Source organism: Mytilus edulis, chromosome 12 (genome assembly GCF_963676685.1).
Source record: "Mytilus edulis chromosome 12, xbMytEdul2.2, whole genome shotgun sequence".
Classification (NCBI taxonomy): Eukaryota; Metazoa; Mollusca; class Bivalvia; order Mytilida; family Mytilidae; genus Mytilus; species Mytilus edulis.
In genome coordinates this window covers 8,352,683-8,424,771 of record NC_092355.1, presented here as the reverse complement: position 1 = coordinate 8,424,771, position 72,089 = coordinate 8,352,683, and the positions used below count along the sequence as shown (strand labels likewise).

At 32.6% G+C, this 72,089-nt stretch overlaps 4 protein-coding genes and 1 long non-coding RNA gene across 5 annotated transcripts in view; 4 read left to right on the top strand and 1 right to left on the bottom strand.

The window, feature by feature from the left end:
- LOC139499655 (uncharacterized) overlaps positions 1-15,388 on the bottom strand; it is a 24,260-nt gene extending 8,872 nt beyond the window's left edge. The window contains exons 1-6 of the mRNA XM_071288409.1: positions 15,261-15,388; positions 8,520-8,661; positions 6,726-6,865; positions 5,722-5,869; positions 5,374-5,510; positions 4,035-4,170 (exon numbers count right to left, since the gene is read on the bottom strand). Coding sequence (XP_071144510.1) covers positions 4,035-4,170; positions 5,374-5,510; positions 5,722-5,869; positions 6,726-6,865; positions 8,520-8,661 — 703 coding nt within the window. The 5' untranslated portion in view covers positions 15,261-15,388. The remainder of the gene's footprint in view (positions 1-4,034; positions 4,171-5,373; positions 5,511-5,721; positions 5,870-6,725; positions 6,866-8,519; positions 8,662-15,260) is intronic.
- Positions 15,389-38,844: 23,456 nt separating this feature from the next.
- LOC139497391 (ankyrin-1-like) lies at positions 38,845-41,331 on the top strand. The gene has a single exon (XM_071285605.1). The coding sequence runs from the start codon at positions 38,845-38,847 to the stop codon at positions 41,329-41,331; it is 2,487 nt and encodes an 828-aa protein (XP_071141706.1).
- Positions 41,332-47,476: 6,145 nt separating this feature from the next.
- On the top strand, positions 47,477-48,919 carry LOC139497390 (uncharacterized; the record flags this gene model as incomplete). The annotated part of the gene is made up of 1 exon (XM_071285603.1): positions 47,477-48,919. A coding segment is annotated over one exon (1,443 nt), but the record flags the coding sequence as incomplete, so codon positions are not given.
- Positions 48,920-49,010: 91 nt separating this feature from the next.
- Positions 49,011-51,137, top strand: LOC139497389 (uncharacterized). Its single transcript, XM_071285602.1, has one exon. It carries the CDS (start codon positions 49,011-49,013, stop codon positions 51,135-51,137), a length of 2,127 nt encoding a protein of 708 aa, XP_071141703.1.
- Positions 51,138-51,426: 289 nt separating this feature from the next.
- Positions 51,427-51,975, top strand: LOC139499665 (uncharacterized). The gene is made up of 2 exons (XR_011658243.1): positions 51,427-51,567; positions 51,897-51,975. It is a non-coding gene; the product is annotated as an uncharacterized lncRNA (long non-coding RNA).
- The last annotated feature ends 20,114 nt before the right edge of the window (positions 51,976-72,089 follow it).

Here is a 72,089-nt window from a genome sequence, read left to right as displayed (position 1 = left end):
GTCGAAAAGGTTAACTAGAGTTTGTATTTTCTGTGTCATTTGGTCTCTCGTGAAGAGTTGTGTCATTGGCATTCAAACCACATCTTTTATTTTTATATTTACTAACAGAGCAGACGCACACTTAAATTGTGTTTCTTTAGTCCGGCCGATTGGTGAAGATATAGAGCAGAATTGCTCACTTAATGAGGAAAGCATGAAACTTTGCACGGTAGGTCTTAGTAGTATATCCTTTGATTTTAGCTATGGACCCACTAGAAAAATTGAATATGGCTGCCATTTTCAAGATGTCGGAAAAACGTTATAAATATCAAGATTGTCCGCAAGGTATTTTAGATAATTTTGGAAATAAAAGTAATGATCCTTAAAAGTGGTCTTCATGTTCTTGAATTAATTGTCAATTAATGTTTAAATACACATAAAGTAGTTTGGTTATTTCTACAAATCATACATTTGCAAATATGGTTGCATATACAAAAACAAATAGTGAAAATCAAGATGTTTATCAATATACAAGATGCTCTTGTAGTTGTTCTTTCATCGCTTTCAGTTAAAGGTTGGAATAAAATAGGTTGAAAGGAGTCGATTGTCATATTAGGTAACTTATCTGAACATAGAGGCAGTGCCGATAGCACCTTGTCTTTTGTCTCGTCAATGCCACGTATCACGTCACTTATCAGGTTTCGTCTGTCGTTTCCACTATATCGTCAAATTGTTCTATGTAACCAATATAGGTGTAGCTTTCTTCAGGCGGATGTGCCGATTGCCATCATTTAAAATGGTTAAGATACAACTATTTCCTTTTCGAACTAGTCACCGGGCATGGCTATTAAATGAACTCCTCGTCAGCATTTTTATTAGTTTTAATGGTAATAGTCTTTTCAGAATTTGGCGGAATTGTAATTGTTTGTTTTTATGCAAACTTGCTGAGTTGAAATCTCACCGCCACTGTTCACATGACCATTTATCACTGTGTTGTTGATGGTAAGTATGGAAATACTCAGCACTGCGCACAGTGTGTCCAACATATCTAGCCCAAGTATAGCATTTTCTGTTAAGGGCGCTTTGCATACATCCCATTGTATGTTAACTCATTCAATGTCGAGAGAGGTTGTTTTTTAAAATCTTCCCAGTAACCAGCTGTTCAAACAAACCCCATATCGTTACAGTGTCCGAATCTTCAATGTCTACTGGAAATAATGTCTCACTCACATTCTGGTCATATATTATATCTCGTACTGATTAATGGTTAGTCTTTATGACAATATCGGTAGAGGACGTGGGCCTCTGCTCGGTTTTGTCATGAGGTGATGTTTCATGACAAATAGATTGTGGAGTCGGGCGTTGACCTACTAGTCCGACCTGTTGTTGTTTAAGGACTCCGTTGTTGGGGTTCTGCTTTGATTTGCTCTGTATCCTGGTGAAGGTGACCGTTGCCTAGAAAAAATGAGATGCTGACGTTGTCTTTAGGGACTATAACATCTTTGGCTTGGTGGGGTGTTGCACTTGATTTTTTTATCTGGCGATCTACTTCGATTATATTGCTATGAGGATCTTCCATGTATATCTATCAGTTGATCTTCCATTGATCTGGTAATCTTCAACGATTTTATTGATCAAAAGGCCCAAGGTTACATTGATCGGCCAATCCATGGTTACGCTGATTAGTTGAAAGCATAACACCAGCTAGAAATGTGTCAATTTGAGTGCGGTTACGGACCTCATTTTCCAAAGGACTGCTCATATTCCCTTTATTGGTCGGTGAGACTGCGCCATAAGCAAAGTAGACTTGTTGATTGGGAAAATTGGCACTATGTGGTCCATATATAGCCATATGGTTGGATATTGAGGTTTTCAATTGTTTAAACGCCTTTTTGATCGTTTCATGGTTCCTCTCTATTAAATGCCTTGCATAATTGTTATCTTTAGGAGGAATGCTTCCATTCCAATCTGATATGAATGTCTTTCTTACTGAAACGCTGCTTGTCTTAAGGCATTGGAATCATTATTTGTGTTTACCTTGCGAGAGTACTCCAAGGCAACATCAGCAAGGCAATCTAAGAGACTACACACATGTTTCCTGTTTCCAATTGACGTCTACTGGCAGTCCGTTCAAATTGGTAAATGCACGCCTCCCAAGTCATCACTGTCATTGATCCTCTTCCAGTGAATATTTGCATTTTGGGAGGTGTGGGCTTCGGCTCCGGTTTTTTGTACCAGAATGTTCTTGCCATCGTGTATATTCTCTCTCCACAGAGGAGTCTGAAGAAGAGCTGATGCCACTCTCTTTTGGTTTCTTTTGCCCTTTCCTTGATCGGTCAGTGGAGTCAGCTTGCTGTTGTGGCAAGCATGTTAGAGCTCTAGGAGCTGTTGATGTTGTCCTAATTGAGTAATACATGTGGGAGGAGGAGGATATGGAATTAACGGGATGATACTGTTAGTATGCACTGCAGTCAGCATTGAATAAACTTGATAGATCTATTTGCAGCCAATTGTTTCTGTAATGGTGTGCTGCTCTGAACCAAATATGATTGATTTATAGTAGGTTGTAAGTGTCCGAAAGAAGACACATACGCTATTTGCTGGTATCCTGTATCAGTACTAAAGGTTCCTGATCTTAAATGGAGGATGTTGTTGAAAAATTTGAACTGTCTCAACAGGGCAAAGGGCCCTGTCATAGGACTTCTGACTTTAAGTGAAGACACCAAATTTGCATTCAACAGAGTTGGTGCGGTTGATGGTTCATGTGAATTAATAAGGAAAGACCTAAAGCAGAGAGTTTGTCATGTACTTTTGGTGTACTTGCGTTGTACAGCTGGAAAGTACCCTGCTGTTCAAACGCACTTTTAAATTGAACTGTCTCTCCTTCCTCAGTTGCTATCAGAGGTCCATCCGTCTCACCAGAGCTTTGAACTTCTCTTTGGTCTGACCGTCAATTCCGCCAAGCGCTTACCACTAGCCTTGTTGTCTACTATATATTCTATCAATTCACGCTTTGGTCTGATTTATATTGCGGTCAATCTCAGCTGTTCTTTGGGCATTATATTTCCTATCTACTACAAATTCTTGGTACACTTGTTGAATAGAGTTGTCGTTTCTCCATATTCCCGAGTGATTCAGTTTCTGCCAATTCAATAGTCTTGTCCTTTTTGTCCTCATTTCCTGCTATTTCACTGACTTGTGGTTATACAATTCTCAAATCACAGTATAATATTTGCAAAGTATTGCACACCAAGTAAAAAGATAGGCAATGATTAATATCTCAAGGCAGATAAATCTCAAATCACAGCTTTGATGCGTGACCTAAGACAAAAAATATTTCAGCTTTTAATGAAAGCTACTACTGCAGCCTTTTATGAAAGCCATTACTTTGTATATGAAATGACCCGCCAGGGAAAACCTAAAGGACAGAACTGGAACAGAGACAAAATGACACTATACTTTAATGAAATTATAAAATTCAATTCACTCTCACTAATGAATATTTTCATTTTTTCAAGGCGGCCATTTTGAAATAGCCGTCATTTCAAATTTCAAAGATGGATCAAAACAAAATCTTGCTAAGTACACCAAATCATTAAAATCTGTTGAATTTTGTGTTTCCAGCATCAATTCCACTGTGGTTTGAGCAGTACTGGAAAATATTTTAGAATGTGTGGCGGCCATCTTGAAATTGGCCGCCATATTGAATATTAGGGATTAGTCCATAGCTTATATTGCTCAGTACACCAAAACGTACCATCATGCAAATGTTGGTGCTTTCCTCATTATTTGAGCATTTTTTCACCGATCTGCCGGACTACTTCTAGAATGAACAGAATTTTGTTTTTTTAAAGCAAACTAGATACGATAAATATAAATACGAAATGATTTCGTACTCAGAAAAAGAAACTAGATGTACACATCCCAGAAATATTATCTAAATACAATAAATATGATAAACACATGTTTTTTTTTCTTCTTTTTTTTCTTCTAATAGATTTATATTCATATTGGTTATATATCCATTCTTTAAAAAATAAATAACAAAATCTTACCTGGAATAGACATTGACATGCGCACTGCCAATCTAACAGGCATATCTGGTGTTGTTTTTACATGACAATATTCTTCTGACATAGTATTGACGTTTGTAATAATAATACACAATTCATTACCAAATTTCTTATATACCTACAATAAAAAAAAAACACATAACCAATTTTTTGTACACCTTTTTAAAGTATCTGGAGTCTAGAAGGAAATTTATATTTATATAAAAAAGATCAAAAAATCAATTCCGAAATAGTTGGTTAAATTTAAAGTATTTTACTCATTATTTAATTTACCATATAGTATATACAAGCGAGCGAGGAAACGTAATTAAAAGACTAATGAATTTTTCAACGAAATTTTGTAAGCATTCAAAAAATTAAAATCAGAAAAACACTGAGCTCCGAAGAAATATTATATCTTTAGAGATGTATATCTATGTATCATTCTTTTCAAAGTTTTGTCTAAACACATCCTCGTCAAAAACACAATGAATTTAAGAATTCACATATCTGAGGAGCGGTGTGACCTACTGCTATTATTTTCGCATAACAATTTTATGTATTTAACATGGTTGTGAAAATCCATGGATAGTACCAGCGGGATTCGAACCCTCATTCTCGATATCTTAAGGCAGCCATCTAACCAATTGAGCCAAAGAAGATCTTTCCTAACTCAACTAGTTAGACTACCTTTATATCTCCAGGTCTACAACACTCTTCCCCCTTTTTTTCGGGCTGCGTAAAAACCATTCGAGCAACTCACAGGTTCACTACTGTACAAACCCGAGACTTCTATTCGGAAACCCTCTGGCAAGTTCCCTGCATGTCACCTAGACATGTAACGGTCATTCTATGACCTGGACAAACCTCATGACCATATCTAACATCGAACTACCAGGAAATATTCTATATACACTGTTTGTACCAGTAGCAGATGCTCGCAGCGCCATTGTGAAAGTATGGAAGTAGTTTTGTTCAACATTAAAAGAGGGGTGAAAGATACCAACGGGAAGTCAAACTCATAGATCGAAAATAAACTGACTACGCCATGGCTAAAAAAGAAAAAGACAAACAATCAAGAAATAGTGCACAAGACACAGCATATATAACTATAAATACTAAGCAACACGAACCCCACCAAAAACTTGGGTCAGCTGCCCCGGAAGAGTATCTAATTATTTTGGGGGTATGAGCTACCATCAGACTAGTATAAATTGTATCTAGTCCTCGATTGATTAAAATCTTTATATTTCATTTGTTTTGTTATTAAAAATCAAAAGTTTTGCATTTTTCTATTATCTATTATTCTTAAAAAATAATTAACACATAATGTTTACTATACCTCAGCGAATGTTATATCTGGGTCACCTGTCTTCATAGAGAAAATTTTCCCCAAAAAATCCATAAGTTTGGCTCCTGGATGCCAGCCATATTTTGACATAATGTTTGGGATCATACTAAAGAAACCATAGGGCGCATCTATAACAAACATAATGATTTGACCTATGAATGTTATCTTAAACACACACATTTTCATCACGTTAAAGTACAGATCAATGAAACATTCTTCTGCATGATTTAAAGTCTTTTATGATCTATAATGTATCGTCACCTTATATTTCAATTTTTTTTTCTATAAATATAATTTGTATTGTTACCAAAAGATTTGTTTTTTTAGCTTTACGCTTACCACATATGATTGGTTCTAGGTTAATTCTCATGATTTTCTCAACATCATATGAATTGAATCCGATAGCGTACAATGCAACACAGATCGACCCTGCGCTGGCGCCAGCAAATCTGTGAATCTGTTTTAAAATTCCATGTTCTTCAAGCACCTAAAAATTTCAAACATTGACAATAGTACAAATTGACTCTCATTAAATTGGCATTAGCTGTCAATTTTATACACCTGCAAATATCGTCCTATCAAACCATTGTACAGTAAAACAGATCACGTCTATCATCAACTCCTGACTCCTGCCTTCTCAAAATACCACCTTGTACAGAAGATATTGTCTTCTAGAAAATTCAGCACCCGGGGGCGGGCGTCAGCTGACCCATGAACAAGAATGTGTTCTATTTCAGTCAATCCTCCCTTATAAGTCTAGCCAATGTAGAATAAACAAACAAACATTAATACGCAAAGTAAAAGTTTAAAAGAAGTCCGAGTCTGATGACAGATTAGATAACAAAATAATAAGCAAAATGAAAATGATACATAATCAACAAAGGACTTCAGCATTAACTGGCATGTCAGCTCCAGACCTCAATTGAACTGGTTAAAATATTATGTCTTCATTATATACAAATCAAGTTCAATCCCGCCAATTTATAATGGAACAAATATTCAAAACTTAAAATGAAAGTTACAGAAATCCAAGGAAAATTAAAAATGGAAGGTGACTTTTCAAATCACAAAACCAAAAGCTCAGACGAATGGAAAACAACTTCCATTTTTCTGAGATATACAGCCATTTTCTTATGTAGAAAATTTTGGATGCAACCCTGTTTTATAGCTAGCTTAACCTCTCAATTGTATTGCAGTAGTATATAATTCTTTTCTATTGACAATGTGTAGGCACAACAAACAAACATATTAAGTCAAAATCTAAAAATGTGGCACTAAATTATTTATTGTTAACAAGAGTAACTGCATTATTTATCATATTTTAAATCTACGAATAACTGTACCCTTCCAAGTCCACCGTAAACAATTCCCTTGACTCCTCCTCCTTCTAGTACCAGATTTTCAAAAGGAAAATTATATTGTGAAGGATCAATCTCGCTACAATCTGCGTCACCATGATGCGGGAGTGACTTGTAATCCTCATCTAAAATACGAAACTTTTGAAGTTATTCATTATCTAATCTGAAAAAAATTACGTTCGATATCTTCATTCATTAAATACAAATTCCGGAACTAAAACAAAAAAGTTGTGTTATTAACTACAACTAAAGTTTGATAAAGTGGTTAAAATATTGTATTAAAACACGTGTTGAAATTAAACTAGTTTAATATTAAATGAAATAATACAAACAAAGAAAGAAACATGGTTAGTAAGCAATGTGCAAAGCGTTTCCTTTTGTCTAAATATCAAACGTCTCATGGTAGCGTGCTTGTCCCAGAATGTCCCCCTTTGATCAATCACATAATTTAACCAAAGACTTTAAAATTTGTATTTATTGATTCGTCGCTAAGTAGTTCTTCTCCTTCCGATTACGGAAATTATTCCGGTGCCGGCGTGTGGAATATACCGGAACCTTGACGATATGTACATGAAAAAGGAGGTAGAAAATTATAATATGAAATTAAATATTTGCCATAGTCCAACTATAACTAAGATAACATTAGTTGAAGCTTAATGTTAAACATATTCACATTATGTGCAGTGGCTTAAATACATTAGTAGTAGCCAGACAGGATCACCAAAATGTTAAGGTGGAGATACCACATTTGAAAGATTCTAGGGAGAGTGACATGCAAATTGCCTCCGGCTGATCATTCCAAGCTGCAATAGTGCTTGGGAAAAAAAGACTTATCATATTTATGATGGCAGTTGTTATCTAATAGTTCGTTTCTATTTATGCTGCATTGGTGTTGCGCTAAAGTGTTCTGTTGTTCCGTTGTTTTCCTGTAAAAGTGGATGTGTTTCACTCGATTTTAATATGTAACCCAGATTTGTTTCCTCTCGATCGATTTATGAATTTTGAACAGCGGTATACATAGTCCTGATTTTATTACAGTCTTTAATTGTATATATATATGCCGAAACTTAATGCTGTCCTCTAGTAGGCCTGTTCGATTGTGTCAGGACGTCATTAGGGACTTCAACAAATACCCCTTTAGTCTTATAGTTCAAAACAAGCTTTGTCTTTGTTCTGTGGGATTGTTAGTTTTCTCATTTAAGATTACTTATCATACAAGTGATAGCTCCTGGTGTTCTATCATTGTAATCATTAAACATATATCTTGTTGCCTTACGTTGGATCAGTTCATTTACGTGAGAGATCCTAAATCTTTTGTTTGTCATAGATTTAATCTAGTGCACACGACTTTAAAACTGGTACTCACGATTTGGAAGGTGTTTTGAATAACGGAGGAATCTACCAGTACATACATACATTCATACATACATAAATACATGCATGCATACATACATACATACATACATACATACATACATACATACATACATACATACATACATACATACATACATACATACATACATACATACATACATACATACATACATACATACATACATACATACATACATACATACATACATACATACATACAGTCAAATTTTAAATATCTAAAATGCTCGACAAGCCTCTTGTTTTGAAATTTTTTTACTGTTTTGAGGGGATAAATATCGTACCACACTCGATGCAGTGGTAGAATCTATATGTAACAAGAGTATAGTAGTACTCATATTTTAATTTGTCTTTTAAACATCTTGTATCACACATGTAACTCACCTATATCATCATCGCTTTTGTCACATTCTTCCTTCACAGCTAACAAGAATTTCTCACGTGAGACCTTTATTTTCTCTCTTGCACTCCGACATTTTTCTGACATCAAAGGATCTTTCATACTCTTGGAAAAATAGTTACCCATCTATAGAATGCACAAAATATAATATAACAATATAATATCAATTAAAAAAGGAATTGAAATAACTTAAGCCAAACAGTATTTCAGAAGCGGACCAAACAAATCTTAGGTAGTGTGACAAAAAATTGGAATAGTGATATTAAGAAACAAGAGTGTACAAACGGGAATATCTCCCCTGCTGTTCTAACCATTGATTGTATATTAGAAGTCTTAAAAATAAAGGTTTTACTACAAGTATCCCATAAACATAACATTGGGCATTGCTTATGGTAATTGGAAAAACAGACAAAAAACACAAAAACTTATCATTGACCAAGGAACGGTGAAAATAAGGTCGATTTTAGATAAAGGCAACAGTAGTTTACCACTGTTTGAAAGTCATAAGTCGATTGAGAGCAAACAAATCCGGGTTACAAAATAAAACTGAGGGAAACACATACCATATAAAAGGAAAACAACGAGGCAACAGAAATACTAACATGACTAAAGCATTGTAAAGTGCAACAAAAAACCAAACGACAATGCAACACACACAGAAACGAACAATAATATAATAATTGCCATTTTCTTGACTTAGTACAGGACATTTTAGAAATAAAATGGTTGGTTGAATCTGGTTTTGTGGCTAGCCAAACCTCCCGCTTTCATGGCAATGTTAAATATAACACTAAAATGACAATATCACATGACAGGACTACAATACAAATAAAGGGAAAAACATTCAGAATAGAGAAATGCACAAATCAAAAATACAATAGAACATTACGACATGATAATAGTTATTAAAGGTACTACGCTTATAATTTAATACGCCAGACGCGTGTTTCGTCCACATAAGTTTCACCAGTGTACTCATGTCAAAATAGTAAAGAAAGCCATTCCAGTCAGACAGACATATACACTTGACAGTCATTATATATAGTATACGTCAAATTTACTTGTCCCACTGTTTATAGTATCTGAGAAACGGACCTAATCATGTTACTTCAACCTAGGACACTGATCTATAGGTTGCATTTCTGTAAATATTGACAATGCAATTTCCCATAGGAACTCTGTTTACGGCTAAAACTGTACCACTTTTACCATGCAGTCTTAAAAATCTTATCCTAGAATTGAAAGTTCATATGCACCAAATTATTTTTTAAAGATCAAAATATAGGGCTGTGCGGCATATTTTTAACGTTTATATGCCCTGAACTTCTCAGAGTTTTAACTAGCACTAATTTTCTTAACTACCCCTACCTCGAATGAAAGGTTACAACTGATTTCAATGTAAACAATATGCACATGTAAATTTACTTGTAACATTCCCAAGTTATGTCTCTGTGAGATGGAACACAGAGAGAATAACCGGGAACCAGTATGTAAACAAAATCAATTTTATATGAATATTCAAGACCACCCCAAAACAGGCGTGGTTTGAGAAACAGCTGTATTTACAAAGTGCAACCTATAAAATGAGTACGAGGTCATGTGGACCCTGTCTGATGAACGTTAAATGGAACCTATGTACCAAATATAGGTATCATATTGCTCATAATACTATTTATCTTATCTCCTATATATTTATGGGAATATTATTGGTTAAAAGACTACACGTGGTGACTATTTATATTTTATATAGGGTGTCCGAAAACATATGGGGTTAGTTACCATAATGGGTAAGTTTCCATTTTGGTTTAGTAAGGAGTTAATTCCCTTTCAAAACAAATAACAAAAAGGAAATCTGAAAAGTTTCGAACGAACGAAGAAATTAATGATGAATGATGAAATAAAATCATAAAATGAACTTAAAGCTAACAAGTTGTTATTGTTGGTATTTGTTTTTGTATACACAAATGGAAGAAGGTTTTAAATACTAAGTATAGAAGACTTAATCACTTTGGTCGGCTACTAGTCTAAATACCACATCTGAAGTAAGTCGGTAAGATAAATTCGTTACGCGGTGTGCTAGCTATACAGTAACCTAATACGATATATATGGGGTCAGTAAATTTCATGGGGGGTTCGAGCTTCTCTTTCAACTACTATTTAGTTCACTAACCCAATATATATAGTATATTTTGTCACTTATAGCTATCAAATGTACCAGACTTATATTAAAGTACGCCAGACACGCGTTTCGTCTACACAATACTCATCAGTGACGCTCATATCAAAATATTTATAAAGCCAATAAATACAAAGTTAAAGAGCATTGCGGATTCAAAATTTTGAATATGTTCAATGACCGAAAAGTTGACCAGAAGCTTTGCTAGGCGTGACTCTCGCAATCCGATTTTGAAACCTTAAAACTTTATCTCACGAAAAAGCATATAACGCCGTCAGAATAATTATAGATACAGTAGAACCAAGTCAGGAATATGACAGTTCTTGTCCATTCGTTTTTGATGCGTTTTGTTACTTGATTTTGCCATGTGATTATGGACTTTCCGAATTGATTTTCCTCTAAGTTTAGTATTTTTGTGATTTTACTTTTTAGGTAAAAAGGGCAAAAACTTGACAGGACGCCTATCTTGTATATAAATTATGAAGTTAAAATTTCAACTGTGAACTAACAAGTACAAAATTGAAGAGCATCGAGGATCCAAAATTCCAAAAAGTTGTGCCAAATACGGCTAAGGTAATCTATGCCTAAGATAAAAAAATCCTTAGTTTTATGAAAAATTCACTAAGACACCAAATAACATTGGAAAGTTGATATCCTCATATTTCCCCTGTTATTTTTGTTCATAGTGGTTTATCTCATATTCAAGTGCTATAAATTGAAAATAAATTGTTCTTCTACAGTGTGCTTTACTTTTTTCTGAATATATACAATTATACAGTCACATTTTCACTTGTTCATCGGAGAAAAGAGGGAAAAACAGTTTAAGAGCAGGCCTTTAAAACGATGGTAGAAAGTAAATATTGCAAAAATATCGAACCCCAAGGAAAATTCATAACGGAAAGTTCATTTTCAAATGGCAAAATCAAAACTCAAACACATCAAATGAATGAATAACAAATGACATATTCCTGACTTGGTAAAGGCATTTCTGAATGTAACAGTTGGATTAAACCTGGTTTTATAGCTAGCTAAACCCTTAACTTGTATTTCAATTGCCTGAAAATGGATGATATTAAATCAATCAAAACAAAATAAGTTAAAATAAATATTTCCTGAGAAGACTGACTATACATTTTCAAATGTTGAGGTAATTGTGCTACGGTCTTTTTGTATTCTTGTCGTCTACTTTTACTTATGTGCTTTTTCTTTGTGCGTAGCCTAGAGTTATTTGTAAAACACAATAAATCTATTTTGTCATTATAACACAATACGAATAAGCTTATTAATGTCTAGAATACTGTAAATATGATATATATATATATATATATATACGAAAGCAAATTTACAGATCTAACATTGTTGGGTTGATGTTTAGACGAGTTATATATATATATATATATATATATATATTTAAACAATGAATATTTTCCTTTGTAGTCCATTGAACTAATTAATTATATTAATGTATAAATAAAATGTCATGCCTAATAACTTTAACTTTGTAGGCAAATGTATTTTGTTCGGTGCACATATATTTTTAACAATTTAACGTCTTTGTTCGAAATAAACAGGTCATAGGGATAAAGTGCATATGCCACCCGAATAGTAGAGACACGTAAAATTTCGCTAGTATCAGCAATATCAAAACTTTTAAAAGTCAAATACAATGAAACAATTGTTATCATTAAACCTCTGTTTACTCTTTTATTATTGGATCTTCATTATGCTAAAAAGTCATCGTCTTTATTTAAAATCTTTTGTTAGGATTTTCTATTGATCTAAAGTTGTATAATAAATAGAACAATTGTATTGAGTTAGTTCATATGATAAAAAACAATGATAGTTTTCATGCAATGCTAAACGTAGTTTAAACACTCAACTGTTGAGAATTGTTATATACAAATACATAGCCATGTTTTCATATTCAAAAACTTAAACTGTGAAGAAATGTCAATATTTTGTTTTTGCTTCCAACTTCGTTTTTACAAAGGCAGCAAAAACAAAAAAAAAAACAAAAGAAAAGATGTAACATTTTTAATGATTTATTTTATGAGTACACTAGTTCAGGGTAAAATGAATATAATGCAATGTGTATATGCATTCTAGAAGAGTTGTCTTATTGGTAAGCAGACCACATCTTTTGTTTATATATACATAAAACAACTAATTATGTTTTATTTGCGGTTGTTAAAGTTCAAGCTTTGGGATTTTTATGGGAAAAAAACAAAGTTTTACTTTCCTAACTTTCTATTTTAGCAAATTCAGTTTGTTGACTTACAGAAGTAAGCTGTATTGTGAAAACACTATAAGAGTTTCAATCACAATAAACTAAGAAACGCCGAATATATCTCGGATAGAACTAACATTGTTAGTTTGATATTTTGTTTTCAAATCGCCGAGTAAGAAATTAACAATATCGGGTTTTTGAAATGCAGGTCTCCTTGATGTGAACCCTGATTCAATGACCTTGATAACTAGGAAGACCCGTATGACGACATACCATGGGTATCGTACACTGTGAGACAATGTTCGATCATAATGACATTTCGTTTGATAATTTTTTTTATTGCGTTACCAATAAAATTAACGGTACCAATTTTGTTGCACCAGATGCGTATTTCGACAATACATGTCTCTTCAGTGATGCTCGTGGCCAAAATATTTGAAATCCAAAGCTTATATAAAAGATGAAGAGCTATAATCCAAAAGGTCCAAAAAGTATAGCCAAATCCAACATAGGAAACGAATAATGGAAGTATAAGGAAAATGTCAAACAAGACGAGGATTCTGATGCAAATGAAAACAATGAACTCAAAGTGAAAGTGAATCTGACAAGTCGGAGACTGATGTTTCCGAGGTAGATTTTACATACGAAGATATTCAAATAAAAGGGTTAAAATATTTATTTTGGAATTCGAGGAACAGCCACGTTCTAAAGTTTCTAAAACCATTGAATACGAACACTCAAAACATCGATCATGCGTAGTTATTACGGTATTTGATATATAACGTTACAATATACAATCAGGCAGAACTTTCATATACAAAATATCTGACGTCACAAGTCTTTAACTTCCGGTCAAAACCTGAATTAACCAGCCCACTGTACAAACCGGTCCTCTTTTTTTATTCACATAACCGTCCGGTTGATAAGTTTTACTGGAGCAATATACCAACTTCACCTGTATATGGGATATACATTTTCCAACTTATTCGGTTTTATAAAGCTTGCAGCTGCTACTCAGACTTTGTCAACAGTGTCTGAGCAGAAAGTTGATGAACCAGGGGTATGTCTTAAAACGAAGACCAAGACCTTTTTGATAAATATTCTGTATCAACTTCACAAATGATACGAGGGTCTTTAAGTATTGATTCTAGGTAACGACGTTGTTTGCCATCTTAATAACGTGTTTAAATTTTCTTTTATTTTTCTTTGTCTGTAAATTATTATTTGTACTGTTCATTCTATTTTTGGCTATATCCATTTCACGTGGTCGGTACTTATACATCCTGCCATTGTGTATTGTACTATGGTAAGTTTCTGTATTAGTGTATTTCGTTTTGGTTTATGTGCTTTGTCAATACAAAACATGGCCAGAAAGATTTACACCCATTAATATATTAATAAAATATTCCATGTTTCGCAAAACTTTTCAAATATATGACATATTGTCAATATAGTGGTCCTCAAGGTTACAATAAAACCATTAGATATTATAGGCGCAGCCAATTTATAAGCATTATCATGGTATTCAGAATTAAGAGTATAGCGAATCCTGATTGGTTGATATATGCGCCCGTTATTTTTTGTTATTAGAGACTTTGTGCATTCTGCATTATACCAAAGGCCAAATAAATTATTTTCCTTAGCCCTAACTGAACTGAGATGTCTTTTAAATGCAAGGATGAACACGTATTTTTAAGTGCAAAATTGATAGGCATGGGAGATAAGTACAAATTACGCTAAGAAGGCAATTCGAACCTATATTTTTTGGACCAAAAAATATTGTCCTAATAACTTATCTTTGATTTTCGTTTTCGTTAAAAAAATCAACTTTCTAAAGTCTGTATCTCGAAAAGGGCTATCATTGTCGTCTGTGGGGAAATTAATTATTTATTTTTTTATATATTTTAAATTGCAATAAGTATTATCTGAAAATTGTATAACCGCTCAATATTTACTTTATTACTTTCTAGCATATGCTATTGATACACTTTCGTAGCTATATACAATATTACGATTATACGGTGTTAGTCCCACAGTATGTCTACATGCTACATAGACTTAGATTAACAGGAAGTTTCAACATATATAAATGTACACTTTCTACATGTACTTATCGAATACATATTTCTTCATAAAATGAGACTGAAACAGGTGATTCACATGTTAATTAAAATATCAAATGTGGCACTACGGTTTGTTAAACAAATATCAACTATAATTTTATTGAAATGCACAATGTTTTGAGTAGAATGTTTTGGCAACATCCAATAAAGTGAAGTAATGAATACATTTATATTATCATCTCATTAAGTAATACCTTACCTTTTTGCAGTTTTTTTCTGTTGCTCCTGTTCTAAAGTTCTAAATCTATCAAATTATCTGATGATTAAGTCTAAACATTTACTAAAGAAAACATAACACCCGGACCATTTAGTTGTATTCGGTTGAATGTTAACAAGTATTTAATTAAATGTTTACATACAATTTATCTAAGGACAAATGTAGGAATTATCGCTCTATTTATTTTTAAATAATAAGTATTTGAGGGAAGATTACACGACTTTTATGCGTTGTGTTTTTGGTAAATGAGTCACAAATGCATTTCATGTATCAGGTATACATTAATGTTTGTTTAGTTTGAATGCAACAAAAACATTTAAGAATTATTGTTGTGGCATTAGCCATTACACATTTTTCTCCAAGCAACTTGCACGACGTGTAATTAAATCAAATGAAACACAAAGCGTCTGACATAACCAAAAGGACATTACATGTATAACTTATAGCATTGGGAAAAAAACACAAAAAAAGCTATGGAAAAAAAAGGAAAATTTCTAAAAACAAACAAAACACTGCATAAAACATTTAGGACATTTGTTGTAGCATTTAACACAACAAAATCTCATATTGCTTTACATATATATATGTCTCTTGCTTAACTATTTCTAAATAATTAATACATACAAACGAAAACATAAAAAAGAATGGGATAATCGTATAAAATTTGTTTCAAGCTCAATATAGACTAAAAATCTATCTTAGTTTACATGTTAAATACGGGTATCTTAATTAGTGTATTGGAAAACACCAGTTGTTAACTTGTGATGGAAATAATTGTGTTCGTGTCAACACACGCAGATACAGCAACGTTGAAATCACTAACCAGGACAAAAAAGTTTCAAGGCTTGTTTCGTTGTAAGTAAGTGTACATTGTTCTGAATTGAAGTGTTTAATGTTAGTAATTTTGATTACGCGATTAAAGGAAATGTGCTTTAAGGAGAGGTAGGGTTTACTATTTATTATCGAACATGATCATAACGAATTCAACAGCACGTGGTCGAAAGGGCAATCAATGAGAAGCCACAGTAAATGCTATACACACTTGGCATATATATTTAGTTTTCAAAATATCATATCACACAAATGATTTTATTTATTTTATACGAATTGATAAATTCATATAAAGTTTACCTTTTATCTTAATTGTACAGGTTTTATCTTCAACACGACATACCTAGATGTCACAATACTTTGGACATTGGATATGTTATCTAAACTCGTGATTAAACATATGACATAACAGCTTGTATCAGGAGGGCGGATTGGTTTATAAAGAGATCAGATATGTTTTATGGTATATACAATATTTCAAATGACCATGGTGTTACTATTTCAGATATATCTGTGACCTATAGTTGCTTCCATCTATGTCAGTTGGTCTCTTGTAGATAGTTGTATCATTATCATTCATATCACATCTCCTTTATATCAAAAATGATATCATGTTAAATCGGCTTTAAATATAATATAAATATCAAATATAAAAATTAAGGAGTTCTTTTATGATTGCAAATGAGGAAATATCCACCAAAGTTTATTAAAGTGGATGTAACATTGACTATTTGTCATGTCTGTACCTAAATATATCAATTATATAACTATTGACGATTTGGTATGTCAGTACCTAAATATAACGATTGACGATTTGGAATGTCAGTAGCTAAATATAACTATTGGCGATTTGGTATGTCAGTACCTTAATGTATCTATTGACTATATTTAGTATGTCAATATTAACTGTTTGGTATGTCAGCACCTACACATTTTCTATAAGTAATATAAGTACCAAAGTATTGACTATTTTATATTATGATGAAATATTTGGATGTTAAAGATAAATAACGTGCTTTTGGTGATTCTTTTAATTCGGTTGATGGTTTGACTTTCCCACTTTTTCCACTAAACATTCACACACTCTCATCACACTAAAGTTTTCCAATTCAATTTAATAGTCAAGTCTGATAACATATTAATACGTTGCAACATGTATCCGGTCTTTTTTAAAACGAAAAAGTTAAATATGCTTATTATACGAAATGGACATAATGGAGGTGTGATGAGATGATAAAAGCCCTAAATGACAAGAATTATGTACGTTTTGGTAATTCAGATTATCGGCAGATTGTATATATCTTAATTGTGTCCCATTAATAGTAGACTCGTTCTTGGAATGTTATGCATCACAGCCAATACACAAACTCTATAGAGATCCGTTTAGACTCTCTTTAATTCACAAATTCAAGGACACTTACGTTATCTTAGTGATATTTTTCGTTGAATTATCAAGATTTCTATAAATTATTGCCAAAATATACAAGCATGAGTTAACCTTGACTACATCAAAAATTTAAAGCAATGCATGTTCTTTTTATAGATTTAGCCAGTTCATTTTCCCTTCTTAAACTCAAAACAAATATTTACGACAAAAAGTTATGATTTTCTTTCTTTTGATTTTTGTTCGACGTTGATGTTTCTGTTATATCATTTTACGCTGCTAGTATATCCCGACTCGTTCGTTATGACCTTGCCCTAATTTCTGATTTTGATTCCAATGAGCCAAATCTATGTATTACTGTTAAAGTATGAAGTCAGGGATTTCGTTACAACAAACTACTTAAAAACTTTTCCCATTTTTAATTCATAGATACTTAGATTTGTTTTACACGTTTGGCTTAACATTTAAAAAATTATTACAGAATATCACATATTAAATTTTACGATGATGTTGTTTACCGAGCTCGGCAATGCATATACGATCCTGGTTAACTTATTTATTCTTAAATCTGACTTATCATAAAATGATACAAATACAACACCATAATTAGATCTTTGAATATTGTTTTTATTTTTTTTCAATTGTGGTTTGCTCTTGTATCATATGTGCTAACAGTTAATGTGAGTGGCGAACCACTTACTCCTGTGCTTCTTTGTTTTCAATATATAATTATCTGTATCGATTCATTACTATATTTCTGTAGGGATCATTTGGACGTACAAATTAACATACACTACGAACTTGAAAGTAAATTTCAAATGGGAAAAAAAAACGCTTGACTATTGCACCCTCCAGAACGAAAATAAAACATCTGCCATATTCCTGACTTTGAACAGACAATGTCCGAAGACAATGATAGGTTTAGTTTGATTAAAGGATACGTAAACTCCTACTTATACGACAGTTGTTAATAGTTTCTTTATCTTTAAATTGTTTTAACAGCTCATGATCAAACAGACATAATTGGCAAACGTAGCCATGCTTTGGATCCAGCAGACAAAATTGTGTAAACATTAATTACAGCACAGATTACAATACGATTGACTTTTCAGAATAAATCAGACTTTAGTAGAATAATTTAATGGTCAGCAAAGGCGTGTTTATTATGACTTTTCAACTGTTTTAATTTAGTCGAGCGCAGTGATATGACCTTATTATGGGAAACTCTCATGTGGAGTATGAAATTATCTATACTATTAAACGAGAAGACCTCATTTTGGGTGTTGCTTCTCTTCTTTCCACAATAAATTAATCAACACGCCTCTGTTTCCTATAGGTACAGTGCATAGTCGCATTTGTCATCCATTTATATGATTATTCAGATTGTTTATTTTGGGAGAAAAACGAGAAAAAAAGCATCCGGATATTGTCCCGTCATTGGACGAAATTTTAAGTCAGATTAGACTTCCGGTTTGCGTTTTTCTGTATACTTTGAACATACATATACTACGAATAAAGTGTATTTTAATTCTATCATTTTCAAGTTTACTATCCACGGCGGTCACAGAGTTTATTAAATGGAGAGGGTCTGTATACTATATCAATTGACCACCATGGATCGATTAGTAAACTTGGAATTGAAAGTAAATACACTTTATTTATATAGCAATGAATGTTCATAATATACAGATACGGGAGCTATCATTTGATTTTTATGGGGGGGGGGGGGGGGGGGGTGGTTCTAGGATGAAATTTAAAAAAAAAGGCAGGACAGGAGTTCTGAGTAAAAAAAAGGAAGGATGAGACACTTTGCCAAAAAAAGGCAGGATGACAATTTATGAAAAAAAGTCAGGACAAACTTATAAAAAAAAGGCAGGACAGAGATTACAACTAAAAAAAATGCAGGACAAAATGTTTCATCCTAGCCCCCCCCCCCCCCCCCATAAAAATCAAATGGTAGCTCCCTAAGCGCTAAAATTATTCATGTGACCTTTTGATACCTTTTCTGTAATTATCCAGTCATTCAATCTTTTACAAAATTTTACAGAAATTAATAACTATAGGTCACCGAACGGCCTTCAACAACGAGCAAAGCCCATACCGAATACTCAGCTTTTAAAGGTCCCGAAATGACGATGTAAAACAATTCAAACGAGAAAACTAACGGCCATATTTATGTACAAAAAATGAACGAAAAACAAATATGTAACACTAAACCGTGAAACGACAACTACTGAATACTTAAATGTTCATAACATACTAAATGTATGTTCATATTGAAATTGATAGAAAACCGAACATTGGGAATTTTGGAAATGAAGAAGGAGGGATAAAAAAAACATTTTCCTGTCCCCAATAACCTATGACTTATGATACATTTGCTGAAATTCTCCAGTCATTCAATATTTTACAAAATTCTTCCAACAACACTTTACATACTTTAAACTACGGTCTGAATGCCCGCGATTTCGCGGGTGTGTTCTAGTATTCTTTATATTTCCTTAGTTTTAATATAACGTGTTTTATGTTAAATAAATCCAGCTCATGACTTTACCCAGCAACATCAAATTTCAATTGCACATCTTTTACGAGTTGACTTTCGTATCGTTTGCGCGATTATGTACGCTTTTATAATTTTATACGCGTATATTACCTACACATACGCGTTATTTGAGTAAATATACACATATGAAATCATTATATACGCGTTAATATACATTCGTTGCTTATGGTTTTAACCAATAAAAACCGCGTTTTTAAACTGGTTTGTATATGAAAACTGATGTAATATATCAAACAAACCGACCGTCTTAAAAAACGTTCATATATATACGAATATGGCTGCCAATAAACTCATTAAGATCTTTTTCTAACGTGAGGAAAAACAATATTGTTTTTCTACTATTTGCTTTCTCTTTTTACAGTCTTTTGACTACTAAAGATTCAATATATGGATTATTGTTATAGCTATTTCGAAGGCTTAAATCATGCATGTTTCATAATTTCTCATTTCTTGAAGTAGACTTTTTTCAAGAGGTCGGACGTTAATTTTCTGGTTTTTTTTTCTGTTTTTTACTGTCAACTATTTTTTTATATATAATGTGGCCTCTTTTATGTATCATTTTAAAGAATATCAAACTTGCTGCGTTTAAAGATGTGCACAATAATTACAAATATAATAACACATTGTTTCGTCTGTCTAGGGAACTTTGAGATTGTCACATTTTATGCAAAATTAATCGATTAATCAGTAAAACTTATTTATTTCAGGAATGTTGTTAAATCACTAGTAAAAATCATTATGGATTTATATAATCCCTAATCAGTTCAGTGATGTTATAAATTCCCTGAAATTTCAATGATTTTAATAAATCTCTGACTTTACAAATTCTCTGTAACATAATAACTAGTATCATTTAATCTGCACGGCTCGGGTTACAGTAATTAACTCGAACGACGTAGGAGTCAAGGACAAAGGATCATCCTGACTGTGTAGATTAAATGAAATATACCGCTTTGATTGTCCAATAACTGTTTCAACACATGAATTTACGTGAACATTTGGAAATATGCGGACGACATTCCGCAATCCACGGTTCCTAGGAAATTTCTTTAAGAGTTAAGAAAGAAGAAACAATTGAAATTTAATGGTAGATTTTTTATCGTTTCTGTTAAATTAATTAACAATATTTATGCAAATTAGTGACGACTTAGAAATTGACATACTGTGTAGACACCTATCTATACTATATATATATATACTATAAAAGCAAACTAAATATTATTTGTATGTTATAAACATACATTGTACCCGTCCACATCCTCTTGTATGTTTGTCCATCTGATAAGTTGAGCCTATACCAACTGATTTTTATAGTTCGTTCTTATGTTGTACTGTTATACCACTGTCCCAGGTAAGGTGACGGTTGGGATCCCGCTAACATGTTTAACTCCGCCACATTCTGTATGCATATGCCTGTCTTAAATCAGGAGCCTATAATTCAGTGGTTGTCGTTTGTTTATGTGTTGCATATTTGTTTTTGTTCAATTTGTACATAAATTAGGCCGTTAGTTTCTCGATTGATTGTTTTACATTTTCTTTCCGAGGCCTCTAATTGATGACTATGCGGTATGGGATTTGCTCATTGTTGAAGGCCGTACGGTGATCTATAGTTGTTAATTTCGGTGTTATTTTGGACTGCTGTGGAGAGTTGTCTCATTGGCAAACCTACCACATCTTCTTTATAAATAAATAAATGTCGGCCTGTAGCTCTCCTCGGTTTATTTTGTCGTTCGATTGTCGATTGCTGTCTTATTTACATTTTTCAATTCTCATTTATCCGTGGTTCTTTTTTTTTAATAACAAAATCGGAATTTATGCATTACAGATTCAAGTTTTATCATAATATATAAATAATGTACATTTAAAAGCCCATGTTCTAGTTCTTAATGCACTAAGAAGTCCTGGTTTAAAAAGGATATATAAAATACGCGATTTTGACCGGGTTAAATATGTTTTCGTGAATTTGTTGAAATGTTGACTTCTTCATTTCCACATAAGAGAGGCTTCCGGTAAAGATTTTGCCCTTTTGATCTTATGTCTTTATAGTTTATTTTGTATCATATTATTTGTTATTGATTTGTCTTTAAAAATCATGTTCACGATTTTGACCAGGCCGTATATTTTTTTGTGATTTTTAGTTCACAGTTGAAATTTTAACTTCATAATTTATATACAAGATAGGCGTCCTGTCAAGTTTTTGCCCTTTTTACCTAAAAAGTAAAATCACAAAAATACTAAACTTAGAGGAAAATCAATTCGGAAAGTCCATAATCACATGGCAAAATCAAGTAACAAAACGCATCAAAAACGAATGGACAAGAACTGTCATATTCCTGACTTCTACTGTATCTATAATTATTCTGACGGCGTTATATGCTTTTTCGTGAGATAAAGTTTTAAGGTTTCAAAATCGGATTGCGAGAGTCACGCCTAGCAAAGCTTCCGGTCAACTTTTCGGTCATTGAACATATTCATAATTTTGAATCCGCAATGCTCTTTAACTTTGTATTTATTGGCTTTATAAATATTTTGATATGAGCGTCACTTATGAGTCTTATGTAGCCGAAACGCGCGTCTGGCGTACTAAATAATAATCCTGGTACCTTTGATAACTAATTAAAAAAAAAGAGTTTTATATTATAGACCTTTCTGTTGGCATTCAACATCCGTTTTTACTATTAATTTATCTTTAGCAGTTCCTGAGATATCAATTATAATGCACCAATTTTTCACTACCGCGTTTTAGACCCACCCCTCTTATTTAACTTGGTGCGTATGACTAATTCTGTTAACTTACATTTCATGAGCAATAGTTCTTCGATTCATTATTATACTGGTTTCTTATCTTTCTATAACATGCATAATTGATTAAATAATCTTGTTTCAAATAAACTTCATGATGTTATTGTATTGTTGTAGGATGGCAACATTACTGCCACAAGAAGATGTTATGTTTTTACGAATCGCTAGTTTATTACACAGGATCGCACCACGTGCTGTAAGACGTTGGTTTGACAATGAATTTCATCCTGATCGGTTGAACCAATTTCTGAGAAAAAATCGGCTTAAGATATATGACATGACATTAAAGGAGAGAGTAATATCACAGGCATTGTATAACTTACTGTATCCAAGAAGTAAGTACTAAGATTTTCATTTAAAACAAACGATGAACACTATCACTACATGTATATGTAGATGACAAATCATACAAAAAGAGTTACTACACAGGAACAAAATCATTTGCTATAATCTTTGCGTTAAGGTTCTGAAATGTTATCGTTAGATTTGTATTTCAAAGCATCTTACTGTATACTTTTTCAATTGAAAAACAAATAATTTGATTAAACTCATCATTAATACCAGGATTGTTTGGTTTCGTCTACAAATTACTCATCATTAACGCTCGAATATCAAAAGTTGAAAAGTACAACGTAGAAGAGAATTGAGAAACAAAAAATCTTAGAGACTTGGACGGGCGCAACAAAACGTACAGCATTTAAGCTTTTGATACATGTATGATATAGCCATGTGTTATGTTGGTGCATTAAATGTGGGTTTTTTTTTGTATAGTTATCACGCGCCTAAATATCAGTTTCAAGTTATTTTCTGTATTTGTTAGGTTCGTCAGAAGTATCATCAGACAAGTTTGATGTTTCATTGATGGTTTGTTTATTGAGACATTTTACTGACCTTGACATCCAAGATAATCTTCCATCGAAAACGATTCATACTACTGCTGCAGATATTTCCAGGATTAAATTGTACAGAAACTACATTGTTCATTCAGACAGTGGGAAAGTTACTGAAGACACGTTTTTAGAAATATGGAACTGTGTAGTAGAGGTATTACAATTACAACTTATATATATTCACAAATGAAAAGGAGCAAAAAACAATTAACTATTAAAAGATTTGTATTTTAAAAAAAAAATTATCACGATAAACATACCATTTCAGGCATGCTAATATAACTTCATCAGTAAAAAGGTTAGCATTTTCTAGTTTACCAGGTTGACTTCCTGTACGCCGAATACTGATGAAAACCAAATAATTTGTGATTATTTTGGGTTATGTTTTCCTGCTTGTAGATAATCTAAATATTTCGATTAATTTAAGCATTGAATATAATTTTTGGGAACAAATTATTCTGAATCGATAGCATCGACCAAGTGACTGTCAATCCGTATCAAAAAGTTATCAAAGATACCAGAATTATAATTTAATACGCCAGACGCGCGTTTCGTCTACATAAGACTCATCAGTGACGCTCAGATCGAAAAAGTTGTAAAGCCAAACAAGTATAAAGTTGAAGAGCATTTGAGGACCCAAAATTCCAAAAAGGTGTGCCAAATACAGCTAAGGTAATCTATTCCTGGGATAAGACAAATCCTTAGTTTGTCGACAAATTCAAAGATTTGTAACAGGAAATTTATAAAAATGACCACATATTAGTAATTGATATTCATGTCAACACCTAGGTGCTGACTACTGGGATGGAGCTACCCTCGGGGACGAAACTACCACCAGCAGTGGCATTGAAACAGTGGTGTAAATAGTTATCAAAGGTATTATAATTTTAATACGCCAGACGCGCGTTTCGTCTATTTAATAAGATATTAGGTTGATACATTTGAAAGTTGAAACAAAAAAAATGCATTAACGTTAACTAAAACCGTGTTAAGTCAATCTTTGTGCGGTGAAAACTTTGTATTTCAAATAATTGCGATATTTTGTGGGCAGTAAATTGTCAGACAATGATATAATCATTGAAGATGTAGAAACGCGTACTGCTTGTAATAGTATTCGCTTTTGTGATTTAATTATTTGTATGTACTGTTATCCGAAAGAAAACCAAAGGAAGAAATTGATAAAATCTTTTTTAGGTGATGATATTGATTACCGTTACATGAATTTTATGATGTGTAAAACAATGTTCTTTTCTTTCAGGCCACTATTCGACTTTTACCAGAAATTAAGACTGAGATTGATGATCTGAAGAGTTCATCGTTAACGAATGTTGGTGATATAAAACATGTTTAACGGCTTGAGAAAGAATTAGAAAAAAATAATCAGCATCTAAGTGCCATAAACCAGAAGCTCGAAACTCTTGACATACAACATAATAATATCAGAGGTATTTCTGATTAATTGTTCACATTTTTTCATCAATTTCTCAATGAAATAGAGTAAAAGAACAGAAATGGAACCTCACAGTATAAAATTATTACAAACTGGTAAAAGTCTGAAATTACCAATATACTCGACTTTACTGATTTTTTTCTCGATCAGTATGAATTGGTCTGAATTTTACTTGACATAACTCGACCCCAGACTAAACCATACTCGAATGTACTGATTTGTACTTTACCCTTATCTTTGCAATTGAAAATATTCTTGCTTATTACTCCACCTCTGAAAAGAACTTCACCCATTCTCGACCTGTACTCGATTTTGTTTAATCTAAACCATACTCCACCAAAGTTCTGAACAGTTCTCGACTAGTCTGAACCATACTTAACCAAATATATCCTACTTTTTTTTTATTGATTTTAACTGTTAAAATTTTTTGTTTATAAATGACATGAGTTTTGGTTTTTTAAACTTATTTTTTCTTCTTTAATTCCTAAATAAAACTACATTGGTTTCATAGTTACATACACTAGTTATATAATTATTCTTTTGAACAGCCAAAAAAATAACTGAAATTGTTTCACCTTATATAAGAAATATATCTATTATTATAAATATAGATATATACGATATATATATCAAAAAGGGATCAATGATTAAAGAAACAAAAACAATCATTTTTCTGGTTAGTGGTGAAGAATTTTATAAATACCTGCTTAGGGCAAACTCATTAAAAATATCACACCTGGTCAGAGAATATTATATTCTAAAGAACAACAATACAAGATTGCAACATCCTGTTTAACTTAAATCGTTTAAGGCCTTTTTAGTCATTAGATAAATAATACACGATTTTAAGAAAATATGGATTTCTTTTGACCTGCGACACACATTTTCTGATGTAATGAAACTTTATTAAATCGCTTAGTTATGCATTTAGATTTGACAAAAAGTATTTAAATCTAGCTGCAATAAATTGTAACTGTAACACATCTTCTCCTTAGTTAATTATATATATAAGGAGGCTCGAGGGTACAAAAAAAAATAAGCAAAAATTGAAACATTTTTTTTTTCATTACAAATTTTATTTGTTACACAATAAGTTGTTATTTTATGATATGGTACAAAAATCAAGCAAAAAATTCAATTCGTTTTGGCCCTAGATGACTTTTAAATGTCATTGAAAAAGCTCCTAATTTTCTCCACTATTTTTAAGAGAAATTACAGATCGAAACATCACAACGCGAAATAAAAAGCCTATGTGAAACCTTGAAGAAGAAGAGGAAGTAAAATCACAAAAATACTGAACTCCAAGAAAAATTCAAAAAGGAAAGTCCCGAATCAAATGGCGAAATCAAAAGTTCAAACACATGAAAAGAATGGATAACAACTGTCATATTCCTGAATTGTTACAGGCATTTTCTTATGTGGAAAATGGTGGATTGGACCTGGTTTTATAGCTAGCTATGGCAGTCGCATCAAATTCCATTATATTGTCACCGATGCGTGAACAAAACAAACAGACACAATAGGTAAAAATGTCAAAAATAGGGGTACAGCAGTCAACATTGTGTTATCATCTTAATCACTATAAAAACAACAAATGTAACGAAGAAGCATTTTTTCGAAACTTGATAATAAAATTTTAGCGGAGATTGCATCGGAAAACTTGGAAGCAGAGACAAAAGACTCAGATGTTATGTTTTAGATATAGAACGAATTTTGACAAAAGTACGCAATTCATCAAGTTCAAAACAGAAAAACAGAACTTATATCCAAATGCAGCATATTTTGTTTCTATCAACTCCACATCTACATATAATAATCTTATGAAGATATTATTACTACAAAGTAGTTGAATATTAAGAGTAATCAAAATATCATATCACACAATTATTATGATTTTATTTATTTCATATAACGAGATTAATTTTTTGAAGTTCACCTTTTATCTATATTGTACTGGTTTTATCTTTAACACGCCATACCTAAATGTGACAATACTTTGGACATTGGACATGCTATTTTTACTCGTGATTGAACACATCAAATGAAGGCATGCATCAAGGGGGAGGGTTGGTATTATAAACAGGTAGTGTATCTTTATGATATATATAATTAATTACATTTCCTATGATGTTACTCTTTAAGACAAAGTTATGACCTATAGTTGCTTACATCTACATCATTTGGTCTTTTCTAGATAGTTCATTGAAGTCATATCACATTTCCCTTTCTTTTCTCAAACAAGATTTTCTGTTGAGAGGATTTTGCCAATATCATGAATATGTTGTCCTTGTATTGGTCCGAGATTTTCATATACCTTCATTATATCATTGCCGAGTTTAAATTACTACTACATAAACTCATACGATTTCATCGACATTGATCGACAAAAAAACAAATAGTATTCATATGTTAACATTTCATGTCGTTTCGTGTCAAAACTACTACAAAATTGATGGGTATTAATATTAAGTAAACTACCATATCACATGATGATTATATCTTTTTTATACGAATATATAAATGCATATGAAGTTTACCTTTAATCTAAATTGTATCAATTTTATCTTCAACACGACATATCTAGATGTTACAATATTTTGGACATTGGACATATGACATTAAAGCTTGTATCAAGAGGGCGAATTGGTGTTTTTATCAAGTTACAGGTATGTTTTATGGTATATAAAATTAACTGAAATTGCAATTGTGTTACTCTTTCAAACATATCTGTGACCAATATTTGGTTACATCTATGTCATTTGGTCACTTGTCTAAAGTTGTATCATTATCATTCATACTACATCCTCTTATTCTATATAATACATGATGGCCTGTTGAAAAGGCTTTCCTCATATATTCCGTATTTCCATGTATTGGTTTAATATTTTTATACTCCCTTTTTCTTCGTTGGCGACTATAATTTATGTTGCATAACTTTAAATGACTTCATTAAAGTTAATCGACTGAAGCATTTAAATGATGCATGTTAAAATATCATACCAGTACCTAAGGATGGACTATTTGCAATTGGTATGTCATTACCTACGCATTTACTATTTGCAATTGGTATGTCAGTACCTACGCATTTACTATTTGTTATATTAGTACCAAATTATTGACTTTTCGACATGTCAGCAAACGTACCTTATATAGAAATAAGGAGATGTGATATGATTGGAAATAAAACATTTATCAACAGAAGGTAACGTTATTGAATAGGGTGTAAGCATTTACAATTTGGCATGTCAGTAATTATATATAACTATTGACCATTTGGTCAGTACTTACGCATGTTTGTCATATTAGTACCAAAGTATTGACTATTTTTTCGACAATTGGTAAATTTTTTTCTTCTTAACTTTTAGCTCCTTGGACGAATTCCTTAACTGCTTAACTCAAAACTGATCTTTAATATTTTTATAATGAAACATATGAAAATGGTGGAATTGGACCATTTTTGGAATGTAATAAAGTATTCGGATGTTTCTGATAAATTACGTGCCTCTTTAATAACAGAATCGTTCCGGTACTATTATGAATCACAGTTTATGGTCTAAACTCTCTTTTATCATGTTAACTGACTAAATCAAAGACAACCAGCGTTATATAAATGATATATTTCGTTGATTAATCAATTATTCTATAAATATGTTGCCCTAAATGTACCAACATTAATTAACCTTGAATAAACCATTTCAACACAGATAACAACACGATTGACTTCAAAATTCCAACAACCGTTAAAAAAAATCAGACTTTAGCAGGATAATTCAATGATCGTCAAATGCGTGATTATTTTTACTTTCCAACTGTTTTGATTGAGTCGAGCACAGTGATGTGACCTTATTATGTGAAACGCTCATATAAGGGACTTTGTTTTAACATGCTAAATAAATTAAGCGCATGAACACCAAGTTTAAAATTGGCGCAATGGTGTACTTGTAATACACAATATTTATTACATTCGGGGCGTATTGTAAATTCTGTAAACTCATATTTAAAGACCAAGAGTTATATTATTAATTATTTGAGAACAAAATACTGGTTTAACATAACATGCAGGCTTGATTTATTTTTAATTTTATAATGATACTGTTCTGTTGCAGGATGGCGACACCAGTGCCGCAGGAAGATATAAATTATTTACGATTGGCTGGTTTATTACAAAGTATCGCACCACGTGCTGTTGGACGATGGTTTGACAAAGAATTCAATCCTAATCGGTTGAAACAATTTCTGAGTAAAAATCGGAATAGAATATATGACATATCATATAAAAAGAGAGTGATAACAAAGGCAGAGTATAACTTACTATATCCATAAGGTAAGTTCAAAGATGTTCCTTGAAGATAAATGATAAACACTATCGCTCAATATATATGTAGATGACCAATCGTATACCCAGGAACAAAATTCTTTGCGTTAAGGTTCTGAAATTTTATCGTCAGATTTGTATTTCAAAGCATCTCACTGTTAGGCGAGTGTAATATTTGAAAAAGACGTCTAGTTAAGGACTTTAATGCGCCCATCTAACACACGGCTAATTTTTTTTTTAAATGAAAGAATAATGATTAAACTTTGATTTTTGCCCGGTCGTCACAAAATCGTACGGTGCAGTTTTTGTAAAATTGACGTTTATTTCAGAAATTAGTTGAAAATTATAAAACTACGACATGTTTTTCAAGCAAAGGAAATAAGTCGTATCTCTTCTTTAAGACAGAATAATTTAGTGAACTAGATTCTTAAAATAATGAAAAACAATATGTATAACTGTAACTCCGCATGCTTTTACATTCCTTCTAAATATTTGACATTTTGTACCAAAATTTTCATAATCCCGACCTTTTCGGATCTACAATTAATTTTTTATTGCTCTCTATCCGTTTTAGAACACAACAAATTACTCTTCAGTTATCGTTTTTTTATTCAAGATCAAGACTTTATCTCAACATTTCTTAAAATCACGAATTTCTGTAATTTTATGATGTTGGGTAAAATCACTATAATTTCCGGAATCCCTTATCTATTTCGTTATCGTTTTTTACTGAATATATTAGTCGATTTCCGTGTACTTAATAGTCCTTTTAGAGTACGATAAATCATATTTAAGCGGCTCTATTTCTATCTTTAACTTCAGTGTAGCTTAAATAGATATAAAATCGTCCGAAATAAAGATCAAATCAAAGTAAGACATAGTTTTTTAGTTCTGTAGAATTCACCCCTTTCTAAATAAGGAATCGTATCGGAAAATTGTAGAAAATCTTCCGAGTCGTGTCCGAAATTTTCACAGTCCAGTTCACAATGAAACCCTTCCTTTGCTAAAAAGCAAAAAAAATATCCATTTATTGACACAGATGCATAGTCTGTCATGTATTTATTACATAGAAACTATGTAGTTAAACACTTAAATGAAGATACAGTTGCATTGCCGCAGTGGGAAAACGAAAAGATAAAGTTTACAGAAGACTGGTCGATGAATATGAAAAAATGAAAACATCCCATTTGAAAATACAAAATATCATAAGAGTTGCTATAAATATTTCAAAAGTAAGCACAACCTATCATCTTCTGTTTTTTCTGTACAAAGACTTTGTACTACATGTACCAATTCTACCGATTAGTCTCTTCTCATATATCAACGAACCCGCAGGGCAGCAGATCTACAACTCATTCTGATTTGTCTGTTTGTATATTTTGCAAATGTATAAAGCCTATAAGCAAGTTACACAACTTCATAAGGTATCCTCTGAGGAGCAAACTCAAGCTGTTTTGAGTGTTACTACATATATCTCATACAATGATCTGATTTACAAAATAACTCATGATAATTTTACTATTAAATCTTTATACCATCGAACTTGCATCGCTAAATATTTGCTACAAAATTTGAAATCAGAAATTAAAGAGCTATTTAGTTGTGAACATAAAACAGCTTTTACTAACATTTCGACGATTAAAGATGACGTGCCTGTACACAAGGAAGTATTCTGGTTAACAACTTTAATTACTTGATCAGTGAACCGGGCTTAATTTCTGCCCGAGGATCGCCGCCGAGAAAACTACACAACATATGATCAGCTTCAACAAAAACTAAAAAAACCATGGTCAATTATAGTTACATGCATACAGCTTCAACAAGGCCAAGGTGCATCCAATATTGTATACAGTAGCTCTATAATTTTGTCTTATGCCGTAATGACGGAAAATTACCCGTTTAAAATGATGCGATATACGGTCTGTCAAAATTAAAGATCTGAGCAGTGACTGCGAAACTGGTTGCAAACACTTTATGCAGCTACTAGTATTTTACGGAAGCAGATATAGGGGTAGAGGTGTAATCCAATCACCTTATACATTATCTAAAAACATCTTACTGGATTATTCAATTGAAATTATGCCATCTGCTTTAAAAACATTTGTGTATTGTCTCAAGCTTTTAGATGATGACACATCTGCGGCAGTTAATAAAGCGTACGATATTCCTATTGACAAAGTTCTTAGATGTACGGCTTTAGTAGAATGTATATTATCTATAAATATTTTTTTTACTCTTTTTCATTTAGGTTTATCACTACAAATGCATCGTATTTATGGACACACCTTTGTTAACTATCAACAAGTTTGACTGATCAGGAGATTAGAAACAATAAAAATGGGGCATCCATTCTACATGGCATTATTTTTCTTCTGGGGGTTAAAATTTTATCCAAGACAATGTCGACCTAACTACAGAAACAATAACAGATCTCCGTATGATTTTGGTTGGCTAAAAGGCAACATCGGTCCGGTATGATGTCATTCGACTTTCTACAAGATTTGATCTGTTCACGCATTGGTATAGGTATAGGGGGAGGGTTGAGATTTCCAAAAACATATTTAACCCCGCCGCAATTTTGCGCCTGTCCCAAGTCAGGAGCCTCTGGCCTTTCTTAGTTTTGTATAACTTTTATTTTAACTTCTTGAGTATATTTCGAAGCTTAGTATGACGTCCATTATCATTTTAAACTAGTACATTTTTGTGTAGGGGCCAGCTGAAGAACTCCCCCAGATTTGGGAGTTTCTTGCTGCATTGACGACCCATTGGTGGTTTTTGGCCGTTGCCTGCTTTTAAGCGCGTTGGTGTCTCTTTGACAAATCCCTCATGTCCATTCCAATTTTTTAATTCAATATGTATATAGTAGATCTTGTGTCCGCTTTGAGCAAAACCTCTGCTGTACTGATATATGCCCATGCCAAGGAAGTTGTCTTTGTATGGATATGTTGACCGATAAGAATGATGAGATTACAAGTTTAAATGAAGCTATAATATTCCGATATCGCAATATTCCGACCGACGTTTCGATCATTTAGGTTATACGCTAACGGGATTTTAACATCAGAAAGCCAAATAAAAGGTTCAATATTAGGATAGCCCTGTCATCCGTTTGAAGCGGTGAAACAAGATAAAAAAAAAGTAATACTTAGTGCCAAAGTAGCTGAACGTCATCACTAGCGTAATTTAAAAAGAGTACAAACTACTTTGTCAAGTGTTGTTTGATTAATTATATATCTCAAGATACACGGCGGCCGACTGAAGTAAAATCAAACACAGTTTGACGTACAATGAGTGATCATGTTATCTGATTTAGTGATGTATGAGTTGTTAATGTCTGTGTCATTTTGGTCTTTTGTGGATAGTTGTCTCATTGGCAATCATACCACATCTTCTTTTTTATATATCAACATATTGCACTACAATAACAAAAGAAAATCTGCTCTATGGTTGTCTGATTTTGAAGCGGTTGGCAGGCTTTCAAACTAACAGGAGACCATACGCTTCCTCAATTTTAATGAACAGCTCATCATGGGACTTTTCTAAACAATTAAAAATACGTCATATGTTATATTTTCCTCTTGCTTCAAATATTTTGTTTCGGATTATTTATATCAAATTTGCAGATATATGTTTGTAAATACGTGCAATCAAATGATATGGAGGTATTATAATATTTAGATAATGCAATGGCGACTACAGATACATTTGTGTGACTTAAATGGTTGATTTTCAAAGACTCCGAGAGAAAACGTTATGTAACATGTGTTACCATTAAAATCAACCAAAATTAATTAATATTATGATAGAAATATATTTTCCCAACAGTAATACAGCATTCCTATAAAATTGTTTCGTTTTTGCATTTGTTTTGACTCAATTTTACAACTGGAGGTATCCGTGAATTGAAATTGCACCCTTGACCTTTGACCTCGATTTTAAAACAAAATGCACCATAATTTCTTTTGACGACCGGGATATTTAGAAAGTACACATTCTTAGCTTTCTAGTGATATATAATTTAGCCGTGTGTTAGGTAGGTGCATTAAAAATGTAAATTTGGCTCTCATATCACTCGCCTATGTAAACTTGTTTAATTGAACAACTCATTACAGATACCAGGATTGAAATTTTGTATTTGAGCCAGACGCGCGTTTCGTCTTCAAACGACTCATCAGTGACGCTCGAAAAAAAGAAGGTCAAATTAAGTACGAAGTTGAAGAGAATCGAGGACCAATATTTCGAAAAAGGTTTGCCCGGGTAAAACAAAAAGTTTAGATAATAACCTTTGGAATGATATATGATATAGCCATATTTTACATGGGAGTATTAAAGTCGTTTACTAAGCGTCCTTTTTGGTTATTATCATTCGCCTTAATGTCAGTTTGTTTTTATTTTCCGTATTTGTTAGGCTCTTGCGGAGTATCATCAGACATGTTTGATGTATCATTAATGGTATGTTTACTGAGACATTTCACAGATCTTGACATCCAAGATAGTCTTCCACCGGAAAAGATGCATACAACTGATGCAGATATTTCAAGGATAAAATTTTACCGGAACTACATTGTACACTCTGACAGCGGTAGAATAACAGAAAGAAAGTTTACAGTAATATGGAAGTGTGTTGTAGAGGTATTACAATATCAACATAACCATATTTGTATGAGGGTCTGGATGGGGGGGGGGGGGGGGGGGGGGGAAGGGTCTGTTATTCTGTAAACATTTTATTTTCACCCCTTTTGTCTCTAATCTTCAAAAAAATAACCCCTTTTTTTTGGCCCGTTATTCTCTTATCTTCATTTTTAAGGGCATTTTTCTTTAATCATTTAACCCCATCCAAACCCTCTTGCATATAGTATATTTACAATTCTAACATAACGTTCTCAAAAAGCGTTGGTACACACCTATGGTAAATGTTGTTTGGGCTGTTCCGATTATCCTCCCACATCATATGTTTTATAATGAATGAGCTACCCAACGTCATAGAACGATGACGTAAGAATATAAGCATTCAACGGGAAAATACACGCCTGTGAAACCGAAAATCCTCACAACAAGGTAACGTAAACACACGACGCTAAAATGTGTTATAAGCCTTTTATTTATACATATAAGAAATGTAAGTAAAATTATCATTTAACAGCGTCAAAACCTATCTAAATACTCTGCAGTTAATAGTTTAAGCATGTCATTAATTAAATTTGCTCCGTTCTTTGACGTCAATTTAAACGTGCGTTTATTTATGGGCACGGCATATATTTGCCTTCACCTACCGCGCGTCGATCCAAAAGATTTGCCATATTTGTCATACTAGAATAAAAAATAATTCAAAGGGGCTTGTATTCATACTGATTTTACAGAAACGCTTCCTATTGTTCAAGTCATGGTTTTTGCTTAATTTGTTATTTAGATAATTGTATGAGCTGTAAGCCGAAAGAAAACCACACGAAAAAATATTATAATATTTCTCATGTAAGTAATGAGATTGACTGCCGTCAAATGGATGTTATGGTGTGTAAAAGCAATGTTCTTTTTCTTTCAGGCCATTATTAGACTTTTACCAGAATAAAAGCCTGAAATTGATGCTCTGATGAGTTCATTGGTAACTAACGGTATTGAAATAAAAAAAATTATCCGGCTTGAGAAAGAATTAGAAAAAACTAATCAGAATCTAAGTGCCGTAAACCAGAAACTAGAAACGCTTGAAATACAACATAATAATATCAGAGGTATTTATGATTAATCTATAAAATATATTTTAACAGTTTATGTGTACCAAAGCGTTAAAGTATACCAAAAGGACTTCAAAGTATAACAATGGTATTATGGTAAACACTGTTTCATCTTGTTAAAAGATACATTTTTGTTATACAAATACACTCAAATGATTTGTAATTGATAAAGTTATTTCTTTTTGGAATCATAATCAAAAAGCTAACATAAATGAAATAAATGAATCACTGTAGGCCATCAGACGGATAAACTCATGCTATATACTTATTTGTAAAAGATAGACATCTGGATACGTCCGTCTTTACATGATATCAGTTTCTCTTATGACTAGTTCCTCTTTCCCTTATTGTTTGATTATTTGTATTAAACGAAGTTAATGAACCCTACAATAACAAAGGTAATAGAATACCTATCCATGACACATAATCGGAAAATGAACAGGAAAAGAAACACACAAAAAGGAAAGGAACACATGTTCGTCGTCTCCAAGTCTCAGTAAGACTTTCACACGGAGTGAAAACTCACTCACTTCACTGCAAGCTTGAGACTGTCTCTTGCATATTATGTCAAACAGTTTTAATTGATGTCGAGAAAGCATTACTCAGCAGAAAACACAAGACCTAAGACGGGATAGCATGCAGTAATATTCGATTCAAACCTCAATGTTCATATGCTTGTGATTAATGTAGATAAACTCCATAGAATACTCCGAAAATGAGGCCACCTCGCTTGTTGTGTCTTTTGTACTATTATATCTCTGTTTGTCTTTTTATATTTCAAACGATGGCGTTGTCATTTTTTTTTCAATCTATGAGTTTGACTGTCCCTCTGGTATCTTTCGTCCCTCGTGTGATTATATAACATCAAGTTTACGAACGCATCGATATGACTTTAGACATGACCTGTGTTATCGCCTTTCTGGTTTTAATACTCACAAGTGAATACATATCATAATGATTCACCTTAATTATTCAAGTAGTGATAAAGGCAATGATTTTGATGAGAATTATTTTCGACACTTAATATACACTACAAACCATTAAAGTCTGAAATGGCCTATATCTGTACTCGACTGTACTGATTTTTACTCGACCAGTCTGAATCGGTCTGACTTTTACTTGACATTACTCGACCCCAGTCTGAACCATACTTGACTGTACTGAATCGTACTTGATCCTTATCTTTGCCGTTGAAAATAGTCTGAACTATTACTCGACCAGTCTGAAACAGTCTTAACCCATTCTCGACTTGTACTCGACCTATTTTTCCAGTCTGAACCATACTTAACCAAAGGTCTGAACAGTACTCGACCAGTCTGAACCATACTAGACCAAAACACTCTACTTTTTTAACTGTTAAAATAAATTTCTAATTAATGACATATATAACAACAGCCAACAAAATTTATAAAAAAATTTAACCTTATATTAGAAATATATCTATGATTATATTTAGGATGAAAAAAAAAATATTATATAAAACTTATATCATAAAGGGATAATATTAAATACATAAATAAAATTGTTTTTCTGATTAGTGGTGAAATATAAAGAATAAACTCTGCATGTGGCAAACTCATAAATAAGATCACACCTGGTAAGAGGTATTACATTCTAAATAACATTGATTCAAAATTGCAACATCCTGTTTAAGTTAAATAACAAGGCCTTTCAAATATTCATGTATGTACTAGATAAGTAATACACAAATTTAAGAAAATAGGGCTTTCTTTTTACCTGTAAAACACACATGTATTGAGGTAATTAGAACATATTAAAGTGCTTTATGTATGCCATGTTAATTTGACAAAAAAAAATTACTTAAATTAATTGAAATAAATTTTTACTGTTACTTTGGAATACATTTCTTTTTTTAAAAAGGTTATCAAGAATTGCTATGGAAATTCTATTATCATGATTACATTAAATTCTTGGTTTAGTAAAACAAAACAATTAAGCTCTCATTTTTTTTAAATTTATTAAGTTGCTTTATATATATAGTAATAAAAAAAAACATTCACTGCATTATTAATTCAACTCAAATAAATCTTTACTAGGATTAAGTTAATGGTGAAAATAGTCCAGTTACCATAAAATTCTTCCGAAGTATTCATAAAATTTTGAATAAATATTGAAAATATTAGTCATTTGTTAGTCACAATTCATTTTTTTTTAGATTATGTGATCAGCTTGTTTTATTCATATTTTAAAAGTTGATATATATTTTTACGTAAGTGTTGATTACTATTGTGTTGACGTTATATTATGATTGATTATTGTGAAATTTTAATTTCAATTTGTTGTTCAAATTTCATTTTTATTTAAAAAAAAATCCTAAATTGATAAAATTCAGTTGATAGAAACAAAGAATAGATCTAGGTTGGTTAAGACTTGGTCGAGTATGGTTCAGACTAGGTCGAGTATGGTTAAGACTTGGACGAGTATGGTTCAGACTAGGTCGAGTATGGTTCAGACTAGGTCCAGTACGGTTCAGAGTAGGTCGAGTACTGTTCAGACTAGGTCGAGTACGGTTCAGACTAGAATAAAATGGTTAAGTACTGGTCAAGTACACATTCAAACTGTTAAGTATGGTTCAGACTACAGTCGAGTATTATCAAGTAAATCTCAGACGAATTCAGACTGGTCGAGTAAAAATTAGTACAGTCGAGTAAAAATCAGTACAGTCGAGTACAAATATAGGCCATTTCAGACTTTTAATGGTTTGTAGTGATATCTGAGGTACATACGCATTCTTAGAAATCTATTTGTTTTCCTTTCCTTGTTTGTCTGTCCTGGACTTGAAAATGTGTTTTACAGGAACTTGACATCTTTTTATATGTATTGTCATAGTTTGTAGAATATGATTAGAGTATATAGTTACAACATGTATAAGAATGCATAACTCTTTTGTAGAATTACGCCATAGTATTTTGAAAGAATGGAGTGAAACAAATGAGAAATACGTTTCTACCTCGGCAACGGCATTTATTTTCAAATCGTTACAAAACAAAAGAGGTGTCGTTATTACTGGATCTCCGGGATGTGGAAAATCTGCAGCAGCTCATCATGTAGCTCTGAAAATGGAAAAGGAGGGATATGAAATAGTGCCTTGTGATGATCCTTCCGAAATCCTCAAATATTTTATAAAAGATAAGATCCAGGTTTTTGTAATTGATGATATATGTGGTAAATTCACTCTTAATCAACAAAAAGCAGACTCATGGGAACAAATCGATGGAAAAATAAATATGTTGACTTAATATTTTACTCCGACCGATGACAACGACGAAAACTCTGGCAAATCAAGAGTTAGGTTTCTAATCACGTGCAGGGAGAATATATATCGCCACACGGCTTTCCCAAACCTAACTTGTTTCTCACTAATGCATTGCAGCTTTAGTACCAAGTATAAAATTTCCCAAGATGAAATAAGATGTATTGCGTTGTCGTATTTACCTGAGAACATTGTGAATGACATAGAAAATATTTGTCTCTATGATTTCTTCCCTCTTATATGTAATTTGTACTTCAAAAAGGTCAATCAAGATCCGAGATTCTTTACTCATCCTGTAGAAATAATAAAACAAGAAATCTCAGTAATGAAAATCAAATCTAAATCATCTTTCATCTGTCTTTCTCTTCTTGTTATGAGAAATAATAACATTAGAAAAGATGACGTTAGAAATGGGGATGTGAAACAGATAATTAAAGATATATGCAGGGACATTGATATTGAATTAGTCATTTCCATGATGTCTTTACAAAAATGTTTTAAGCATCTCAAGGGTATCTATATTATTGAGGAAGAGGGTATATATACAGCAATCGATGACAAAATGTTTGACATCATAGCAGCAGCCATAGCACCATATATAATGCAATGTTTAATTAAGTATGCTGACATAGCATTCATAGCTAATCGCATGCAGCTTTTGTCATTGGGTAGAAGTAGTCTCCCCTTTGCGGTTTATATCCAACCAGATATGGAAAGAAACTATCGCAAAAGACAATATAAAGAAGCAACGAGCGCAAAATACTGGGAAGTGTTTGGAAGTATACAGTCAGAGAATCAGACGTACAGACAATTGTTTTTATCTTTTCTGAATGAACAAGACACGTGTCGGGAAATAACGTATGTTCCTGACGATCATGGACGCACACCGCTGTTCGTATCATCTCATTTAGGATACGTATATTTTGCAGAATACTTTATTATAAAATGTCCACGTCACATAAATAATAAAGAAGAACAAGGTCGATCTCCTTTTTATGTTGCGTGTCAAAACGGTCACATTCCAAAAGTAAGATATTTTATGAAATTTTATTATGATATTAATGCAGAAACTGCTAATAAAACAACTGCATTATCTGCAACTTGCTTAAATGGAAACAATGAAACGAATAGTTTACATAAAACTAAAAACGGATGGTCAGTTTTACATGTAGCTTGCTGGATGGGACACACGAAACTAGTAAAACTATTGACTGATGTTGGTATAAATGTAAATGACACAACAAATAACGGCAACACACCCTTATGTGCAGCTTGTGAGAACGGTCACTATGACACAGTGAAATTTCTACTTGATTTAAAAGACCAAAGATTGAATAGGTGTGTAGATACAACAATCAAAGATGAAGACGAATGGTCAGTTTTACATGTAGCTTGCTTGAAGGGACACACGAAACTAGTAAAACTATTGACTGATGTTGGTATAAATGTAAATGACACAACAAATAACGGCACTACACCCTTATGTGCAGCTTGTGAGAACGGTCACTATGACACAGTGAAATTTCTACTTGATTTAAAAGAACAAACATTGAATAGGTGTGTAGATACAACAATCAAAGATAATCAGGGATGGTCAGTTTTGCATATAGCTTGCTTTATGGGACACACGGAAGTAATAAAGTTGTTTACTGATTTCGGTTTGAATGTAAATGACACAAAAAATAACAGCACTACACCCTTATGTGCAGCTTGTAAGAACGGTCACTATGACACGGTTAAATTCTTACTTGATTTGAATTGCCAAGCATTAAATCGATGTTTAGATACGACAACAACAAAAAGAAACGGATGGTCAGCTTTGCATACAGCGTGTTCAAATGGAAGCGTGAATATAGTTAATTTATTGGTTGAAATTGGTTTAAGTACAAATGCAAGAACAACTTACGGCATTTTACCATTTTATTTAGTCTGTGAGAATGGTCAATATAACACAGTTAAATTTCTACTTGATTTAAAAGACCAAACTTTGAATAGGTGTGTAGATACAACGATCAAAGATGGAACCGGATTGTCAGTTATTCAAGTAGCTTGCTTGAAGGGACACACGGAAGTAGTAAAATTATTGATGGAAGTCGGTATGAATGTAAATGACACTACAAATAAAAGTTATACACCACTACATCTAGCATGTCAGAGAGGTCACTATGACACCGTAAATGTATTACTTAACTTGAACGGCCAATCATTGAATAGTTGTGTCGATACAAAAATGAAAGATAAAGATGGATGGTCCGTTTTACACACAGCATGTTATTATGGACAACACAAAATAGTAAAGTTAATGATTGAGATCGGTATGAATGTAAATGACACAACAAACACAGGTTGCTCACCACTATATCTATCTTGTCAGAACGGTAACTATGACACAGTGAAATTCTTACTTGATCTAAACGGTCAAACATTGAATAGTTGTGTATATACAACAAGAAAAAATGAACGTGGATGGTCAGTTTTACATGCGGCTTGTTCAAATGGAAATAAGCAAGTAGTAGAGTTGTTGATAGATGTCGATTTGAATGTAAATGTCACATCTAACAAAGGTTTTACCCCACTATATCTAGCTTGTCGTAGTGGTCATCATGACATAGTGAAATACTTACTTGATTTAAAGGACCAAACATTAAATAGTCCTGTAGATACAACGACAAGGGATGAAAATGGATGGTCCGTTTTACACACAGCTTGTAATTATGGACGACATAAAATAGTAAAGTTATTGATTGATGACGGTGTGAATGTTAATGATACAACAACTCAAGGTTGTACACCACTATTTCGCTTGTTATGAAGGTCAATATGACACAGTCAAATTCTTACTTGATTTAAACGGTCAAACATTAAATAGTCGTGTAGATACAACAATTAAGGACACACACGGACAATCGCCTTTGCATGTAGCATATACAAGGGGAAATACAGAGGTTGTGAAGTTATTGATCGATTTTGGTATTAATGATAGAAAAACAAGAAATAGAAAATATTCTTGTGTGATATTGTGAATATAATCAGAAACAATTGTTTACCATTGGTGATATGCAGTTGTGAACGGAGAAGTAACTATTGTTTAAATCATGAAGAATCATAGAATGTTTCATTTAAATTCCTCAACGCATGATATGATGCACGTATAACGTATCATAACGTATTTTAATACTAAAGCTATTGCAATACAAATCTTATATCCAAATTCATCGGAACCGTCGAAATATAAAAAGTAGTCAGATTGCCAATATTAAAGACAAGTTTCCGTAAGAGATAGAAAAGATAAAACGTATATGTTGGCAAGCATAGGTCAGTTATCGATTTCAAATAATCGGTAAAACTCACATATAACTTGAGTAAACATAAACATTGATGAACATTTTAAATAAAGCTGCACTTCTAATGTCCCAAATTAAACATCTCTAAAAAGAAGAAAAGTTATTTATATGATAAATGGTGTCACGAAACTTGTAAGCGAGATTTATTATAACAGAGAACATTAAATTAAGTCTTTAATTTTTAGATCAGAGAAAAATTATCAAATACAAAACATGCAGAATGAATTTGAATGAACAAAGACAGGATTGCAATTTTGATGCATATATTTTTACATCATAGCAAATGCCGAATGCTGATATTGTTTAGTTTAAATATATATTTGCTCTTTGAGGAAATTATATGTCAGAAAAAACAAACCAAAAACTTTTGTCTAGTTAATCTTATATTGGAAATCATAATTGAAATTGATTTTCAATACATAACGTTTAAAAAATTGTGTATTTAAATGTATGTTTTTTTTTAATTATTACCTGTTTGTCTTTGTATTGATGTAGTAAGAGTTGTGATATTGTTTTTATAGTCCCGTTGTCCATCTGTCTGTCTGTCCGTCTTGACATGTCGGACATTAACTCAAAAACACTCAAACCAATTTGCATGAAACTTTGGTAAATAACTTATATCTATTGATGTGAGCTGCCTGGCGAGTTTTTATTTTATATTTTACGTTTTATGTAAAATTGGTGAATTGTTAACATGGTTAATATCTATTGACAATTGATTGACATTAGCTTTCTTTCGAGTTTTATACATTTTAGATTTTATTCATTAAAAAAGGGTGCTTTCCCAGTTTTCAGACTATATCTTTAAAGTACTTTGAGCAGTTTTCATTACGTTTGGCTGACTGATGTATATATATATATATATTAAGATAACCTAGTTTTGAGGAGGCAGACCTAGGTTAAAGAAAATGACTCTTAAAATCATCAGCACGTTTGGGTCAACCATTTTCATAAATATATTCTAAGCTTCTAAGCTTCTAGGTTACATAGATTATTTCCAATCTATTTCAGATAAATGCTTAAAAATACATTGATGATACTTGACTTTTACAAACGCATAACTGATTTAAAGAGTTATCTCCCTGAATCAAGGTCTACCCCCTTAATTGATGATAAATCTCTGATTTAGCTTTGAGCAGTTATTGAACTTTATATTTTGAAAATGCGACGGGCGTATCATGCGCTTATTTCGCAGATGTTATTTTCTATTTCAAAATGCTATTTTTATTTTAATATGTTTAATTTTTCTTGCAATGACACAACCTTGTTGCAAACAAGCAGATGTTTAACAAGTATTCATATGTTCATATTCTGATATATAGCTTGTCATCATTTCTCTGTCCAGGGTGTTCTTGTGTTTATTTGTACGTATAAAAACTGCAATATCATCACATATGATTGACACCCCTATTTCGAAATCAGTTTCAAAATTTTCGGTAATATGTATTTTTCTATGTGTAGAAATCAAGTTGATGGCAAGTTTCTTTCTGTTGCGACTTATTGTATGTTATTTTAAAGAGACATACTATTATTCTGTCTTTATTCTCATCGTGTGTCTGACAAAAACTTTTGTGTGACTCATATACATATCTATGTTCATTTGCTGCCCCTTAAGGAATTAAACCATCCACAGCTCATTTGGTTTCTTTGTAAATTCAAGCATTCACACTTTTATTGTCAAAACTATATTTTATTCTTTCTGGGGTTGACACTTTATCTTGATGCACTGGTTAAAATCAAGTACTTGTGATCTTAATTACAGGATAAATGTGCCCTCTTTTTTTGAATTTCTGTTTGTTTTTAACATATTCAAAAGAAATCTGCAACAATTGTTGAACAGCGATCCTCCAGATCTACCAAAATTACCCCAAAAATGTACCGATTTACAAGTAATACAAATAATACAAATTAATGTTTGTTCTTATGCTCGTCATGTTGTGAAGCCATGTATTATTAATAAAGTCGTTATCTCTACACAGCATGTCGTTAACATGATTACATTGCTTATGATTTCCCGCCTTAGCAGAGAAGGCATTAAGTTTTACCCTTGTATGTATCTTCGTCCGTCGTCCGTCCGTATGTCCCAAAATTAGTTTCCGTTCTCTTAACTTTAAATTGCCACAACCAAATGTCATGAAACTAATACACAATGCTTTTTACTACAAAACACAGATCAAGGTCAAATATTGGTGGCGTCATTTTTTTTTCTAGAGTTATGCCCCTTTTCAATTGAAAAACATGCTGAATTTTTGGTAACCTTTCTCTTACTTAAGTTTGGCTCAACTAAATATCAAGAAACTTAATTGCAATGCTCATTGCTACAATACATAGATCAGGTTTGAGTTTTGGTTGCGTCACTTTTACCGTTCTAGAGTTATGCCCCTCAACAAATGGGAAAATTGCTGAATTTTTCGTTTTCGTTTTCTAAATGAAGTTTGCCTCAACCAAATGTTATGAAACATATGCACAATGCTTATTACCACTAATTTCAGACCAAGTAAAATTTGGGTAATCATTTTTTGTTAAAAAACAACCAAATGTCACGAAACTAATACACAATGCTTATTACTACAAAACACAGATCAAGATCAAATATTGGTGGCGTCATTTTTTTTCTAGAGTTATGCCCCTTTGCAATTGAAAAACATGCTGAATTTTTGGTAACCTTTCTCTTACTTAAGTTAGGCTCAACTAAATATCAAGAAACTTAATTGCAATGCTCATTGCTACAATACATAGATCAGGTTTGAGTTTTGGTTGCGTCACTTTTACCGTTCTAGAGTTATGCCCCTCAACAAATGGGAAAATTTCTGAATTTTTCGTTTTCGTTTTCTAAATGAAGTTTGCCTCAACCAAATGTTATGAAACATATGCACAATGCTTATTACCACTAATTTCAGACCAAGTAAAATTTGGGTAATCATTTTTTGTTCTTCAGTTATGTCCCGTTATAACGTAATATGCAAGCAAAGACATCATCTGTGTACCATACACACATTTTCCCATTTGTTTGAATTTAATGTGGCACTTCTCACCGTCTGAAGAGCTGTAAGACTGCAAGAGAAAATATGAATAGTCAAACCCACTAGTCCAACTAGGCGTGAATGAGTTGAAACGATAATTACAAAATAATTTTAGATTTAGTCTTCTCACAATTTAAGAATGGATGCTTTTAAATTTTAATTTAATTGTTTTTATAAAACCTCACATGAAGTAAGATGTATATTTTGTAGGCGGATAATTTGATTGTTGATATTTGAGGTTGAAAAGTTTTGTTACCAGACTTACAATTCGTTTATGAAAAAGGTGATTAAAATTTGCATTCCCATTGCAAGTATATAATGCTTAATAGATTTGTTTTTCATTTTGCATTCGCAGTCCTATGACACATTTAAATTTTATTCCATTTACAAATGATATATGCAAAACGAAGTAAATGTAATGAAAATGCTGAATTAACGTAAAGTAACTTTATTATTCTCTTATATTATCGTGCATTTCGTAGCTTTTTCTAGAAAAGAGGGAAAATTTCAGCAGGATATAATTATTACTGTAATTACATATTAAACAGATTACACCGTCTTGATATATCTTGTCTTGTATATATTTTTCATGCTTTTATTGTTTAAAAAAACAAATCAAATTCTCAAAAATATAAGGTCCCCCTATTAGTCGTATGTACAAAATGGAAATATAAGCAACCGATTTCAGAAAAAGGCAGTCACGTTAGGGCTGGATTACGATGCTCCTCAAATTAAAATGATTACTCGCCCCCCCCCCCCCCCCACACACACACACACACAATCCAATAGGTATACACAAAACGGTCACATTTATAAATGTATCAACAGATGAAGTATCTACTGAACAAAGTAAAATTTAGAATATGTCACGGGCATCCATGTCTTTCAACATACATAGAATGAGTGCAGTGTATGTTTTCCGCAAGACAGTATATTTGGTCATCTAAACGGCCATTGGATGTTATTTGTGTAATTTGGAAAATTTATGGACTTGATTATTCACCTTCAGTTGTTGCTATGAAAAATATATGTATGATGTTTGTAAGGAAATGGCCATTGAATATTATGGATGTAACTAGGAAAATTACTGGGCTTAAAAGATTCACCTTCAGTTGATGCTATGAATATTTTCTCCATTTTTGTACACAAACATTTCATGCATTTTGTATTGCAAAATTTTCATTTTAGCCTTGTAATAGAGGTTTTTTTTAAACCTAAACATGCCCTGATATTCATTTTTGAGTTCATTGTCCCCTCAAAAACACAATCAAATGATTTGACTCTAATAATTAGAGCAATCAATTAACATCAACTAGAAATGTGTGGAGCAACGATAAATTATGTGTTCCTTCTTTTGCCTGTTTTCTTACCTTGCGCTGCCATATATCAGTTGCAATTTGGTTGGTATAGTATATGGCCTTTTTTAATTTCCCACTGAATCCAATTTTTATGCAGCCTTAACCCAAAACATCACATGCATTTAATACAGTTATGGTAGTTTTTGTAAAGACAAGTGTGCTTAGATAATGATACATATCACATTTATAAGTAAACCGAAAGGCATGATTTCAAAAACATGTAACTTGAAAACAAGTATGTAAATATCTAAATAACGTACATAATTATATGCATCGTTAAGACAGCAACCCAATGCCAAAAAAATCCACAAACAAACAAACAACATGTAAAGTCCGGTATCTAATCAATATGTCATTCTCTTAAATCTCACAAGTCCATACAAGTTTCAAACAGAAACAACAAAGATGAGCTGCCAACTACAAATACTAAAAATAAAATATGAAATACTTTTCACACAACCACTGACTATGTTTGATTTACTATGACAGAGAAATGAATGTGCTGTTTTCATTCCCTATATAATTTGATAACTTTATACAAAGCGTTCTTCAAATCCAGTTCTTACTAGGAAAGTTGAGGTTTCAGCTCAGAGTAACACTCGTGTACATGATAGCAATAATCGTTGTCCGATACATAAAGCTGGACATACTTTAAGTGAGTGTCGCGGTTTCCAAAAGCGACCATTTCAGGATCGTCAGCGTTTTCTCCGTGAAAAGAAAATATGTTTCCGTTGTTGTCAATCAAATGACCATATATCAAGGAACTGCAATATCAATGTTAAATGTTCAATTTGCGGACACAATCGCCATGTTTCATCGATGCATATAGATCGTCCACCCACAACCGACAAAATCAGTACACCAAAAACTGATGAAGACAATGGCGGGGAGTTATCTACAGAAACAGTATCAGCAATATGTACAAGATTGTGTGGAAATATGCGTGTCGGGCGTTCGTGTGGGAAAACAGTTTTAGTGGATGTTTTCTCTGGAACTTCTCCTGAACAGTCTGTTCGTGTCTACGCAATTATAGATGATCAGAGTAATCATAGTCTTGCGACGCCGGATCTTTTCGATCGACTTGGACTCCATGGTTCTCAAAAACAGTTCGTATTGTCGTCATGTTCTGGTAGCTCAGATATGCTAGTGGTATTCGTATATGCTCTATTGATGGACAATCAACGTTTGATATGCCAGAAGTTATAGAATGTGACTCCATTCCTAGTGATTAACATGAAATACCGACTCCAGATGTTGCTAATGCACACCCGCATCTACATAGTATTGCTCCATACTTACCTGCATTAGATCCAAGTTGTAAAGTTGAACTTTTGATAGGACGCGACTTACCTGAAGTGCACCATGTAACGGAACAAATTATTGGTGGCAAAGGTGAACCTTTTGCACAAAAACTTCCTTTAGGATGGGTTGTAATTGGAGAGGTATGTCTTGGGAAGGTTCATGCTCCTTCTGTTATCAACGTTCGCAAAACTCATGTGTTAAATGATGGACGACACACAACTTTCCCTTTGTGTGATTTAAATATCAAGGTTAACGATGTTCAAGATCACATTTTTGTTCGTACACCGGCAGACAACAAATTAGGTCCCTCGGTTCAGGACAGACAGTTTCCAGAACTAATGCAACGTCACTTTCGTAAAGATGAGAATGGTCTTTGGTCAGCTCCTTTGCCATTTATACAACCGAAACCACAAATGCCTAACAATCGTTATCAAGCATGGAAAAGAGCTCAGGTTTTAGACTCAAGCTTGCGCAAGGACTCTAAAAAGCTTGAACATTTTGTTACCTTTATGTCAAAAGTGATTAGTAGTGGTGCAGCTGAAGTGGCACCTGACGAGATTCCAGGAGAATGCTGGTATCTTCCTCTTTTTGGGGTGTACCACCCTAAAAAACCAAATCAAATACGTGGAGTTTTCGACTCATCAGCACTGTATGAAGGAGTATCTCTTAATAGTATTATAATGTCCGGACCGGACCTGACTAATAACCTTGTTGGAGTGCTCATGCGTTTTAGAAAGAATAGAATTGCAATAACAGGTGACGTTGAACAAATGTTTTACCAATTTCATGTTGATGAATACCATCGAGATTATTTGCGTTTCTTTTGGTATGAGAACAATGACATCACAAAACCGTTGATTGAATACCGCATGAAAGTACATGTGTTTGGCAACACCCCTTCACCTGCTGTAGCGACATATGGTTTACGTGAAGCTGTTTCAGAAGCTGAAAATGATGTGCTTTCTTTTGTTACGAATGATTTTTATGTAGATGATGGTCTGATATCTTTTGCAGACAAGTATGATGCAATTGACCTTATGCAAAGAACACAAAAAGCTCTCAAGGATAATGGAAACATACGACTACACAAAATCATTTCAAACGATATCGATGTGATGAAAGCTTTTCCTTTAGAGGATTTAGGAAAAGAGTTAAAAGATTTGGATTTGTGCTCAGATACTTTGCCTGTTCAGCATAGTTTAGGTTTGTCATGGAATTTACAGACAGACATGTTTATCTTTCGTGTTAATGATGATGAAAAACCAATCACCCGTAGAGGCATACTTTCAACTATTAACAGTTTGTTTGATCCGTGGGCCGCTAGTCATCAGTGGAAAAATTCTACTTCGAGAAGTTGTTCCACCAGGAACTGATTGGGATGATCCGCTGTCGATTGATCATGAAACAAAATGGAAAAACTGGTTGAAGTCTTTGAAATCTTTTAGTTGTTTTGAAATACCGCGTATGATTGTTCCGGTATCTATTTCTTTGACACGCCAAGTTGATATCCACATTTTCTCTTATGCTTCAGAACAAGCAATCTCTGATGTAGCTTACCTGGAGGCAATCGATGAAACTGGTTCGTCATTTATAGGTTTTCTTACTGGAAAGTCGAAACTTGCACCTATCAAAGGTCATACTATTCCTAGATTGGAACTGTGCGGTGCCGTGTTGGCTACGGAAGTTGGAGAAGCGATATATCATCATATGAATCTTTCTCCGAGTGTTTGTCATTACTACACAGACAGTCGAGTAGTGTTAGGATATATATGTAATACCACCCGTCGATTCCTCACATATGTCAGTAATCGTGTAGAAAAGATTCATACAGTGTCGGAACCTTCACAGTGGTCATATGTATCAACGGATAGAAACCCAGCTGACTTAGGGACTAGATTTATTAGCTGTCCAGACATGCAAATTATTAGTTCTTGGATTAACGGACCGAAATGGTTATTAAACAAGGAACCTTTTGATATTGTATCTTTTCCGTTGTTATCACCACATTGCGATAAGGAAATTCGCCCTGAAATTGTTTCACGTAAAACACAAATCGACAGTCTACAGATTGACTCTCAACGATACAATAAGTTTTCTAGTTGGCGATCTCTCGTCAGATCATTATCACTCTTGAGACACATAGCTAAGACTTTAGGTACTACAACAACATCTCGTTGCAAAGGTTGGCATATTTGCGTTGAAAAGGACACTCCAGATTTTATCAAGGGAACCGAGACATTGATTATTAGACAAGTACAAACGGAATTCTTTGAACACGAAATAGATTCTTTAAATACTGACCAGCATGTTTCAAAAAATAGTGCTATTTTAAAACTTGACCCAATACTGGATGAACATGGTATTTTGCGAGTAGGAGGTAGATTGAATCGCTCTACATTGACACTTGGTGAAAAGAATCCTATTTTAATTCCTGGTAAACACCATATTGCAAGATTACTAGTATTACATTATCACGAACAAGTCCGTCACCAGGGACGCCATATAACCGAAGGCGCAATCAGGAGTGCTGGTTACTGGATTACCGGTCTCAAGCGTTTGATATACTCAATTATTTCAAGTTGCGTTTTATGCCGAAGGTTTAGAGGTACTTTTTCGACTCAAAAAATGGCGGATCTTCCAGAAGAAAGACTTTTAGCATGCCCACCATTTACATATGTTGGCGTTGATTGTTTTGGACCCTGGAACATTGTCACAAGACGTACTCGCGGAAGCGCAAATTCAAAAAGATGGGCTGTCTTATTTGTTTGTTTTTCATGTCGAGGTGTTCATATTGAAAAATTTGAAGAGATGACTACCGCATCATTTATTAATTCACTTCGCCGCTTCATATCAATCAGAGGATATGTTAAAGAATTCTTTTCTGATAGAGGAACCAACTTTATTGGCGGAGCCCGAGAGCTTGGCATAGAAGCTTCTTTTGTTGAGGACTCAGTGTTTCAATCCTTCATGAAAGAACAAAAAACTGTGTGGAAATTCAATACACCGTATTCATCCCACATGGGCGGTGCATGGGAACGTCTCATTGGCATAGCAAGGCGTATATTGGACTCAATATTGTTTGAAGCTAGACATCAACGACTCACACATGAAGTCTTGTGTACTTTCATGGCAGAAACAACAGCTATTATGAACTCTCGTCCGTTAGTGCCTATTTCATCCGATCCTAACGCACCATCCATCTTATCTCCATGTACTTTGCTAACACAGAAAGTGAGTGACAATATTGAGGACTTCAGCCATTTGAACACGCGTGATGTTTATCCAAATCAGTGGAAATTTGTTCAAGTGTTAGCTGACAAATTTTGGACACGTTGGCGACAAGAATATTTGCAGTCGTTACAAACTCGTCGCAAATGGCAACACATCAAACAAAACATTCAAGAAGGTGATGTAGTGCTTCTTAAAGACAATGAACTCCATCGAAATAACTGGCCAATAGGTCTTGTTGAACGTGTTTTTCCAGGTAGAGACAATTTGGTTCGTAAAGTTCAGTTGAGGGTTGTAAAAGACAAACAACATCGTGTGTATGTGCGACCAATTAGCCAAGTTATGTTACTGTGTCATAGTTGAGACTTAGAACTTTTGAAACAAGTATTTGAGTGTTATGTTGAATTTTTTTAACACTTGTAAGTTTTTATTATTAAGAACTTTTTTGATCTATGAGTACATGTATGGTGATATTTTTCATATCAGACGGGGAGTGTGCTGTTTTCATTCCCTATATAATTTGATAACTTTATTAATTTTTTGTCTAATTGTCATTGTTTACATTTATACTTTAATTTAAGTACTACTCTCACTTTTCAATCCAGGTAAATTTACCTTTACATTTATTTTTATAATTACCTGTAGTTTCATTTTAAAGAGTACTTTCACTTTCACTTTAAAGAGTTTATTTCCTGTTTCCTGTGTATACTCATAGATGTTGTGTACCACAACAAGGTGACAAATGTTTTAAATCTTCATAGAACTTGGTCATCCTATGCTGGCAGATCAATATGTAAGTTAATTTTTGATATTTGATGTTTATTCTATACAGATGCATATGTATTTTTGAGATATATTTAATATAAAAGAAGTAATTGTACAAGACATATCACATACATATTTTGTTAATTTTCTAAAGTATGGCAACCCGTCAGAGACATTATATTTTATGCCATGACTATATATTATGGTATTTTCCATGTAAAGGATTATTTGTCTACGTTTTTAAAGCTTTTTGATATATAAATACATTGTTTTGTTTTCAAAATTCACCTTTATCTGTGTTTTCTTTAAATTGTAATTTTTATCAACTAGTATAAGGTTTTCATTTTTCTATTGTAGCTTTTACCACACGCACTCAACACATGTCTGTAACAACTGTATATCATATCAAATAATAAACATTATTCGTCAAAATGAATTCAGTGATTAGTACTTGCCACATAGAGTGTTTTGGTTAACTAACTGTTTAGCTACCTAACGGTATAATGTATACGTGAAAGGCTTAAGGAGGCTTGCGGGTGTAAGATTTTCAGAAAAAAAATAAACATTTAATTTTCATAACAAATTTTATTTATCACCTTTAATAGATGTTACTTTATAATATGGTACAAAATTCATTCCAAAAAATCAATTCGAATTGGCCCCAGGTGACTTTTAAAATGTAGATATCATTGAAAAAGCTCTAAATTATCTCCCTTTGGTGCAAAAAATGCCATTTTTTTACATTACAATTGAAATATCTTTTTTAACTCATCGGTGACCTATATTTTTTATTGTTGTTTTCGAATAAGCGGCAAATAAACTAAATAATTTTAAAATTTAAGCGATTTCTGTAATTTAGTTTTTTTTTTATTCCGATATAACCGCTTTTTCTCATATTAGTTCAGCAGAAAAAAAGGACATTAACAAAAACGTATGCTTCTTTCGAATCCAGATTGTGAGAGTAAATGAACGGTTACCCCATTTTTTTATTTCATTTTTCTATTAAGTATAAGATAAAGTTCATTTATAGAAAAATATAGCGAACTTTGAGCTCGGAACTTGTACATACATAAGGACTCACGTAGCATTTGGTTATGTATAATTATGTTTCTTAGGTAGCTTATGTCACTTTGAAAGAAAAAGTCTTGAACAAACTTAAAAGTGTTCTCATTTCAGAAATATAGAAAGCTTCCCTTCCGAAAATGTCTGAATGAAGTACAATAGATCTAGAACACATCTAAGGCAAATGAACAGACATTTTTAATCACACACATTATAATCAAAGTAACCTAACATTATTATTTTCCTTGTTTGATAACATTCACGTTGCATGTTTGCATGATAATGGGTTCTGTATGAGTGAACTGTAGTGTATTGCAAGATCAATGCAAATTGTGACGTCAGTGCGCCTTCACGTGACATATTTTTTTGTAAACAAACCGGCTCCTCACGTAACACGTGTCTGAATCATACATTTAAAGTGCAATCAATCTTTCAATCACTATTTCATGTTATTTATGTGTCTGTTTTTAGCTTTGCATATCATCAGTATTCGAAGTAAATCAGACATAATGTCATTTTTCCTGTTCTGAGTTGCGATTTTTTATATAGAATTAGAAGGTAAGTCTAAATAAGTCATAATTTAAGAGTGGGATCGGAGTTGTCCTGATCACGAAATCCTGACATAAAAAACATGAAATCCTGAAGTCCCGAATTTAAAAAATATCAAATCCCGACATCCAGATTGAGAAATTCAAAAAAGACACACCCCGCAACCCGAAAGGGTCAATAGAACATGGGTTTTTAGGTCAGGTTTGAACGCATGAAATCTCTAGTCTAAAAATGCAAGTGATAGAAAGATAAACAGATAAGCAACTGTCTATGGCCAAGTAAGAGAGGGAAAAAAACAGCATTAGTACTATTTCGCAGGACGATAAACAGATGCATAAACAGACAAAGGGGTTGGGGGAAATTAAGTTGATTATATACACGTAGGAAATCATTGAAGCATGTCGACGGGAGTGGGCAACCCTCTGGTCAGTCAGAACCCCCCCCCCCCCCACCCCACCCCTTTATGAAAAGTTCTGGATCCGCCACTGAAATTTGCAGGTTTTCTTGGTAAAGATACCTTGAAATATCACCAACTCTGACTGAGCACACAGTTTGATTCATTTTAGCTCATTAGCTGGGCTCACTTGCTAAAAATGTTCATTGCGGTTCACTGGCAAATATTTTCATGTGTAGGTAAGATGATAATCTATACATGTGTGCGAGATAGAATGATAAACAAATAATCAGGTTTTCCTCGTATAGATCCCTTAATATATCCTCCACTGAGGACACAATTTGATTCACATTAGCTCATTAGCTACACTCACTCGCCATTAAGTTCATTGCGGCTCACTGGCTTATATGAAGAAAAGCTGATAACATGTACATACATGAGGGTGGTAATGCCCTTTACTGTCAGGCGTCAAACAGTCATTCTTGGATACCGTTAGCTTCAAATTAGTTTAATTTTAATTCACTGTGATAAGTGAAAATATTCTGAAAGTGATTTGATAAATTACTATTATTTTTGGAAAACAAATAGCGTGATTTGTCAAATTCAGCTGATTTTTGTATCTTCTGAAGAAAAGTGTACATTTTATCTAGTCTAGAACCCTAGTTTTTTGGTGGGGTTCGTGTTGTTTATTCTTTAGTTTTCTATGTTGTGTCGTGTGTGCTGTTGTTTGTTTGTCTTTTTCATTTTAAGCCATGGCGTTGTCAGTTTGTTTTAGATTTATGAGTTTGACTGTCCCTTTGGTATCTTTCGTCCCTCTTTTATCGTCATGTCTTAAAATTACCGTTATCTTCATTTGGCAAGAATACTTCAATAAGGTACCCCATTACTACCCTCATACATGTACATGTATATGGTCAGATCATGTTTTCGTATGTCATTTAAATTTGTACTTTGCATGCCTTTTCAAATGAAACTGTGACGCCAGAATGCATTCTTAATATCACAAAATTAACCGATGAGAAGAGGACACATATGGCAACCAAAATATTTGCAGCCACGTCAAATTGTGTGAGGACACCATATCAAGCTTGCGTTCATGTTGTGTTAAAACTGTTTTAGGAAGCTGAAAAATACCAACAATAAATAGATAATCGGTATTGAAAAATATCAATGCGTTGAAAAGCCAATGATCTACATACATGTACAAATGTATATATACATAAATATGTCACCCATTAAATACAACTGATTTAATTTACACCACAACTGTTGGAAAAAACCTTTATGTCTATATAACTTATCTCATTCTACAATGTAGTCCATTCAACTGACAGAATAGGTGTAAATTTCATGAATTCTTTAATAACATGTATAATCATGGACTATTCTCTATAGCAATATCTGTTAGCCATTTAGGGGTCTTTTGCATTTAAAGTTCAGTTTTAGTGGTTTTATTTTGCAAAAAAGAACTCAATTTCCAGATCATAGTTTACATTTTTTTTTTATTTTGCTGTGTCAAAATGACCTAAATATAAAGGACAGTATATAGACACAAAAATGGTATATATCACATTCTACACATGAGATTTTAGCAGGAAAGACTGCCATTGAAGTATTTAACCATTGCAACTTTTTAATTTGATCTTTTCCACTAATTAAAGTCATTGAAGTAGAATATTTAATGTTTAAATATTTTAAGTTTGTCCACATTTTTAAAATATATTAATACATGTATAGAAATAATGTTGAGCCTGTTCCTAGATGCCTGAGATGGACTTCAATGTTTATTATTTATTGAAAATAAATGGAATCAATTCTTTGAGAAAAGTTTTATTCTATGGAAATGTATCCCCCCCTTTTATAAGTTGAAAAGAGGTCATATACAGTCTCGAACAGAAAATTAATATTATTAAATGTACATGCATTAAAAAATATTTAAGATATATTGTTTCAAATTTTTAGTTCTAGGTTCCACCAAGCTACCATTTTAGAAAACTGGGATTTCAATGCTAGTCTATTAGAGGGATATTGATTTTCATTGGTTGTAGATATTTATAGATTATCAGTGATCATCTCAACGAGATTGATTTTCTCGCTTGAGCCGGGACGGCAATCGAGTTGAGATGAACAATGATAATCTTTTTATCGCTATTTTACCTAGGACGACGTTGTCAATTTCATGTCAGTTTCGTTAGCAACGCCACGTGCATGCTTAGTTTCTATCGATAATTTTCCATCTCAAGCGAGAGGCATGATATGAAAATTATCACAAAAAAAGATCAAAGGAAAAATGCACAAAATAGCGATAAGGAATCTTATTCAGTGGCAATGGTGAATAGACACTGACAAGTCTTAGATAACATTTTTTAGTTTTGAATGTTTCTTCATCATCAGAGTGTGTGTTCTTATTTCCAAGAGGCACTCAACCTATATCAAAATGTGCATGAAGCAAATTGATAGATGCTAGATACTGAATGGTTATACCACAAGAAAGTTTTAACCTGTGCATATATACTTAAAATACAATAAAAAAATCATGTCTTTTTCAGGACTTCTGAATCCAACAATGTAGTATGGAATGTTATTGAGATATGATTTTGGTGGATGGATGTTCATGAAGGACCTGTAGAACAAAGTATATCACTGGATTTAGCTCTTTGTCTAAGTGTATTATTAAAGTACTTTGCTTTGAGCTCAGTTCATTGTTATGCAATTCATTCTTTGTGAAATAAAGATTTGACAGACAACTCTCATGGACAAGGATTTGTCAAATTAGTATCACCTCTATGTACAATGTAAGTATTAGGGAGATAAAAACATTCTATTTTGATTTGAACCAAACATTTTATAAAAAAAAGAACAAATTTACCCGACAATGCTACTCCCGCTACTAGCAATATGATTCTAGGTTGTTTAATACACCTGTACTGCCTGCTGAAGACTACGTCCTGAATGTAAATGGTCCTTCAATTATTAAATAAAAAACTATAAGGCCTATCTTGTCTAATCGATTTCTAAAACTCTTTTTCATTGTACATGTTCAACATTTTTATACAACCACAAAAAATTTTGCGGTCGTAAATTGGTATCCTGTGCGAAGACGGATGGTTTCCGGATAATAACTTTAGTATAAGTAAATCAATGAAATTATAACACAATGTTTATAACCACAAAAGGAAGCTTGGGATTGATTTTGGGGTAATGGTCCCTAAGGTTTAGGAATAAGGGGTTAAAATGTGCCCAAAACAAGCCTTAATCTAGTGTCAGTACAAAAAATTGTGTATAAGTATTTTAATTGTTCTGAAATTGTACCACAATGTTTAATACCATAAGTAGAAGGTTGGGATATATTTTGTGGGTTATGGGGCAAACAGTCTAGAAATTAAGGGCCAAAAATTTTTTTTTGTAGATTCAAGACACTAAATTTGAGTTATCTTTCTTTGTCCAGAATGGTTGTTGAATTACTTAAAACCAATGCTTTATGAAATCTTCTTTGAAAATTAGAGTTATCTTTCATTGTTCAGAATAGTAGTTGAATCAACTTAAATCAATGCTATATACAATATACAATGCAATATTCACTTTACTACCAACTGATAAATTAAAGCAGTCATTAACGAGAGAAATTTATGTATTACTAAAAAATTATTATACCAGGGTTTTCGATATCACAAACATTTACTAAATTTTATCATCGGTATAAGGACATCATTCGTAAATATAGCTCAACATGTAGACTTTTTATACGTTTAGGTATTTCACATCCAATTTTTTATGGAAATATTCTTTATAAAGCACAAAAATGTCAGTATTCACCGCAGAAACTAACAAAACCTTTAAATAGACTTATTAAGAAGGGATATAGTTACGATACTGTTGTCAGGTCATTAAAAATTGCATATTTTGGCGTTAATATTGATTCACTTATAGGGTCTTTGCATCGAAAAACCAGTTGTTGGCATGACACGGGTTATGTTCTTCTCATATATGTTATGATGGTATTATACTAAACCCCTAACGGGAAGGATTGTACCTGATCTTCATATGATGAAATCATAATCTTTCAATCAGTTTAATTGAAGTCTGGAGCTGGCATCTTAGTTAACTGCTAGTAGTCTGTTGTTATTTATGTATAATTGTCATTTTGTTTATTTTCTTTGGCTACATCTTCTGACATCAGACTCGGACTTCTCTTGAATTGAATTTTAAATGTATGTATAGTTATGCGTTTACTTTTCTACATTGGCTAGAGGTATAGGGGGATGGTCGAGATCTCATTAACATGTTTAACCCCGCCACATTTTTGCGCGTGTCCCAAGTCAGGAGCCTCTGGTCTTTGTTAGTCTTGTATTATTTTAATTTTAGTTTCTTGTGTACAATTTGGAAATAAGTATGGCGTTTATTATCACTGAACTAGTAAATATTTGTTTAGGGGCCTGCTGAAGGAATTTCTCGTTACATTGAAGATCTGTTGGTGACCTTCTGTTGTTGTTTTTTCTATGGTCGGGTTGTTGTCTCTTTGATACATTCCCCATTTCCATTCTCAATTTTATTAATAACCATTCAGGGATTACAAGCACTTTGATTATCATTCAAGGGTTATGCCCTTTTACAAATGGAAAGATTGAAGAATATTTTAGTTTCTGATCTCCTAACTTAAGTTTGTCTACCCTAAATTTAATGAAATGAGTATATAATGCTTATTACCTCTAAACTCAGTTTAAGTTCAATTTTTGGCAGCTTCACTGTTACAGTTCTTGATTTATGTCCCTTTGTTACGTTATATGCTAGCGGGGGCATCATCTGTGTCCCTTTGGACACATTTCCCATTTACCCATTTATTTATTTAGAAGTTACTATTAATTAATATTAATTTTAACCAAGACTATATGACGTTTTATATTTTAATATTTTATGATGTATTTTTAAAAAAATGAGTAGTTATTGTTGCAAACTCCTTTAGAAATTTGAATTGAGATCATTTTTGAATAAGGAAAAGGGGGATGTGAAAAAAAATTGGGGGAGGGGGTAAATTGTTCTCATTTCAGAAATTATTTTCTTCAAATATTTTTTTTTGAAAGGATTTTAAATATTCAACAGCATAGTGAATTGCTCCAAAGCAAAACAAAAATCTTAAGTTCATTAGACCACATTCATTCTGTGTCAGAAACCTAAGCTGTGTCAACTATTTAATCACAATCCAAATTCAGAGCTGTTTCCAGCTTGAATGTTGTGTCCATGCTAGCCCCAATCGTTCAGGGTTCGACATCTGCAGTCGTATAAAGCTGCGCCCTGCGGAGCATCTGGTCCATTCATTTGTTTAGTTCTTAATTTGTTTGAATTAACATTGGTACAGTAAATGATAATTACTACACTTTCATACCACAACAAATATTGTATTGGTACATGTATCACTTATATTTGTATCCATATAACAAAACAAAAATGAAAAGGAATAATTTTGCATTACCTTTTGAATACTATGACTTATTAGATATTTAGACATTTTAAGACTTATTAAGTAGATGTTGATAATATTGGCTTGACATGCTTGGAATTCTATCAGATTACTTTAGGAGCAGTTATGAGTCTTTGAAGCATGCTCACAAAAGTTCTTTTGATGAAATCATTTTCATATTGGTCAAAATTTTCTTTAATTCGACCAGCTTTGGAGGAGATATAATCAAAGAATTGATATAAATCAGCACAGAAGTTTACTTCCTAGCTCATCTATCCCCAAGCATCATGTCAGGCATTGTCATTACTAAAAACCAATGAATGTATTCTAATCTGAGGAACAATTGGACATTTTAACAACATTTTAACTAACGATACTGACAAAGTAATATAAATAGAACCATACCAATAGTAAGCAAATACATATAAAAAAGAGGTGGTATGATTGCCAATGATACAATTCTCCACAAGAGACCAAATCGACACAGAAATTTACAACTACATGTCACTGTACGGCAATAAACAATGAGCAAAGCCAATACCGCATAATCAGCTATAAAAGGCCCCAAAATGACAATGTAAAACAATTTAAACGAGAAAACTAATGGCCTTATTCTTATCAAACAAAAACAACAAAAAAACTAATATGTAACACATAAACAAGTGAAAACCACTGAATTACAGGCTCCTTATATCATGCTCTCAAAACTAGATATCATCTCCCATTTAGAAAAATAACACGTGAAAAAAGAACATATTATATGTTGCTCTCCTAGCTACAAAATGTTTCCAAAATCAAAGATGTAGAACATATTCTATCATAATCATTTGGTAACTAATGTAATTACTGTCTCCTACATGCCCGTCTTGATCATAATTTGTTTTTATTGAATAACACTCCTAATGCTCTGATTGGTTGTCATCGTGCAACACAGTGAATAACACCATATAGGAAAAATATGGAACTCCGTTTGTCATAAGACACTGTCAAACGTCCAAATATACTATCCACACTCATCTGTGTCCACACTTGTTATATATAAAAAGATAAATTTATTTGAAGTTTACCTTTTATCTTAATTGTATCGGTTTTATATTCAACACGACATACCTAGATGGGACAAAACTTTAGACATTGCACATGCTATATTTACTTGTGAATGAACATATGAAATATAAGCTTGCCTAAAGTGGGCGGATTACTGTTATAATCAAGTCAGGTATGTGTAATGGTATATCAAATTAAATTGAATTGCCATGGTATTACTCGTAGAGACATATCTGTGACTTGTAGTTGCTTACATCCATGTCATTTTGTCTCTTGTAAATTGTTGCATCAATATCATTCACATCACATCTCCTTATTTCATATAAACATCTTTTCTTTGTAATAATATGTTTCTTTACCCATGCAGTGGTTCAATATTTTGAAATACCGCCTTTTTTCATTGTCGACTACGAATTGCTTCTAAATAACATCATAAGGTTTTATTGACATTGATTTTTTTTAAATTCTTGTCTTTAACTTTTCCTGGTGTATTTGGTCTAATATGCCATTTTGTGTTTCTGAAGTAGATTTTTTTGTTTTTATAGTTACTTAAGTTATAGCACAATATTGACTTTTCCTTTTAAAATTGTCCTTGGAATTTGTTAGTTTCGATAATTATCTTTTTCCAATAACATATAGTTCGTTGGAAATTATCCATATCAGTATAGAAGATATGATTTGAAAATAGTTCGGTTGTAATAGTTATCAAATTTATGTTCGCTTTGATTTACTTAATACGAAGAGATAAACATTTTTGAAGTTCACCTTTTATCTTTTTTGTACCAGTTTACTCTTCAACACGACATACCTAGATGTGACAATGCTTTGTACATTGGACATGTTATCTAAACTCGTGATTGAACATTTTTGATTAAAGCTTGCATCAATTGGGCGCATTGGTGTTATATACAGATCAGGTATGTTTTATGCTATATACGATTAATTGTATTCGCCATGATGTTACTCTTTGAATCATAGTCGTTCCCGTAAGTTATCAACATTTAAGTTATCTTATCTCTTGTGTGTTATTGCCGTGATACCACATCTCCCTATTTAATTGCAAACATCTTTTCCTGCTGAGAAGTTTTAAAAGTTAGATAATATGTTTCTTTCACCTATGCACGGGTTCAATATTTTGATACACCCCCTTTAGCATTGTCAACTAAAACTTGCTTCTTGATAACGTTATAAGGTTTCATTGACATTGATGGACGGAAAATTCAAACTCTCTATGTTGAAAAGGCATGTTAATACCTAAATATTGACTGAAGTGAATTCGTTGAATCGAGCCTACGTTAGGAAGAATATCACATGAAAAATGTAAGCCATTAGCTTGTATGAATAAACACATCATAGACACCAGGATTTAAAAAAAAACACGTCTAAGAAAGAATCGTCAGTGACGATCGAATAAAACAAAGGCAAATAAAGTACGGAGTTGAAGAGCTTTGACCACCAAAATTCCGAAAGGTAAGATAATAACATTGTATGTTATTCGGGATGGCATTCTCCATGTCATTTATTCTTACTATAATCATAATGCTATTGTCTTTTTTATATTCTTGTCTTTAACTTTACCTAGTGTACTTTGTCTATAGAGTGATAATATGCCATTTTAATTTTCTGAAGTAGTTTTTTGTTTTTATAGTGACTAAGATTATAGCACTATATTGACTTTCCTTTTTAACATTTTCTTTGGAGTTTGCTAGTTTTGATATTTTGAAAATATCCATACCAGTAAAGAAGATATGATTTGAAAATAGTTCTGTATTAATAGTTATGAACTTTATGTTCACATGACACTTTGATCTATTTTATACGAAGAGATAGACATTCTTAAAGTCCACCTTTTATCTTTTTTGTACCGGTTTAGTCTTCAACACCACATACCTAGATGTGACAATACTTTGGACTTTAGACATGTTATCTTAACTCGTGATTGATAATTTTTTATTAGAGCTTGTATCGATTCTGTGTATTGGTGTTATATACAGATCAGTTATGTTTAATCTATATTTACATTTTGCCATGATGTTACTCTTTGCAGCATAGTCGTTCCCTTTAGTTACCAACATCCAAGTTATCTTATATCTTGTGATTAGTTGTTTCATTGCCATCATACTACATCTCTCTATTTGATTTCAAACATCTCTGACTGTTGAAAAGTTTCTAAAATTCATATGATATGTTTCTTTTACCCATGCACTGGTTCAATATCTTAATATACCCCCTTTTTTATTGTCAACTAAAAATTGCTGCTCCATATATCATAAAGAAGATAGGATTTTAAAATAATGTGGTATTAATAGTAATCAACTGTATGTTCACATGACGCTTTGATCTATTTTATCCGAAGAGATAAACATTTTTAAAGTCCACCTTTTATCTTTTTTGTACCGGTTTACTCTTCAACGCGATATACCTAGATGGACAATACTTTGAACTTAAGACATGTTATCTTAACTCATGATTGATTACTTTAGATAAGAGCTTGTATTGATTCTGTGCATTGGTTTGATATACAGATCAGGTATGTTTTATGTATTTTTACTTTTGCCATGATATTACTCTTTGAAGCATAGTCGTTCCCTGTAGTTACCAACATCCAAGTTAACATATCTATTTTGATTAGTTGTTTCCTTACCATCATATCACATCTCCTTATTTGATTTCAAACATCTTTCCTGCTGAAAAGTTTTAAAATTTATATCATATGTTTATTTTACCCATGCACTGGTTCTCAATGCTCTTCAACTTCGTACTTTATTTAGCCTATTTAACTTTTTTTGATTCGAGCGTCACTGATGAGTCTTTTGTAGACGAAACGTGCGTCTGGCGTATATACAAAATTTAGTCCTGGTATCTATGATGAGTTTATTCAATATCATAATATACCCCCTTTTGCATTGTCAACTGAAAATTGCTTCTTGATGACGTTTTTAAAAGATTTTATTCACATTGATTAACGATAAATTAAAATTCTTTATGTTGAAAAAGCATGTAAATACTTAAGCATTGACTGAAGAAGTTAATTACATTGTATTGAGTCTAAGTTAGGAAAAGAAATACCTCATACAATATGTAAGCCGTTAAGATTCTAGGTACTGATGGTGTTTATTGCCTTAAAAACGTGATATATTATTAAGGTCTTTCCTTTTTCAAAAGTGAAAGACCTTACTGTGTTTCTTCTGTATATTATTATTATTAAGGTCTTTTTTTTTTTTAAAGAAAGACCTTACTGTATTATTTCTGATTATTATTATTATTTATGTCTTTCTACTTTTCGTGATATGCTTTTTTGTCTTACAACATATCGAATTGATTTTTGGCGAATGATGTTGTACAGTAATGGGGTTCTTCAAACTCAACCTGTGTGACCGAACACTGATTCGTATAGGAGTTATCTCCCCGAATCCCCTTTTTCTTGTTATCCCTATATCTCTAAAACCGTAAAAGATTCAAACACACTGTTTTCACCAAATTGTTCGGCTGCTCTGAAGAATGATTTGGTTAATTTTGACTGGAGTGATCTGAAGACATCTAATGGGAGTTATTTCCCTTTGAAAATTTAAGATAGGCGATATGTTGGATCAATTCGTAAATTATTAGTCGTAGAGGTCAACAGTCTTTTGATATAAAGTACTTGGTCCATTTGAAGGAAACTTAGGTCAAGGTCAAAGGTCAAGGTCATGTTATACATTTTTGAATTTTGCTTGTTACCGTTATTTTAAAAGAAACTAACATTAAATGATCTGATGTGTTTGCCAAATAACTGCAACTTCAACATATTTAAGCCGAAAAGTTTTGGTTAACCCTTATAGGAGTTTTTTCCCCTTATGTATTTGAAATCTGTATTTCTCCACAACCATACAATTGATTGACCTGGAGTCTTTTGGTTTGAGGTCAAGGTCAATGGTCAATTTGACGTTCTAGACTTTAACCTTTGCTAAAAATTCTTTCTGATTCATTATAAAACAATTAAGTCTACTGCATAAACCTATTAATCTTTATTTTTTATATCAATTAGTTTTCCCACATAAAATCAACACGGAGTGACATTTTCTAACATCTTTTTTGAAATTTCATTCTTTTTGTAGGGGTGGAAAGACCTTCAATTGTTCTCTGAAGAATTGGTTTTTAATTATTATTATTATTATTATTATTATTATTATTATTATTATTATTATTATTATTATTATTATTATTATTATTAAGGTCTTTCCTTTTTCAAAAGGGAAAGACCTTGCTGTATTTCTTATTATGTCACCCCTATGGAAATAGGGGTGATATATTGTTATTGTTCCGAATTATACTTCCACACTTTTTGTCCAGCTTAGTTCTCATAGACGTGACATACCTTGATATAACTGCACCATAATGACAATCCCCATGTGCAGATGTGCAGTTAGGGTCTGGAATTTTCAAGATGGCCCCCGTTACTATGGAAACGGCAAAAATGTGAAAAACCGAAAAATGATCCAAATTAAATGAAACTTTCAGACATTATAACTCACCATTCGAAAGCGTGAAATCCATCTTTAAAAAAACAGTCTCAACGTGAAAACACGAAAATAATTCCTTAATTAATTCATAGTTAATCTACCGTTACAGATACTACCCCAAAACCTCCCCTTCGTAACACTAGTATGAACTGTAGAATTCATTGCCGTTGGAATTTTTTTAATCGCTGCTGTTACCATGGAGATAAGACTAAAAGTGCAATATTGACCCATATGGAAAAAACGTCAAAGTACCATTTCCTTACACACTTTTATCTCATTCTCGGTTAAATGCTATTGAAATATTATTTGTCTTTGAAATTTTCAAAATGGCCGCCGTTGTCATGGAAACAGCAAAAAAAACCCACCATAAAACACCTCGCCACTGAGAGAAGGAGAAACACGAAGAGTACACATAAGTGACATTTCTGCACTTGCACTAAAGTACACATCCGTTAATCGAACACCTGTTACAGTATACACATTAGCTCGATCAATCAATCGATAAGCGTGTATTTAAAGTGTACATGATCAGATACATGTATCATGTGATACGCGAGCTATTAAAGAACAAAGTGAACAATTAGTATGCCGCTCTGTTAATATATACACATGTTGTCTGTACCCTCTTAAAAGACTATTAATGTACTAAGTCCACGATAATATACTTCAGTATCAATTGACGTCACCTTCCTCCTCGCGTGTGTGTCTAATTTAAGATTCAAAAGAGTTCTCTAACTATGTAAAGGCATCAATCTTATTCTATGAGAAGAGAAAAAAAGGGGGGATCAAAGCAATGTATACTAGACGTGACATTTGACTTTGGTACAAACTGGTTGCTGCTACTGTGCCAATGTCCAGAACTGGGTGACATCCTCCGCTATTGCTTGCAATTGCAAATCTTGTTATTTTTATTCTTTTTCCGCCAAACTTTGACGAAGTTATCCGCCGTAACCATAAAACGTGTCGCTTTCATGTTCACACTTTGTATCGGTGTCATGAATATCTATCCGGAACTCACTCTGTGAGTCGAAAATTTTGTAAGTCGTAGACACCTAGGATCTTCACCATTCATCATCAATTCATGTGACTTTGAAAAATACCTCAAGGTCAAATGTGTATGTTGACCTTGACCTTTGACCTAACACCTTGTTATGGGATAATCATAGCAACCATTATACTTACTGAAGTGTGGATTAGTGTAAAATGTGTGGTTCATTAATGCGCGACTTTGTTACAGTTTGACCGAAGAGATTTGACCTTTCTCTAAGGGCATAACCCTGTTTTAGGTTTTTGGATACAAAATCAGCTTTTACTATATAACCAAAGGTCCTAGACCCATGGGGTCTTCAGCGATGACATTGGTGACTAATGACCTTGACAAAGGTCAAAAAGTCAAAGGTCAAAGTCATGTCCCAGATACCGAATTATGTGATTTTTACCTTATTCAAAGGATTTTTAGAGTGTTTAAGGAGGCTCGAGGGTATAAAAATTTCAGAAAAAAATCAAGCATTTGTTTTTCATTACAAATTTTATTCATTTCCTTTTGTAGTTGTTACTTTATCATATGGTACAAAAATCATTCAAAACAATCAACTCATGTTGGCCCCAGATGACTTTCAAAATGTATACATCATTGAAAAAGTTCCAAATTATCTCCCTTTGGTGGAAAAATGCCATTTTTTGGCTCTAAAATTGAAATATCTTTTTCAACTCATCGGTGACCTATCTTTTTTAATATAATTTCCATATAAGCTGTACTTAAACTAAATTATTGTAAAATTTTAGCGATTTCTGTAATAAATTTCTTTTTTTTATTTCGATATTACCTTTATTTCTCCTATTACTTCAACAGAAAAATACCGCCTTTTCAAAAATGTATGCTTCTTTCGAAGGCAGATCGTGAGCGCAAATGAACGGTGACCCAACTTTTTTATTTTATTTTTCTATTAACTATAAGATAAAGTTCATTTACAAAAAAATATAGAGAAATCCTATATAAATGGTTTAGACCCGCGAACCCCCTTAAATGTTTTTTTAAGGTTTTTAAGGTTGACCTTTTAAATTTTTGGTCGATATCTCAAAAACGGTTAATCTTACAGAAATAGTAAACAGTGAAAAATGTTAAGATGACTGAGGCACAATTTTTTTTACATTTTGACCGAAGAGATTTAACATAGTCCCCGTTAACGGTTCTGAAAAGGTAAAATTAACTTTAATTCTTGAAACAAAGGTCATAGACCCATGGGTCTTTTGCAAAGACATTGTGGACTGATGATCGTCACAAAGGTCACAAGTTCAAAAGTCAAGGTCATCTCCTAAAAAGCAAATTTGTTAATTTTTATCATATTTTAAAGAGTTTTTTGTTTTGTTTTAGAACTTTTCAATACATTTTACGTCTACTGGAACTTGATTTTACATTACAAAAGGACAAACCTCTCAATTAGTCAAGAACAACTGAAATTTTAATTCTTTTTTGTTTGGGCTAAATTATTACTTTTACTGTTTATAATTTGGTATTTTTTTCTTTCGTTTTTATTTTGTTTTGTGTATACGCTTTTTGTGTTTTTAGTTGTTGATATGTTATTCATAGTGATTTAGAATATAACATTATGTTGATTGCTGTAACCCTACTTTTGATATTTTTACCTATTATGTCTGCTTGTTTTGTTTACACGATGTTGTCAATATAATGGAATTTTAAAATTGTCTAAATAGTGAGAGATTTAGCTATGTCTAATCAACCATGTTCATCATTAGAAACGAAAGTCAGGAATATGAAAGTTGAAATCCATTCTTTTCATTTGTTTAGGCTTTTGATTATGTCTTTTGCTAAGAGAATTACCGTTTTAAAGTTTCCTCGGAGTTCAGAAGTTTTGCTATTTCACTAGTTGTATAGTGGCAACTTCGTATTGTTATGGTGAGTCGTCGGTTAATATATATGTTTTCAATCCTAAAATAACCATTTCTTGTACTTATACTATAAAATATACTTATTATTTTAATTTTTATTTCCCTTTTCAACACAATTTGAGAAAACTGTCTTTTTGTAGGATGGCAAACTCCTTTGCAGAGGATGATATAAATTTTCTACGATTAGCTGGTTTGCTGATAAGGATCGCACCACGTGCCGTAAAACAAAGGTTTGACTATGAATTCAATCCGTTACAGCTTCAACAATTTCTAAGTGAAAACCGACGTGAGATAGATGATCTATATAAGAAAAGAGTCATTACACATGCACAATATAGTATATTATATCCGAGAGGTAAGCTTTTAATACATTTTTACTCATTTGAGTTTAAATAATTCTTATATGATTTGAAAATCTATGAATACTTAAATTTGATTGCCAATGAGAAATGGTTTCTTTGTTTACACTTCGATAAACTATGTTTCCAAAAGTACTCTTCGCTGTAATCTATTCATGCGCGGTACACTGGTATGCATGGATCCCGGGATTTTCAGCAAATTGAGTTTAAAAAAAATACATAACAGGTATTTCTAATGCATATATAACAAATTAACAATGATTCATTTAAGCTTTGAAAATTCCGCAAAATTTCATGAGTGAATAAGCGAATTTAAGTTATTGCGAAGCACGACATCATACGAATAAAAATCTTCAAGGGAAAGATTACTTCGTTACTTCTAAGCTTCAAATCCGGATGACACTTCATTAAGATGAACTTTTTGAGGTACGTGCTATAACAATTTAGATTCTATTGCATTTATCTAATATTTATTTACGAAATAAATGTGGCGGTCAACAACTCCTTAGTTACGACCTGTCAATTAATATTTGATGGTTATTATAGAAGCCATTATACAGCAATTATATTATTAATAATTTCGAATATTTGACTTAAGAATTATAAGGATTAAACACATTTTTTCAAGAGATTATGTGTAAATAAACTCATCATAGAGACCAGGATTGAAATTTCATATAAACATCATAAGCGCGTTTCGTCTACAACAAACTTATCAGCAACACTCTAATAAAAAAATGTTAAAAAGGCCAAATAAAGTACGAAGTTGAGGAACATTGAGGACCAAAAATTACTAAAAATGTTGCCAAATACGGCTAAGTTAATCTATTCCTGAGGTACAAAAGCCTTTGTATTTTCAAAATTCCAAATTTTTGTTAACAGTTAGTTTATAATTTTGAACATATCTATAATAACTCAAGTCAACACAGAAATGATGACTTCTGGGCTGGTAATACACTAGGAGGAAATAAATCTCGACTAGCAGTTTTATCGACCAAGTTGTAAATACCAGGATTTTAAAACTGAAACTCAGCTTATTAGTTAATCGCCCCGGTTTACACATCAATAACCTCTAGAATAAATGTGTTTAATCCTATAGTACATCCACTAATGACACAAACTAACGTTCAATATAGTTTGGACAATATTAATCAATGTAAAAAAAAAATGACAAAAATCGTGAAAGGAAATGAATCGTCGGATAAAAGACAAAAATTATATAGACAAGGGCAGGATCACGGTGGATATGGTTGTCCTGCGAGAGAACGTTCTGGTGATTTGGTTCTGTCAGGTGCTGGTGTGTCCTGATTCTGTACTGGTGGGTTTATTTACATTGTATCAGAACGGCAATAAAACGACTGTTTTGTTGTTTAATTTTTCTCTGATGCGTCATAAGTACCATGCAAAGTATATTACAACAATATTATATTGCAAAAGTCGTGTAAGTTCGTTAAACGGAATTGTCCTGACGTGGTGCTGGTGATAAGAAAAACGGTCTTGGTTCTGTGTTCCTATGTCCTGGTTCTGTGCCTTTATATTGTAGTTAAAAGTGGCATATATTCAAGATCATTGATGCTGTACTGTTATTGGCTAATTAACTGTTGTTTGCTTTCTTGAAATTGACATTGTTGTGAATCTGTTTACTGTTATTATGAGAGAAAAAATACCCCTATATTTTTTTATTTTTTTTTTAAATTAACTGTAACCTTATTTATTGGCCTGTTAATGGAACCCTTCTTGCACCCTTTTAAGATAAGAAAATATGTTTACGATTTTCGGGATTACGATCATTTTGCAAGATCACCAAAATACGTTGTAAATTATACAATACTATAAAGTAGATGATGTGGTATGTTTGTTGTCAATGGACAAATTTCCATAAGAAACCAAAGGAAGTATGTGTAAACAACCATACGTCATCGAACGACCTTCAACAATAACCCATAAAATAAAAATGTAAAAGGTTTTGCATAAAAATGGAGAGCAAAAATATAGAACAAAGAACTTTCTGAGCGTTTGAATCATATATCTTTAGCAGCTTAAAACACATTTGTTTGTGAACAATTTAGTGCTGACTATAAGAATGACAATAGTATTGCGGGTTTGTTTAATTGGTTTTTTTTGGGGGGGGGGGGGGGGGTGGAGGATAAGTTATAGCGAGATTACAGTAAAAGTTTTAAGCTTGGAATAGTTTCTCGTAAGATTTAAAAGTTGCATTTTAAAAGAATCACTTGCTGTATCTGTAAGCCTATTTTTCAACATATGTTTTTTGTCTGAACGGTTATCAGGTATTTTTTTTCGAAATTTCGATAGAACACTAAAAAAAATCACTATTTTATGAAAGGGCAGACTAGAATATGTCAGAGAATAAAGACGAGATAACCTTTGTACAGAGATTTTTGTTATGTTTAGCATGGGATCAACACAAGGGTACATTATCCTTAAAGATCTATTTAAAAGTATTTGAAACTACCGTTTGCTTTGTTAATTGTGCCTTCAATTTCAAAACTTAAAATATCTCGTAGCTTCATTCTACCAATTGAGTATAAAACAAGTATATAAGTTTAAAAAAGAAATTCTTAGTTTAAACACCTACATTTAACTCTAAAAGGTCATAACAGTTTAAAACAATACAAATCTACACACACAAAAAACTGGCTTAATTTCAACTGGTTATCAACCCGAATCGCTATAAGATCATATATAAACTCACCTGTGTCGAGGGGTCTTGTGAGGTTCATGTATTGTCTTGGCGTCCGCAATTACAAAAAGATCTTTTCTGAAATTACTTGACCAAATGTTACCAAATGATTTTTCAAGAGTGAATCTAGGAAAAACAATATTCATCAACAAACATGACCACTGTCTGTTAACATGTATTCGAGTTTTTAGTTACAGCCGATTCCATTGAGTATGTAGGCAAAGGTAATATCTTTGGTTAGCTTGCTTGTTAGCTAAACCGTGAAGTCATTGTTAGGTAAGGTATACTACTCCTTTCAAAGTAGCCAGGTCCTACAGACAGAAAGATGTGTCATTTGTCGGACTAGTCTAAAAGTCTTAAAGTAGGGTAGTTTACATAACCTAACAATGACTGTTCTGTTCAGCAAGCAAGATAACCAAAGATATGCCCGTTGTCTACACACTCATTGAAATCGGCTTTAATATTGCAAAAGTTCAAGCAATTAGGGCAAAACTTACCGAGTAAAAAAAATCAAAAGGCCAATGTCTATCTAACTTGCACATTTCAGAAAATTCAGATCAGATAACGAAACTGGGTCCAGCAACATTTATAAGCAATTTAAGATTTTGACCCTCACAGTTTCCATTCACCACAAATATTCTCGTTACAACGAATCATTTTAAATACAAAAATACCAGTTGCAGCCTTTTGTTTATCTATTAATATATGTATACGGATAAAGAAATTATGAAAGGCAGCAGGGTCACCAGGATGAGGAGTCCATGTCATCTGAAATAAATGCTAAGCACAGATCTAGAAAGCGACAAATAATCATGACATTAAAAAACTCTCTTCTTTTCGACTTTTTTCGAACAAATTGACACATAAAATGAATTATATAGTATTGTGGAATTTTTAACTTGTGTTCAATTCATTGGTTACACCTTTTACTAGGATAAAAATCCTGTCAAGTATGAGCTGGGAAAAATATTTCAGAAAAGAAGATGGAAATGTGAAAGTTTCCGTGCGTCAGGTGCAACAACATACGAACAGCTAACATGCCTCGTCAGGGTGGAAGCTAAAAAGTCCACGAAAATGTGATTTAAAACCTTTATTCGTTCCAACAAAGTTATTGAGATTTTGTTGGGATTTAACCATCTACGACAACAAGATTTTTTTTTTTAGAATTTACAGCTCTACTATAAATATATACAAAGCAAACCATTGATCAAATTGCTTGCTATGATTGTTTCGATGTTTGTAAACGACAGGTTAGTAGTCTGTTTACTATATACTAGAATTTGTTTGGACAATAAACATTAACTTCAATTCCTGTCAGTTTGTATTTGTCCAATCAAATCCCAGTATGTATTGAAACTCCGCCTACCTCAAAACATCCAAGTAAAAATATTTCTTGGTACCTTCTTAATTCCTTTATAAGTCTTATGTAAACATAATTATGACAATAACTGTTGTGAGCACAAGATTCACTGCACACTTTTAAAGTTCTGTTTCATCAAACATTAAAATGTGAACTTAAGTTTTGAGACTTTTTTAATCGACACGATTGGAATTTTTGTATATGAGAA

Coding starts and splice junctions, on each gene's coding strand:
- LOC139497391 (XM_071285605.1), top strand. CDS start 38,845: ATGAAAATCAAATCTAAATCATCTTTCATCTGTCTTTCTCTTCTTGTT.
- LOC139497389 (XM_071285602.1), top strand. CDS start 49,011: ATGATTGTTCCGGTATCTATTTCTTTGACACGCCAAGTTGATATCCAC.